Raw genomic sequence first — 72,089 nt, 5'->3', positions numbered from 1 at the left:
GACTAAGCCCATGCATTGTTTAGCGTAGGAGTAGGAGTAGTCTTTGCTTCTTGCTTTGCTTTGATTTATGGTTTGCATGTTTGTTTACTTGCTTACTTGGTTTGGTTTGCTTGCTTGCTTGCTTTCTTTGCTTACTTGTTTTTCTCTCACTTTACTTCTGCTTTCTGCTTTTTGCTTTGCTTGCTGGTACCTGTAGGCTAGCCTCTCGTGAAACCGTGTTTGGCTCTCGAGATAAGCTGGGAAAATCTAAGAGGACCTGTACATCTGGTTATGTGTTATCCTCTCTCCTTATGAAGAACTTGTTATCTTCAGTCGAAGATGCGTTGATGGAAAATATGTTTTGTTCATAGTAAGTCTTGGTGAAAACACAAAGCTTGCACTGTTAACTAGTACTACCTACTCTAATCGGTTCTTTTGGGTTAACCCTTGTCAATTCAGTCAAGTAGAGTAAGGTGAGGGGTAAAACCTTAACAAGTATGTTAGAGGTAGACATAACATAGTTCTCTGAAGGAACAACCTCTTATGCTCTCAATAAGTCAGGATCCCTCTTTCGCCTCTACAATAAATAAGTGCCTATGCACAATCCTTAAAAAAGTTAAAATGAATAAGGCGAGATAAGAGAAAGGCTTCCTGCACAGAGAGGTGATGCAAGTAACTTCGCCAGGGTAATGACCAGGCTCATTGGCAACGGAGCGATGCTTGTGTTCCTACGTGACTCCGCCAGGGTACTGTCCAGGCCTGCTGGTAGCGGAGCAACACTAGAGATGAAACTTAAACTTTGACAGTTATATTACTTGTTCACCAATATACCCCTCATCCCCAATCGAAATAAATAAGTTGACTTGGCCTAGAATGTATGCTGACCAATCAATAGAATGGTAGGGACTACATATTTCACATATGCTAGTGTAGAAGCCATCACGACCGAAGAATCGAGAAATACTTCCGGAAGAGTTAGACTTGCTTTTCATGAAACAAAGTCCATTCAAAGAGTTGAAGTTCTACCAATGTGTCGCCAAGTGTTGTAGCGGCTACAACCACTCTCCAAAATTTTGGCTCGCATGCAAATTTCGGGGCCTATCTTGTATCCTGTGATCGATCATCCTTGGTCACTTATTTGTAAGCTAATGATTTCAAGCTCCCCTCCTTGATCCTAAGAGTTTTCTATGTTCTCATCTTTATGCAACATGTGTCATTTTTGGGCATAGGGGTTGTTGTTTGTCATGCAAAGGGAATGTTTTTTTGCTTCAAGGGAAAGCATGTGCGCATGAGTGGTTGTCATCACATATAGATGTTTCAAACTCACTTCACGCACTCTTGTCATGAAGGTTGTTGCATCAAGCAAAGTATGTCTTATGCATTCTAGATGGTCTATGTTGTGTCACTAAGTGTCCGTGTGCGATCACAGTCAAGTCCTATCAATGTTTACATATGTTTCACTGATCTCAAACTTAGTCATTTTCCCAAGCAACCTAGCGTCATCCATCTTCTCGGAATGGTGTGCTTTTCTTCTGCAACCATCAAGCTTCCTCCCTTGCTTGCTGAAACCCTGTAGTGTGCAGAGACACTAACCTCCCTTGCTTGTTGAAACCCCACATCCCACAGAGACGCCAACCTCCCTTTCCTGCTGAAACCCCATAGCCCGCAGAGACCACAACCAACACTGCTCTCCAAAAATGCGCAGAGAATTCAAACAACCAACACTACTCTCCAGAAATGCGCAAAGCAGTCCAGCTGCACTACACTCAAAAATTGCGCAAAGGTGTCCTCCTAGGACCCCCATCCTGCAGCAATGTCCTGTGCCTCAAAACTGCACAATGTTGTCCAAGCTGCCCTGTTTGTCTTGCATGTAAAAACTGTGCAGACGGGCTTCCCAAGGCCTCATTCCGGCAGAAGTCACTGTCCGCTGAAATTGCACTGATCTACCTCTTAGTGACTACAAGAAAAGGTGACATGCTAAAATCTCTTCCAAGGAGTTGAGGAGAAGGACTAAGGAACCAAGTAATGGAAAAGATCAGGACCGCATGCAAACTCTGTCGGATTAATGATCATCTTGAGGGTAAGTATGGTAAGTAAAGAACACCTTTCGATGTACACCTCTTAGTTGAGTTTGCAGGACTGCTTGTCATTGTCATATCATCCTGTCCTCAGTAACATGCATGTGTGCAAACACGAAAAGTCATTTTATGTGTGTTCTTCTAGATGCCTTGCTTCCTTTCACTTGTTTAACCAACTGTTGTCTTCGGCATGTTGATTTCTATGTCATGCTTGCGACCTCGTTCTGGTGATGTTGAAGGTTGTGTTTGAGTTGTGCTCGCTATGTAAACATCTATCACACTCACACACATGTTGTAATCATTATCGCGTAAGTGTCGTTGCAGTCATTCAATGATCTATCACAAGTGTCGCGTTGGTCGCTTGCACCTGTCGGTCAATCACACTGAGTGTATGTTATCTTGATGGTTTGAGGCATCTTATTGTCAAATCAGGTTGAGTGTGTGTTCGCAAGGTCATGCATGTATGAAGTCACTCGTTGACACACTTAGTCATTTTGCTGAAAATCTGTCGACTGGACCACCCTCCAACAGCCAGACCCTCGCTGAGCTGCACTAAGTAGTCTCAGCTCTCAATGATCATGTACTGCTGCCCAGAATTGCGCAGACCTTGAGGCTGCTTCCCAGGCAGTCTGCATTGTGCAATCTTGGAGTCAACCCGACTAACTATCACCCAAACAACGCAGAGGTTTCACAACAAGCCATCTCAATCTGCGCTACTCGCAAGCAATGCCATCAAGCCTCTAGCTAATCAACTAGAGATTTTGACAGGGCAGTGACCCCTGACCTCACTCGTCCAAAAAATTGCGTAGAAGCTACCAAGAATTCCTGTCTCTGTTAACTGAAGAAATTGTCTAGATATACCAGACAGACACCCATTGCTTGTCATTGCACTTTCCTCAAAATTTACGTAGTTCTGTCAGCCAGTCACCTTGACAGCCGACCTACTCCTCCTCCTGAAAATTACGCAATTTTCATGGGTTACCTCCCAGCTACCCAACATCCCGCTCAACCCAGAAACTGCGTAGGGATGTCCTGTTGGCTTGCCTCCCAGCTCTGTGCAGTTTTGGCCAAAAGCCTCCCGCAGCCCGCTGCCAGCCTCCCTGGAGAATCTGTGCAATTTTCACTAATAGTCTCCCCTTGTTTCCTGCACTGTCTCCCTAGAAAAATTATGTAGAACAACCCTCTAGTTGAGCCAGATCTCGTAGACAGTCACTGTTGATCCAGACTGCTCACCCCAGCCTCCCAGTGACCTCTACACAATTTTCATTAATAGTGCTTGGAGCCCGCATCCTGGCCTGAAATGTGCTCTGCGCAGTTTCAGAGCCTTATCCTCTCTCCCGGTCACCTGCATCCGAAAACAAAAGATAATGTATCATGGTAGACTAGGAGATTTCTAGATTTGATGTCGTCTTTCCACGAGTGATTGCAGATACAAGTACACGGATGAGACATGGCGCGACGACGAACGAGATGAACAAGGAGCGCATGCTAGGAGACTTGTTCGCGAACAGACAAACACATGGAACATGCCAAGTACAAGCGAAGGAGAGACATGCACGTGCAACATCAAGCGAACACCAAGGCCATCGAAAACTCCACACACCTTGCCATGTGGAGGTGAAGCTATGATACACCAAGAGCACATCCATCACTCAGCAACACTGCAGCTCGACATGGATACCACCAGTAACGTGAACATACCAGCTCTGTCGCATTGAGTCATATCATGAGTCATCTCGGCCACATCACTACTATGGGCCATACTGTTGTAATCAATGTAATGTAACGTGGAAGTCCAAGAGACCCACATGTAAAGTTGAAGAGTCATGTAAGTCAAACAATCATGAGGGAAGTCAAACAATCACAAGGGTCAGTTTCACCCTTGGCTATATATACCCCTCATTTGTACATGCAAAAGACTTTTCACCTTGGCTCCTCCCACATAGCCTTGAGAGTCTGTAATCTTTTCTTTGAGGAGCGAGCAATGGCTTCAATGCCCCGCTATCGAGGTTAGTGATGTAATGGTGTATGGATGTGTCTTGGAAATTTCGCTTAATTTAGAAGCCTGTTAACTGGCCGGCACATTTTCACACATGTATTGTATTCGTTTGTAAGACAATTCTTTAGACGCTTGTAATGCATGTTGCTTTAACCTGTATTACAACAATTGAACTGTTTCAGTTGTTTTAGTACATATTGTTGTTGGGAAAAGTATCCAATACGGAATGACCCTATCCCACTCTAAGGGTGATAGTACCTCAGCAACAATCAAAGCAAAGCTATTCAAGATTACTTCTTTATGAGATGTAAGAGAGAGGAGAAAAAGATCCACTAACCGTTATCTTCCGCTAATGATTGATCCAATCTTCCCTCTTTGCTGCTTGCTCCCAGCTCCTTGCTCTTTCACTGGCCCAGCTACACAAAGATCCTGCAAAAGCACAAGAAAAGGAAGCTACAAGAAGCATACATCCATAATTGATTCAAGGATTAGAATAAATCAAATATACAAGCATCAATACGCCACAGAGATACATGCATATAGAAGAACCTCAAATGCTTTATTAATGGAAGAAGTAAAGTTCTGAGAGTGTTACAACCATAAGAGGTCCAATCCAGCAACACCTCCCAGCAGAAAGAAATCTCCTCTTCACCTCCTTCAAGCAAATCACCCAATAGTTCTATACTCAAACCAACAACACTTCCTTACATTCACCAGATTCCCGCCTCCCTAGACCTCATGAGAGAGCTCTATATATAGGAGTTTTGGAGAAAGATGAGTCAGCTTGAGGCTGGCATGAAGCTGACTAGTGTCCTCTCCCACTTCAGTTATACTTCAGTTCTTGAGTCCACTTGGAGTTTCTTGCTTCCACTTGGAGATATAGATCCTCTTACTCATCACAAGGCGAATTCCCTGATCCAAGTGTCATTTTGGAAGCTTCCTGGGCATTTGACACCTTGCAGAATGATTGTGCCACTTGGCCAATCTCGCCCAGCGCAGGTAGCCTTCATTGCTTTTGACATTCAGCGCAGGTACAGAGTGGAGCAGTTGACATTCAGCGCAGATGCTCAGTGGAGCAGCTGACATGATCCAGAAATAGCTTGTTTTTTAGTGTTTTCAGGTGGAGAACTGATTTTCAGTGCTGTGGTTTGCTGACCTTGTTCCTCTAGGGGTAGGAACAACATGTTTAGGGACTTTGGATCCCTTAGATTATCGACATTTCATGCTTCATGCTGTTAGGCACAAAAATGTCTATAACAGTTGCCCCCTAAAGTATGAGGTCGTTTATCGGGTGAAATGCTTTATCAGGAGGACCCGAAGTTCATTCAATCGCTGAGAGGTGCCCTGTAATAAAATAAAATACAATACATTATTTTTCATTCTGCTTTCATGATCTAGCTGAGGCGGGCATTCCCATGCTCAGCTTTATAAATTCATTTTGGTACATAGAACAGACGATCGTCTGATGGTAGACTGATAATTCTCTGCTGAAATTATCATCCTTTGAGTAGGATGATCATCTGCTGCAATGATGTACATATCAAATGTCTTTATATTTCCTGAATATATATTGCAGCCCGGATGGATGAAACTAGATCCGGGGTCTTCAAACTCGTTCGATCTTCACTCTAAGTACAAGTCGATCCATGTGAGAATTGCGCTGAAGTCGAACATGGAAAGACATCGCTTGATTACCGGTCAATAATGTAAACCGTTAACAAGCGCGAGAGGAATCACCGATAATGATAATGACCCTCAAGGTACTGCAGTACAATTCACGTGGTGTGAATAAAGGACTTGGCGTCGAACACCACGCAAAATCTTCTGGTCGAAGGTCATTGATGTATACCTGTCGCCGGAAGTGAGAAACTTGCCATTGAGGCATGCAAGCTTCAAAGTACTGGGGGGGTTTGTTCCTAGATCAACTTCTTGGATAATGAGCTGAAGTCGACAAGAAGCGATCCGTCAAAGGAGGGCATTAATGAATCCCACATCAATGACACGGAACGGAGCTAATGATTTTAGTGGGGGTGAAAACAATCTGTGAAATATGATTCAGGGTGGCGATCATGGGTGGATGAAGGATAATGTATGGCAGTGGATGGGACACGGTTGACTCTTTCTAAACACATCTCTTGAACACATAACGACACTGATGTGATGGATCGGTAGCATTACCCCAAATGTGGATGGTTTGGCGAGGACCATGGTGATGAGACCGTTGAATGAAACAACCCAACCCGATGTGATACGGAGGACAAAGTGTCATGTTCAAGAGTGACTTGCTACCATTAAAGCTTTGAGGTTCTCCCAATTTTTCCCCAGTCATTTCTGACCAGTACCTCTTTATTTTTGTAAGCTTGAGGAGGATAACATATGCTTGTTCTATAACCTGCCCTTCGGGCAAGCCCATCGCTATATTTTAGCGAGCCTAGCGATAGGGAAACTCGTTCTCGTCTAAAGACAAGTTTGTCGCTATTTAATCATTTTAACGAGTCTAACAACAAGGAAAACTCGGTCCTTTTCATTTTTAGAGAGTCTGAAAAGGTACAGAAAGTTAACTCCAAAATTCCTTTTTCGTCATCTAATCCCTTAAGTCCGAAAAAGTATAAAACAATACAGAAGGGATGAGTTTTCGATAATTTTAACGAGCCGAATAAAACAAGCGCTCGACCTTTTTATGCAATAATCCCTCAGGTCCAAAAAGATTAAAATCTAGAGGAGGGATAGCTCTTCCGGTCACTTTAACGAGCTGGAAGGCCAAAACTCGGCAAACTTTTCATATTTTACGAGTCAGATGAAAAGAGCTCAAAGAAGACTCGTCTTTTGAGGAACGAGTGATAAACAGGGATAGCAGCAGATTCCAGGTACAGGTTGGAATTTTCCAATCACGGCAGTGTCACAAGGATGGCTAAGTGAAATCACTCTTCGCAGCTGTTCCTCAAAATAGGTAAACAATCATATGGAGGTGAACAATTGGCCAAATGGAATGGAGGTGGCGGGTGCAAACACGACCAAGGCTTTTATCGCTAATAATTTTACGATCACAAACGGTTATTTACCGGTACTGGGTTCATTTTTTAAAGAGCTTGAATGCGCCAAAACACTGCTCAATGCTTATGTTTATTTTTTAACGAGCATGAATTCCGCGTTAAAACTGCTCGGATGATAAGTTCGCATACCCCCAGCATAATAACGCAAATCGAGGTGCATGCCCCCCAAGCTTCATTGCATTCAACTCGGTGGTTGGAATGAAGGTTTACCTTTGAGAAAGGGGATTTGTTTCATTTTTTAATGAGGTTGACACAAGATAAGAACCGTCCTCTGACTCCTTGTTTCATTTTTTAACGAGGTTGACATGAGATAAGAACCGTCCTCGGAGTCCAAATCCATCAGACATAGAAGGTTTCATATTCCACTATGGCCACTTCCGCCAGATTACTTGGAGGTGGTAGGGCAAAAGTACCCATTAAGGCAGGGTCTTTTAGGAGACCTACTCCGATATTTTGGAGCGAATGATTCCTTCCATGGATCATTGGAATGCTTCCCGTAACTTGTGAACTGTTGGGGAGAAAAGTTTGTTGGTCGACGATTGTAATTCCTCCTTGGAAGGGAAATGCAATCTTCCTGAAGTAGGTCGACACAACTGTGGCCATGGCATAGATCCATGGTCTTCCGAGTAGGATGTTGTAATCTAGGTTTCCATCAATTACTTCAACATCAATTCCTACTGTTTTGCCCCCCAGTTCAACTTGCAAGTTACTTAAAATCCCGTATGGAGTGTATGATCGTCCATCAAATGCTTTTAACGTCGTTGACGATTTCGACAAGGGTGGTGAGCCTAAATCTTTCCAGCAACTCATCGACATAAGACATGTAGATGCCCCCTCATCAATAATTGTTCGATGAACAGTTTTGTTGAGGGCTTTCACTTGAATAAGGAAAGCTAGTTGAGCTGGTAACTGAGGGTCATATCCTTTATGATCAAAGGCGACAAGATTGGAATCCATTGGGTCAATTCCACCTATTGCTGATAATAAAGCTTGTTCTTGGGAGAAGCAATTTTGCGGTACCTCAAGTGTCGACATAACGGACGGCGATTGGGCCAGGTCCTCTATCTGTGCTATTTTCACACAAGGATTAAATGTCGATTTGTGTACTGCTCCCTTTTGCGACTTTATTATTGGCTCAGGGACGATGGGTGGCACAACTTCGGTCAAAGTTGTTGTCGAACTACTAGGTTGTTCGTTAGCCTTGTTGTTCGACAGCTTTGGATTCCTGTAATCCTTATTCCTCGTCAAAGCATTATTTTACTGCTTTGAGGTAGACAACATAAGCACTTGGGATCGGGAAGCATTTTGATTAGCAACCAGATTTTGACCTGGATTAGGAAACGGATTAGTCAATACTGCTGGGGTTTTTGAACTCTTAAAGAGTTTCTTAACTTCAGCTATATGTGGACAATCTTTCGTCCAATGATCCTCATCGCATATATGACACCCTGCTGGGGGTTTCCTTTTTCTCCCTTTCTTTTTCTTCTTGCCCCCTGGTTGCTTCAGTTGTTTGCCCTTGTCGGTCGACATGGCATTTACTTCTGAGGCAAGAAGTTCTTCATTTGCATTTTGACTATAAATTTTGTGCTTGCCAATCACGCCATCGCTGGCGTGAGAGTCATTGTTTGATTTAGGAGGAGGAGGAATTGAAAATTCCGGTCTAGGAGCGTCGGGTATTTTGTCGTAGAGCGTGCCGGACTGAGTATAAACTAAGTCCAAATACTGTGCACGAGCGATAACTTGCTCCTCTGTTACGACTCCCCCCTTGGCCACATCTTCCGTTATAGCAGGAAGTAATGACTTTATAAACCATTTAGCTAACAGCTGATCGGGAACATATGTTTTCACCATCCTACGACGACGACGCCACTCATGTATATGATCAGATATGTGGGTGGCAGTCATCTGTTTGAAGTTGGTAAGGAGTTCTGTTCCCGTTTCATACCTTATCGGTAATTGAAAATGGGTTAAAAAGGTTGTGGCTAAGGTACTAAAGTTGTCGAACGAAGCTCTAGGCAATTAAATGTACCATTTTGCCGCTGGACCCGTTAACGTCCTCTGAAAGAGGCGAAGTCTTATCGAATCATCATTCAGAGTGTTCGATGAACACCATAGATGGAATGTCATCACATGATTCGACGGATCTTCACCCGGATTTCCATTAAATTTAGGAATATCTGACGGAAGTTTATGCGGAATCGCTGGCCACCAAGGGGCATAAGCAATTGGATCATTCATCAGCCGGTTTAGATCTGGTAATTCTAGAGTTGCTACAAAGGGCAACTGTTGGTTCAGGTTAGGCGAAGCATATCCAGGATAAGATGGTATCGCCTGAGCAATGGGTCTTTGCAGACCAGCATAATGCTGGCAACTTTGACAAGGTTGATGGGCATAACCATTATAGTATGGTTGCCCATTACTTACAAAGACATGTTGCTCAGGTCCTTGATATGATTGCTGGAATGGCGGTTGTTGAGATTGAACCAGCTCTGGTTGTTGGACCATTTGCTATTGACCAATACTGGATGATTGACCGGGATGAGGAGTCACAGTACGTGTTTGAGCCTGAGTCACTCCAGATAAGGAGGCACTACCCTGAGATTGTGATTGAGTCGTTGAGACAAGAGGTTGTTGTATTGCAACCTGAGAAACTTGGGGTTGACATACAACAGGTGGAGCTTGTACTTGCGACACATTCACTATAGCAGGTATGGTGGGAATATTCGACACAGGGTGTACTGGTTGCATTGAATATACAACCCCTGGTTGTTGAGGCAGTATTGGTACCCAACCGCTGGATGTAATTCCAGTTTGACCTGAACTTTGTTGTAAACTCCCATATGGTTGTTCTCTGGGAGGGAACAATGAAAGAGCATACTGCCCTCCATATGGTGGAAATCCAGTACTTAAAGGGTAAATTGGCCTTTGAAGACACATTGGATCAATTTGTTGAGTTTCAACATAAGAAATACCAGATGATAATCCGGATGAAGAAATAGGAACTAACCATGTCGTTGTCCCTGATTGGACTCCGGCTTGTTGTTGACAATTGGCCGGGACAAATGGTATACCAGCGAACATCATTGGAGTAGTAGCAGGAGGCTCTGCTGCTGCTGTGTTGGACGACACAGTCCTAGATGTCGACGGTTGTTCAGACATATCTAGTCTATCCAAAAGATTTCTTAGCGATTCTACAAGAACTTCCACTTGTGGTGGACTAACTTCGAAGATCAACGAGGGAAAGGTGATGATTATTCCGCTTAAAATAAATTTTATAACGACGCTTTAGACACAACTTGCTTTTTCAGTTTTAAAGAGTCGAGAAAAAGCTAAAGATGACTCTAGTCTCCTTCGATGTTTTAACGAGCCCGAAGTGACAAATGCTCGGATGGACTTTTTCAGTTATAGAGTTTGAAAAAGGCCAAAAGAAACTGCTTTGGAGATCTAGGCAGAGGGTGTGCCAAACCTTTCGCAAAACCACAGAATACGTTTTACGGTACGGGTGGTCGATCTTCGTGAATGTTGTGTTCACTGCATTGCGATCAGTAGGGCGGCCGACACGGCTTCCTATGGATAAAAGATATATGCCTATAGGGGTCTCCCAATATATACGCGACGGTACGTGGGAGCACAAGTCCGTATTAGTGCCACCGACTCTCAGGAGGAATCACCCACCTTCGTCGAGATCGACAGTCACTACGTTTAACGACGCCGGAACACGTCTCTAACTTAGACCTCTATGTGTTTGCGTTATGTTTCAAAGCGTTGTTAGGTTCATTCAATATATTTTAAGTTGATCTTTTTAAAGTTTGCCTTTCAAGGTTCACCACGAGATGTATGATACAAATTCCTAAATGCAGTCTAAGATGAGAAGCAAGCTTTTTCAATCTTTTCGACTTATGAAAATCTTAACTACTGAGGGAAAAGAAAGACATAATCTTTCCACACAGATCAAAGAGCATACACTAATGCACTTTTCCCTAAATCAACATACAAACTTATCAAATGCAAAATGAAAAATGCAGGTATTTCTTTTCTCTTTCTTAATGTTTGTGCGATACAAAAAGAAAGCTGTTGTATAACTTTGAATTCAATTTCAAGTGAAAGAAAACAAGCTTGTCCAAAATCAAAAGACACCTTAAGATTTACTTGTTTCGACACTAGAAATATATAAATTCAAACCATATGACGAAAGCAAAAGCTCAATCAGCTATGAACAGCAAATAAACTAACTCTTAAGATCAAAACGACACTTATCACAGGTCTAGATCTAAGAGGCCACAGCAAGATTAGTTCACTTTTCGTTATGGGAAACTGCAAATGATACAAGAAATACACAAAGAACAAACACAGTTTCTTTATACAACCGAGGCGGAATAGTGGCAAGGAAAGTTGGTTTCAGATAGGTACATTGACTGGTACCAGGCTGCAAAAACAAGGGTGGAAATAGGGCAATGAACAACAGGGAACCCCAGTAGCACTAGGCAAAACTGGTCCAGCGCAGGTAGTGCACTGTCAGTTTGACATTCAGCGCAGGTAGCCCCTTCGGGAACTGCGCTGAAATGCAGATTGCCTTCACAGCACCTGCACTGAAGATTCAAACTTTCGTTTTTCTCAGTTTCCGGGTCACAGATTGCTAAAAAATTCACAGTTTTTGGCCAAATCAGAAGCTATCAGTCAAGTACACACTAAGGGATGAAAAGGAGGATGAAAAGATATCACTAAGAGCTTATTTAGAGTCCTTGTGGATCAGCTCTTCAAATCATAAACTTGCCCAGAAACTGAGCTAGAGTAGCTGCCCTCTACTTTGCATTTGAAAGATCCAAATGCAGTTCGATTCGGTACTCCCTTTGTTTATGAAACGAATAGCAAAAACACAAACAACCAACAAGATACGATCCCCAGCGGAGTCGCCAATTTGTTGTTGGGAAAAGTATCCAATACGGAATGACCCTATCCCACTCTAAGGGTGATAGTACCTCAGCAACAATCAAAGCAAAGCTATTCAAGATTACTTCTTTATGAGATGTAAGAGAGAGGAGAAAAAGATCCACTAACCGTTATCTTCCGCTAATGATTGATCCAATCTTCCCTCTTTGCTGCTTGCTCCTAGCTCCTTGCTCTTTCACTGGCCCAGCTACACAAAGATCCTGCAAAAGCACAAGAAAAGGAAGCTACAAGAAGCATACATCCATAATTGATTCAAGGATTAGAATAAATCAAATATACAAGCATCAATACGCCACAGAGATACATGCATATAGAAGAACCTCAAATGCTTTATTAATGGAAGAAGCAAAGTTCTGAGAGTGTTACAACCATAAGAGGCCCAATCCAGCAACACCTCCCAGTAGAAAGAAATCTCCTCTTCACCTCCTTCAAGCAAATCACCCAATAGTTCTATACTCAAACCAACAGCACTTCCTTACATTCACCAGATTCCCGCCTCCCTAGACCTCATGAGAGAGCTCTATATATAGGAGTTTTGGAGAAAGGATGAGTCAGCTTGAGGCTGGCATGAAGCTGACTAGTGTCCTCTCCCACTTCAGTTATACTTCAGTTCTTGAGTCCACTTGGAGTTTCTTGCTTCCACTTGGAGATCTAGATCCTCTTACTCATCACAAGGTGAATTCCCTGATCCAAGTGTCATTTTGGAAGCTTCCTGGGCATTTGACACCTTGCAGAATGATTGTGCCACTTGGCCAATCTCGCCCAGCGCAGGTAGCCTTCATTGCTTTTGACATTCAGCGCAGGTACAGAGTGGAGCAGTTGACATTCAGTGCAGATGCTCAGTGGAGCAACTGACATGATCCAGAAATAGCTTGTTTTTGAGTGTTTTCAGGTGGAGAACGATTTTCAGTGCTGTGGTTTGCTGACCTTGTTCCTCTAGGGGTAGGAACAACATGTTTAGGGACTTTGGATCCCTTAGATTATCGACATTTCATGTTTCATGCTGTTAGGCACAAAAATGTCTATAACACATATGCTATTGGAAATGTGTTGTATTAGTTGCTAATGTTGTCTCGCTCGTGTGGGCTATCCTGCGAGACACTCGACAGATTCATTCTTGTAAACTAGTTATAACGCCCATTGCACTCGTGTGGACTATTCCGCTGGGTGTTGTACATGATATTCGTTCACCTTGTGTTTGAGACTGCCGCATCCGTGTGGACTACTATGCCAGAAGCAGCGCATGTCCTATTGTGTTGTGTGTCTCTAGCAGAGTTGGGACTATTCCCTTTCAACCTGAGACTCACTTGCACCCTCTCCCTTTGCAATGAATGAAATTTGACACAAGCGACACTAAGCACTCACCAGGCACGCGAACCTCGTTGTTCAAAGACAAAGTAAATCCCTCTCATGTGCTGACAAGCAAGAGCTAAGGCATATCTTTAAGATAATGGCAACTGGGCCATCATACCAGATGGGACTCCTATACCAAACGATGTGAGGTCTAGTTGGGACTTCATACCGAGGATCCCCTGAATATTGACGGGTCCAACACCATCAATAAGTCCTTCAGATAAGAACACGAGATTCATCATACAAAGTAGTTGAGAATAAGATAAACACATAATAGGCCCAAGTTCAATAAACTTCGCAGCAACATCTCGACATATGAGTGCTCTCTCCCTTTATGTTGTATTTTCCTTTCACTTTTATAAACTCTGTTCGCTTGAACTGCCAGTCTCTTCCTCGGAAACACCCTTTCCTTCTTGGCTGCTTTTGTGGCTCAATTACGACTACTCCAACTCTCCTTGATAGCCTTTGTGGCTTGGCTCGCTTGCATGTCCTCATCCCTGCTTGCCACTTCAGCGTCTGACGAATCCTTGCGGATTTCCTATCTTCCGCTCAACTGTTTCCTCTGCAACTGCACTTTGGTCAGACTTAGTCAAAATGCGTCAAAACTCTATCCCAAAAACGAAGGACCCAACAAATGCCAAACTCCCCAGTCTGACGAGAACAAAATACCTCTGGTGCTGTGTTGTCCTAGTGCACCACGTAAACCCAAATCACATGCGATAAAGGGAATACCATATGCAGGTTCTCTCCAAACCCTTTACATCTTGTCTAATGACTCTGATATGCAATCGTTGTTCGACTCAGATCTAATTAGTCAGTGGCTGACATATGAAGAAAAAGCGCTGATCCGTTCTCCCAAAATATCTGAAATAGAAGGCAAGGATAGGTCTTAATGTTCAAGCCAAAATAGTTGTATGGTGAGCTACGATAACACAAGTTTTGGTGCTTCAGATTATTGTGGTTCAATGGCTACTGCAACTTGCTACTAATCGAATTGTTTAATCATGATATTGAACTTTAATTCTTCCTCGTATTGCTATGCCTCTTAGGTTATGATAAGGGTAATGCAATTGAACCACAACATCAAAATCGTAAAAAACAAGTAATTGCCCTGCTCCAATAGATTGCTTTGTGCCACATAGTTGTAAGTATTTACAATTATTAGAGGAATTGTTGCGTGCATTTCGAGTGTGGTCTACATAGGAAGCATTAGTATTACATATATCATGAACGAGCTCTCTATGGGATCTGATTTCTTTCAATCACAGGTTTTATGAATATTTTTATTAAAGCGCCGAGTTTTAATTTTTCAGAGAGCCGCTTTCACTTTCTATAATTGGAGTGGTGCATGGTGCATAAATGACCTTAAATACTGACCACTACCAATTCATGGAACGATATAGCTATAGCAAACAATTGTACCAATGCTGGTTCATTCGTGAAGGAGCACATTGTGCGGAGTGCAGAGAGATGAGCTTTCTTCCTCCGCCCTTTACACCTCCATATAACTATATCAACGAACAACTAATCAATAAACTTACATCTGCAAAGCACGATCTTTCATATGGAAGATCGCCAATGAACTTCTGCACAAGGGCGAATTTCTGCACTTACATTCATGGTAACATTATGCAACTATGCTCATCGAGTTCCGATGTGTGACAAATTAAATTATTAATATTTCCATATGTTCTTTATTTAGCTCCCTGCCTACATAAAGGACCTGCAATCGTGTGAGTTCTGACATCATTGGACAGAGTAGTAACATAACAAGGTCAATGTCAGTGAAGCATAATAGGGTCAATGTCAGTGTCAGTGATCAGAGCACTCACTAAGGGAATGACCACTTAGAAAATTAGTTTTTATTTTTAAATGAATTGTTAGGGACTAATAAATACCGAAAATAAAACGCTCTCCACCAAAGGAATTATGTCCCATCAGAGTTCGCTGAGACAATTGAAAATTAAAAATAAAATTACTAGAAAATTATTTTTAAATTTATGAAAAAATAGAAATATTAAACATTTTCTCAAAAACTTTAATTAAAATTACAATAAACTTGGGAAAAATATTGAAAATCAATACACATCAAAAGTGAATGCTATAGTGCCTTACAAGGCCGGAACTAATAATATGTACCATGCATACTTGTGTTGTGTAAAAACATAAAAACTTAAAAACTCTCAAAATAGATTTGGAATACTTATATAACTGATATAAATATGCACTATTGAAATTTTCAAATTACTTCTATACTTTTTAAAACTAGAAAGAACATATAATAAGATTCTATAACATTTCACATTAGTGATCTCACAAAGATCTCATATATTATATTACATAGAATGCTTAAGAAATTAACTCTTTTCAAACTTAATGTACACCATATATAGTCGAAGCTCCTTTTATTTATGTAACTCTAATATATTTAATCGTTAAAATTTCGAGGATATAAATATTTTCGAAGACAAAACTTTTAAATTTTCAATTGAAACCCTAACTCCAAACAAAATTCAATCCAAACTTAAGTAAGAATTAGAAGGAAAAAATATAAATTTAGCGAATTTTTTTAACTTCCTATATACCCATGTACTTGATTTTATTATTATTATATTGTGTCGGGTTGTCACGTGTTGGAATAAGCCCTAGTTTCCCCATGATGAAGCCTTGACAAATTAAAACCCTTGAACATGGTGGAGGTCAAGGAGCTTTGCTTGCAGATGTCGTGGAAGGAGTTTGACCGTGGCCGCGATTTGTTAGTGTTATAACACCATCGCAACACCTGGAGCTTCTCGATCGCATTAGCGTTTTGGTGAAAAGATCGCCAAAGGCTCTGCAACCGCATCATAATTTGGTGATGCGGGTATACGGGCAATAACAGATCAGTCTCCAGACAATTGCGAAGGCAGAGCAGTACTGAAAATTTAGGCGTTTTATTGTGTATTCTTTTAGGGTTTATGTCCTGTAACTAGCGAATTTCCGCCCCAAAACCTGTAATACGGACGACTCTGGTAACTGAGGTTTTCTTCTTCTATCTTAACAATGGCGGCGATCAACCGCCTCATGAGACCTATTTATCGCATGGGTTATTCCACTTTGGCTTCCCAGAAACTATCAAACCAATGGGGCGTAGCAGGTATGGATCAAGGATCACGGAGCCAGCCGCTTAAGGGGGACCCTAAAGGAGGTAACATGCAGTGGATTTTTCTGGGTTGCCCCGGTGTTGGTAAAGGAACTTATGCTAGCCGCCTTTCGCGATTTTTGGGCATTCCTCATATCGCAACAGGGGACCTTCTCAGAGAGGAGCTTGCCCAGTCTGGGCCTTCTGCAACTGAGGTAACATGTTTAGGGTTTATTTATTTTTTCTTTCTAAATTATTTTACATCCTCTCTGGATGCTGCCCTAGAAACACAAAAATTCTTTTTCTAGACAAGATATGAGCATTCCAATAGACGTGATGGGTTTTATTATAACAAATCTGCTGAATCGACAACATAAGAAATCCACGGCAAACTTACATCGAAAATGTCCAACGAACATCATCTAACCTGTAGTAAACAACCTACTCCCAAAGAGAACTGCGATTATGAATATGTTTAACCCGTAGAAGTCAATTACATCAGAACGGACTGTATTTTATCATGTAGCAAGCTTGCAACATCTTAATGCTGAGTGTTCTCATGGTTATGATTATTTAGAGAATCAAGTCCATATGAAAGTCATATTTGATGCCTAAAACTACACCAGCCGGAACCCAAAAACTTGGTAACCCAACGCATAGTGTTACATGTCTCATAAAATATATACTTATACTTTCCAGCAAAGACATCTTCGAAGTCCATTCCATTTGGCTTATCAAAATGGTAGACTGTAGGGCTTGTGATTTTGCTATTAGTTGTAAATATATTTGATGGCCTTCATTACTATCACTATACACATCGTGTATGCAACACTAATTCTTTATTTTAGTTTTCCAACAAAGCCAGAAAATCAAATATTTGTTTGAAAACAGCTATCTTACCAGCCAGCTGTTAGAGAAATTGCAATGGTTATCAGGGAGCTGAGGCTGGCATACCTGTGTCCGAACAGACTAAACATGTTATGGGGAAGCCACTGTGCGATCAAGCTGATAGAATCTTGATGGAAGTAATTAATGGAATACAACAAAGTCATATGGAGATGGATATGCTGTCAAGGTTATATATATTAATGTTAATTTAAGGTTATATATATTAATGTTAATTTTAGGTAACAATGGTATGTTCTATGCTTTAGAACAATTTTACTTCAATTTTTTTATCAGCCCAGTATCAATATTCAGATTAGCAATCACAACAACATGATAGTAAAATGCAAATAGAATATAAACATAAATAGTAGAAGACAAGCCAAGACAAGAGGACACAAGATGTGACACCAGCCAGGGACAAACCCCAATGTGGGGAAATCTTTGATCAAATCTTCTTATAGTCCTCATTAGTAGATTTTAGTCTTTAATAGTTCAGCAGAGAGATAGTACAATTTACAAATCTGATAATTTATAACAGCAGCAAAAGAGCCCTAATCGGAAAAGTCAACCCTGGTCAACAGGGCAGATTTGACCTTCAGCAAATCGGTCAATTTCAGTCAACTTCGGCGTCCAAACAGCAAGATAAAACAACCTTCAAAACGGTCAAACTCAGCTTAGTCAAAGTCTGGTCAAACAGCCCACCTGTGGTCAGCCCTAGCTGCAGTCAACGCTGATTTTAGCCCCAGAAATGCTGCCTGCCCAAACAGAGATAGTCCTCACAAAAACACAGTCAAAGGAGGTCAATGCATACTGGTCGACACTTGGTCAAACTGTCATGAAATTTCACTCTCCTGAAATTTCGGATGTGTGGAGAGAGTGGCCCAGAAATCTGTACCAATGTTTTAAAACTCCAACCCCGGTTCGGAAACGTCAGCTCCGACTTTGACTCGGTATCGACTCGGCTGGTTTGATTTCAACGACTCGGTCGTTGTAAAAAATACATTAAATATTTATTTTTTATGAAAAACATAATGTATTGAGGCTTCTGTGATCCATAATATTTATAAGAAGAGTTTCGACATAAATCACGTGTAGAAAACCTTTGTCGACGCGTTTCGAACCAACTAGTTTGGTTTATTGTCAGGACAAGTTGAGGAGTCAGATCATGGCTGCAAATTAAATAGGGAAAGTAGATCTTCCAAACGGCTAGGTTGACTAGGTTGACCATCAACGGTTATATAAAAACGGCTAGATTATGTAATAATATTAAAATGTTAATAAGTCAAAGGTAATAACTTATAGTAATAGAATAATATTATAATTATAGTAAATAATAATTTTATATATTATAATATATTATATATTAGAATGTTATTCTATTTTATTTTATTAATATATTATTCTTTGGTTATTAAATTAATCTATTTAATTCTTTTTTAATTTATTTAATCATTTAAAACACTAGGGACAAGTAAAGGGGGTTTATATATTAGAATGTTATTCTATTATATTTTATTTATATATTATCCTTTGGTTATTAAATTACTTTATATAACTCCTTTTTAATTTATTTAATCATTTAAATTACTAGGGATACGTAAAGGGGGGTTTATATATTAGAATGTTATTCTATTATATTTTATTTATATATTATCCTTTGGTTATTAAATTACTTTATATAACTCCTTTTTCATTTATTTAATCATTTAAATTACTAGGGATACGTAAAGGGGGGTTTATATATTAGAATGTTATTCTATTTTATTTTATTTATATATTTTTCTTTGGTTATTAAATTAATTAATTTAATTCCTTTTTAATTTATTTAATCATTTAAATCACTAGGGATAAGTAAAGGGGTTTTTTAATAATAATGATTTAATGGAACTAATAAATTATTATTGAATATTGGTTAAATTAATTTTTATTTTTATTTTGTTTTTAAGGTAAAGGTAAAAGCTTAATAACAAATAGGATTAATAATATTAAGAAAATTTTGATAAGGAAATAGTAATAAAAATTAGAACGAGCGACAAATTTTAAATACAAGAAGGTCAAGAATAGGACAATTAGTAAAAAACTTAACCAAAGGAGAAACCCTCGGAGGATGGAAAAGACAGCTCTAAGGAGAAGGATCTCGGAATACTGTCCAATACAAAGTTTATACTTAGCCACCAATGCCAGGATTCTTTTCTGCCTCAGCCTAAGGACAATCACTAGACTACAACAACAATAATACCAATTCCCCTCCCCAAATGAAGTCTCAAAACCCTTGATTTAATTATGGTCAAGCTCCAGAACAATCAAAGGTAAATATGTATTTATTATTCCATTGCCAGAATGTTTGCCTTTTTAAAAAAATTGTATGGCTCAATGCATTGTTTGAGTTTTCTAATTCATGCCACTAGGATAACCATACTTTGGCCTTGTAATTTTCAAAACTTTCTCACAGTGATAGATTACTTTAGGGCTATAAATATGCAATAAACAACAAGCCAACCATTGATATGTAGGAGGCAGAACAACTTTTGACAAATGTGCTTCAGGATTTTTGTCAAAGAGCTAAGCAGGTCGAGTCATTACCGAGTCAGCCAAGTTGTTACTGAGTCGATCGAGTCAATGACTGGCTCGGTAACAACTCGACCAGCCGTGTTGTTTCGGCCACCGAGTCGACCTGGCCAAGCATTGGCTCGGTCTGACTCTGCCGAGTTGGAGTCGACTCGGTCGTTTTTTAAAACAATGATCTGTACACAATTAATGAGTGTGAAGATGAGTGTGTCCAAATGAGGCTAAGTCACCTTCTATTTATATGCAATGTTGAGGATGAATAGGCGTGACGGTTGGGCTTTTAAGCCTACATAAGTTTGCTGGTCGGCCTTGACAATTTGACCATAATCAAAATAAATTCATAACTTCAGTTGTACATGTCAGAATCAGATGTTATACATGTCAGAATTGGATGATCTTTAGATCAATCCTACACCTCTCGGAGAGAGGAATCCAAGAAAAGCATCAGCTGTCATAAATAATATGACCCATGTGGAGTTTGGCCCTAGTTGCCAATTTTAACAATTAATCATTGTAAGGAACGATGATGATGGCAAGTTGCCTAATTAAGAACCAATTAAGATGGTCTCTAATATCTTTTCATTAAATAAATAATCATTAAGAAGGCATAAGAAACCGGACGTTGAGTATTGTTAAGAATATTCTACGTTACCGGATGTGTTGAGGGCAAGAGGTGGAACCACGGATCCTTGAATCTGAAACTAGTACGGATACGGATACGCTAGGATCCGCATACGGTCAGTTAGTGACTTAGTTAACACAGTCGTGGGCGTTTTTCCGGTTGATTGTAGTTCTGGTGGGTTTTAGAGGCGGATAACGCCTCGTAGATCTTCAGTTAACTGGTTAGATTATGTTAAATTATGGTATGTTCTATGCTTAGAGAAGTTTACTTATTTTTCTTCTTATTACCCACAAATTAGCAATCACATATACATTAAGTAAAGTGCAGATAGAACATTAAATGATCAACAAAAAACAAGCCAAGACAAGAGACACAAGATGTGGCGACTAGCCAGGGACAAACCCCAATGCAGGGAAACCCTTTGATCAAATCTTCTTTTATCTTCAATAGTTCAGCAGAGAGAAATAGTACAAAATTTGAATTCTGAAATTTTATATCAGCAGCAGCAAACCCTAGATCAACAAAGTCAAACTTGGTCAAACTAGTTGAAATTGACCTCTAATATGCTTGGTCAATTTCCGATCAACTTTCCCTTGAACAGCCTGAAGAAACAACCCTTGAACAGCCCCAAAAGTATAGTCAAATTCTAGATTTCTGAAGTCAACTTGCAGCCCTAAATTAGGGCAGTCAACACCGGTCAAATCAGAGGTCAGATTAGGTTTTCGTGCCAAAATTTGCGGCTTGCCTAGGAGAGGTAGCCACCCCCAATCCGCACCCCTAGATGGTCAACGCTTGGTCAACATTGGTCAAGGAGATGACTTGCTGCCCTAGCATCCTTCTTTCTATGTCTTCATTGCCCTAGAACGTCTTCCTTTCAGTCACACGTGTGAGAGAGAGAGGCTCCTTTTATGCGTAGGGGAGAGAGAGAGAAGATGAGTGAATGAATGAGTTCCAAATGACTCAACCTCTCTTCTATTTATATGAAACGTTGGGCATGTGTGCCACACACTTAGCTGCTGCCTTGACAATTTGTTAAGTAACTATAAATAAATTCATATCTCCATAAATACTTGTCGGAATCGGATGATCTTTAGATCAATCCTACACCTCTCGATGAGAGGAATCTAGGAAAAAATATCAGCAACCATAAATAAGGTGATCCACATGGAGTTTGACCCTAGTTGCCAATTTTAACAGATTAATTACTGGTTAGCCGGTTAGATTAACTGTTGGTTAGCGGTAATAGAACTATTGGTTAGCTGGTTAGCTTCAGTTTAACAATCTTTCTATTCTATAAAATGTCGAAGATTGAAGAAATAGATGCAGAATCGCGGGAGCATTGTGCAGATAATTGTTGGAGCAGTGGGCGTCGGGTAGAGTGCAGAGTTGTCGAGTAGTGGGCGTTGGGCAGAGTCGTGGGCGTTTGCAGGTGCAGGTAATGTTTCAATTTACAGTGTTTAAGTTTTTTCAGCGCAGTGAAGCTAGCCATGTAGTTCAGAATCTTTCTTCAATCTTGAAATCTCAGAATTTAAATGAGTAATCTCTCTTTCAGCAGTTTCAGCTTGCTTCTGCATTTTTTCTTCAAGCGTTGTGATTTTCTCATTAGCAGCATTTGCAATGGACTCCGCTGTGATTTTCTCATTAGCAACATTTGCAATGGACTTAGCTTCTGCACGTAGCTTCATTTCATGCTGAAACTGATTACTATTTGCTTCTTGCAATGACTTGACCCTAGATTGAAGCTCAGTAACTTCCTTCTCTCTTACGGCCAATGTTTCAAGAACATCTGATTTTACCATCTGTCGGCATATATATATAAAGATTTAAATAAAATTAAGCTTAGTTTTTTAATACCATCTGGCATACACACACACACACACGCACGTATATATATAAAGATTTTATTAAGATTATGCGTGAAGTTTTTTAATACCATCTTCCCGCATATATATATAAAGATTTAAATAAAATTATGCGTCAAAGTTTTTTTAATAACCTTTCAAAATAAAGATTTTTGATTTAATTAAAATGTTTATTTTGATGTTAATATATATATATATATATATATATATATAATAAAGTTATTATAATTTATTTATTTTAAATCAATATGTTTTTAAATAAGCTTTCAATATAAAGATCTTTGATTTAATTAAAAAGTTTATATATATATATATATATATAATAAAGTTATTTTAATTTATTTATTTTAAATCAATATATTTGTGTTTAATAAACCGTATGTTTTGTATTTCATTGTAAATTTTTTATTTTTATAAGTATAACTTTATGTTTGGTTGTTAAAAATTAAAATATTTTTTAATTTTTATAAATAATTTTTTTTTTACGTTATAACTTTATTTTAACAATTATATCAATATGTTGGTATTAATATTTATATGTTTATTTGTTTGTTAGTTTTTAAATTAAGTATATATATAATAATTTATTTATTTATTTTTTAAATTATTTATTATAAAATAATAATTTAGAATTTTATATTTTTTTGTAATTTTATTTTGCTTTATATATATATATATATATATATATCAAGAATAACAATTTAGAATTTTGTTTATATATCAAGAATAACAATTTCGAATTTTGTTTTGAGAATGATAGTTTTATTAATTTATATTTTATTATAAATACAAAGGTCATAAACATGGAACCATCACACCATGAACCTAGTGAAGGAATAAATGTCAATAAAGATTCAAGATCTCTTTTATGGCAGTATGTGGAAATTCTTGGCAAAAACTCTGGTGGTGGTTCGTACAAATGGAGATGTAGTGAATGCAATAACATTCGAAATGTCTCATACACTAGGGTGAAGGCCCATCTCATTGGGCAAACTAAAACAGGTGTGTTAGTATCAGTGTTTTTAAAACCAGAACCGGTGACCAGACTGGTGCACCTAATGAACCGGTTTATCGATCGGAACCAGTTTAACTGAGACTGGTTTGGTCTAAATGAACCGGTTTTAAAAAATACATTAAATAATTAATTTTTAATGAAACAAAACTATTTTTAAGATTTAAAACCATGATTCCAAGTGAATAGAGACAAAATATGCAAAGTTTTCTCATTTATATACCATGTAAAGGTGAATATATCAAAATGGCACCGGGTGCAATACATATTATCAACAAAATAGCAAAATACATAAGCAATGAGGCTCTAAATGGCCTATAAAGTCCAAAAACAATGCTGCAAGCTATGAGGCCATTGGCCTACTACAGGTCTACAGTGTACACATGATCAATCATCAAGTTCATCACCACTACTAGCCACAGGATCATCATCAGGAGCTACATAGACATCATTTGGTTTAAAGTCTGAGGATGCCTCAGCTTGATCTGCAACCTCAGTATCAATGCCACCAATAACAACAGAAGTGGACCTAATGGAAGCAGGAGTTTGTCGACCTGCACGACTAGTGCCTTCCATTGGTTCTTTGCCTTTCCCTGATGCTGCTACTGATCCTGGTTCTGATGCCGCCACATAATCTGCTTCATCCCCCGCTAAAGCCATGTCGATATCAAAATCAGCCTCAAACACAGGATCTTCAGTCTCCTCCACCCATTCTGTTGTTGGATCAATATCATCCAACACAATGGGATCTAGATCAGGTGTTTTGCTCATCATTTGGTTCCTTTTGGTCGAAGGTTGTATTGCACGAAAACAAGATCATTTAACCGTTTTTGTTCCAAACGGTTTCTCTTCTTCGTGTGTATGCGATCAAAAACAGACCAATTACACTCACAACCTGAAGCACTGCAAGTTTGACTGAGGACTCTAATTGCAAACCTTTGCAATTGAGGACATTGGCCACCAAATGACTCCCACCAATGTGCTGCAAAGAAAAAGACATTAATTAGTAACTTATTTTATAATTTGAATTGTAAAGAACGTAAACAATATTAGCTTGAAAAGAAAAACAAATTGAAAATTGGAATTGCTTACCTGGTTGGTCCACGTCTCTTGCCATCTTTGCCAAGCTTTTGCCAAAAGTACCACCTGCCATAGTGAAAACAGTAAGTTGTCTATGTATTTCCAACTGGTCTGCATGTCTAGGGACCATGCGCTCCAAGCAATCAATCAATCCAGCTCTGACCTCCCCATCATGCAGATCTCCTAATCGATTTTTATAGTGATACTTTGGGTTCAAAAAATACCCAGCTGCATGTCTAGTACGATGGAGTTGATTGTTCCATCTGTTATCAATGATCTCCCATATACGACCATATTTAGCTAACCTGTCCTTCTAAGCTGCCCATATCTGCTCCTTTGCCTGATCCATATCCACATAAATGTAGCCCATGGCCAATTTTTCCCCATCCACCATCCTCAACACCTTAACAAGGGGCTCGGTAATTTTCACAAGATGTACAAACCTTTCCCAAAAATAACTGTCTAACACTTTCTTTTTGGTGTCTTTTCCATCTGGTCTTACGAGTCCGTAGAGATTTAGACCATTCTTCAAAGGAAAACATTTTCTGCAAGTTTTTATGTTGACCATTGAGACATTGCAACGTGAAGAAGTGAGTTGCAAATCTCGTAATTGCAGGCCTAACAAGCTCTTTGCCCCCAATGTTTTTCCTCATTAGGCTCAATACCCATGAGTGGTTGTAAATGTATTTTGTAATGCACTTGGCATGCTCTACAATGTTTTTTACCCACTCCACTTTGCCTATATCCTCAAGCATGAGGTCTATGCAATGTGCAGCACATGGAGTCCAAAATATGGTCTTATATTTGGTCTCAAGCATCTTTCCAACAAGAACATAGTTTGAGGCATTATCGGTGATGACCTGCACAACATGCTGCTCCCCAACTTCCTGAATAATGTTATCCAAAAGCTCAAATAGAAGGGCTGCATCCTTCACCTTATCAGATGCATCAACTGATTTCAAAAACATGGTTCCTTGAGGGCAAGAAACAAGGAAATTAATGATAGTGCGGTTCTTTCCATCGGTCCATCTATTTGACATGATGGAACAATCCGTTTTGACCCATGAATCTTTAAACTCAACCAAATACTCATCAATGGAAGATATCTCTTTTTGCAAGAAAGCTCCCCTCAAGTCATGCAGAGTAGGGCCTTTGAAGCCTTTTCCTGCAGCGATAACAGAGTCTCACATAGCTTGGTAATAAGGTGAGCGAGCAACATTAAATGGGATATTTGAATCATACCACCATCTAGCAATGTATTGATGAGAAGTTTCTTTGCATTGTTTTTTTCAATGTTGATCCAAAGTGGGTTGAGAACTTCGCTGGAGGAAGTGGGATTAGAAGAGGCAGAGTTGGCAGAAGATGAGAAAAAACTTTGGATGTTAGTTCTCTTTGTTCCTTTTGATGGTTGGCCAAAAGAAGGATGAACATAGTGAAAGGGGTCAGTAGTGGAAGGGATAGAAGAGGAGTCTTGAATCTCATAATCATCATAACATGGCTTCTAATAATTCTCTCTTCTTTGCAATGTCATCTTGGATGGCCTTCTCCCTAGCCTTATCCTCATAAAACTTTTCAAGGTTGGAAATGTATTCTGCCCTAATAGGACCTAACAGTGCATTTGGTGCATCACATGGCTTTACTTGGCCTCTTATCCCAGCCAAGTGTTGTTTCAATCTAAGAATACCCCCACCTCCAATAGATTTATGGCATTTGGTGCATCACATGGCTTTACTTGGCCTCTTATCCCAGCCAAGTGTTGTTTCAATCTAAGAAAACCCCCACCTCCAATAGATTTATGGCATAATTTGCATATCATTTTTCCATCACTTACACCACAATGAGCCCATGCACTGTCGTTTCTTTTTGGAGCCATGTTTGTTTGAAATAATAACAATTTGCAAAGAATTCTGCCATTTAAAAAAAAAATTGCAGCTAAGCAACATGGAAAACCAAAGCTAAATGTATAGGAAAACAAATGCACATGCAAGCTAAAAAATTTGTAGCATAGAGCTAGAGAGTTGATAGCGTAGATGATAGAAGTGAGGAGTTTATAAATTTATAACACATAAAAAATTTAATTCATGGACAACAGTCAAATGAGGAATTTTCAAGTGAAAATCCTTACCTGGAAATGCAAACTGGCTTCCTTAGCCTCCTCTTGAAGATGGCAACTTCACTGAGAGTTACAAACTATCTCCAAAATAGCTCCAACTCCAACTCCAAGATGACTACTCCAACAAAAACTCAACACTCTCCAAGCTCACAAACAAACTCACAAACACTCATAAACTGTTAAATTTGGACAACTAGGTCCAAACTCCATGTTCTGATGCTCAGATTAAGAGGCTAATATTTTTGTTGGATTCCTCTTTCTGAGAGGTGTAAAATCCATATAAAAATAGTCTTAATCCGATGAGCAGAACTTATATTTTGAATTTATTATTCTTAATAAATTATATGTGCAAAGGTCAGCCAGTTTTGTAATGTAGGCTCACATGCCCAACAGATGTGTCACACACCCTCATTGATGGATATATATATACAGGAAAAGTTGGAGAGAATTTGATCACAAAAACAACTCACATCTTCCTCTCTCATCCTAAAAAGTACGAGCTACCTGGAGGACGAATTTCAGCGACACGTGGGAAGGACGAAGAGGATTTTTCTGCTGCTAGGGTTTCGCAGAAGTTTGACCAGCGTTGACTTTGGTCAACGCTTGGTCCAAACAAGCTGAAAACTTGTGGGAGGTTCGATTTTTGAAGGCCATACTACCTGGCACAAAAATCGAGGTCAAAGGGTTGACCGTTTTGCTGCTGCGTTGACTTTTAGCTTGCTGCCCCTGCGTTGACTTTTCAGGACAGCGTTGACTTTTGTAGAACTGACTTGGGTTGACTCATCTACTGGTTGGAGGGTTGTTGTGACACATGCTGGGCTGGCTGACCAAAGGAGACTTTGCTGGTTGAAGCATCCTGTTGACCGCCGAAACAAACACATACATTTTTCTTGTTTCTGATTTGTCTTCTGTAAGATCTGCTTATATGTTCTATCTGCACTTTGCTTATCTACTTGTATGATTGCTGTGAGAAAAGTGAAATTGCTCTTAGCATAGAACATCTACAAAAGTTTACATGGTATCAGAGCTGAGGTGAAGACAAACTCTATCTATAGCAATCATCATCGAAGGAAATGGATTCCTCTAAGCTTGAATTCAGGGAGAATGACAAGCTGACTGGAAGTGATGACTTCCATGCCTGGAAGATGTTATTAGATCTCAAATTAGAAGATCATGATCTCCTAGATCATGTGACAGGGAAGATTCAAGAACCTCCATCAAATGCCTCTGCTGCTGTTAAACACAAGTATAAGAAGGGAGAAATCAGAGCAAAACTGCTGATCAGGGAATCCATAAATAAGAGTCTGGTTGCCTACATATCTGAACTAGGCACATCCAAGGAGATGTATGACAAACTGATACTTATGTTCCGAGTAAACAATGTGAACCAAGTGCTATTCCTCAAGAACAAGTTGAAGAATATGAAGAAGGGCCGAGACGAGTCTATTCAAACTTTCTTTATGAAGTTGACCGAAACCAGGAACAATCTGCTAGCTATTGGGGAGACAATAGCTGATCGTGAGATGGTTCTCACCGCACTTGGAGGACTTCCATATGAATGGCAAGTATTCACAACTACCATTCTCAACAATAATACCATCCCTAACTTTGATGAGCTTCTGTCTAGATGTATGCAAGAAGAAACAAGGATGAAGGAATTTGATAATGAAAGAAATGCTGCCTATGTTGCTCATTCCCGAAAGAAGAACTCTGGTGGTTCCAAGGACAAAGGAAGGACTAAGACTCAAAAGAAGAAGGGTAAATGTTTCACCTGCCATAGGACTGGACACTATGCTAGAGAATGCCCCTTCCAGAAGAATTCTCCCGATAGTGACGACAACAACAACAACCGAAGGAATGGGAATCAAAGAAATGATAAATCCAAAGGAAAGAGGAAGGCTCACTTTGAAGGAAACCATCCACCTTCTAAAAGGACCAGAAATACCAGGTATGAGGAGTCTAATGTTGTTGATAAAAGAAATGAGTATATTCTAATATCTGCTCTCTCAGCTGCATCTCCGCCCGACACTATGGATGTCTGGCTAATCGATAGTGGTGCCTCAAGACACATCACCGGATTCAAGGAAGCACTTTCTGACATGGTTGAAAGGGATACTAATCTAGAAATTACCCTCGGGGATAATGCCACTTATCCTGTGAAAGGGACCGGGACTGTGACCCTCCACTTGTCTCAAGGACAAGTCCTCCATCTACAAGATGTACTCTATGTACCCAAATTGAAGAAGAACCTTGTGTCTGTATCTGCCATGGAAGACAAAGGATTCAATGTAACTTTCTCTGATGGAAAGGTACTCATGTGGAAGAAGAGCTTCAAGGAAGCTATCTCAATTGGTTTGAGTTGGTACACTCTACCAGGTTGGAGGGAGTTCGTTGGGAGCTATGACTTGTGATACTATCCGTCAAACTGAACTATGGCACCGAAGATTTGGACACCTTCATTACAAGGCTCTTCCCGAAGCAAGGAAGGTGGTGACAGGGATGCCTGATTTTGGAAATAATCATAAAGGTGTATGTAAGGGCTGTGCTGAAGGAAAACATACAAGGGGACCTTTCCCCTCAAGTGTCACAAAGACATCTGAGATATTGCAACTGGTCCATTCTGATCTTTCCGGTATGTTGCCTGTAACATCCCTGGGGGGATGTTCTTACTATATGACATTTACTGATGACTTCTCTCGCAAAACCTGGATATACTTCTTGAAGAAGAAGGATGAGGCTTTCATGTGGTTCCGTACCTTCAAAGCCTTGGTGGAAAATATGACCGGAAAGAAGATCAAGATTTTGAGGACTGACAATGGCACTGAATATGAGTCAAATGAGTTCAAAGACTTTTGCAGAGAAGCTGGCATTAAGAGGGAGACTACCACTGCATATACTCCTGAGCAGAATGGTGTTGCTGAACGCAAGAATAGGACTATTGTGGAAGCTGCCCGTGCCATGCTATGTGACCAGGGTCTTCCAAAGTTTCTGTGGGGAGAAGCTGCAAATACTGCTGTGTACATTTAAAACCGATGCCCTCATTCCGCTTTGGACTCCAAAACTCCCGAAGAGGTTTTCTCTGGTAAGAAACCTGATGTCTCACATTTTAGAATTTTTGGATGTCCTGTCTATTTTCATGTGCCGAAAGAAAAGAGAAGTAAGCTGGACGCTACTGGGAAGAAAGGAATGTTTGTGGGCTACAGTGAGACTTCTAAGGCATATAGAGTCTATGTACCTGGTCAAAGGGAAGTAGAGATAAGCCATGATGTCACTTTTGACGAAGATGCTTCCCTGAAGAAAGTAGTAGATCTTCCTAGATCTGAAGAAAACCATGAAGAAAGACCTGGAAATCTGAAAGAACCCAGGATGAGACTATGCCTGATGTTGAAGAGCCAACGGACCCTATTGATCCTTCCCCTTCTCTAGGAAAGAGGCCATCATGGCTCAGGGACACCCTCGAAGATGCTGAGGGTCATGCTGCCCCAAGGGGAACATTCCGAGAAAGCAAGAAGCCGTGTAGATACCAAGGGTATCTAGCTGCCATGAGTACTATTATACAATCTGAACCTGGATCTTTTGAAGAAGCCATCAAGCATCAAGTCTGGAAGGATGCTATGCATGAAGAATATGAGGCTATTATGAAGAATGATGTCTGGGATGTGGTCCCGAGACCGAAGGACAAATCTGTTGTCACCGCTAAATGGCTCTACAAGATTAAACATGGATCTGATGGGAGTGCTGAAAAGTTTAAGGCAAGATTTGTTGCCCGTGGCTTCTCTCAAAAGGAAGGAATTGACTATGACGATATATTTGCACCTGTGGCTCGATATACCACCATCCGATCCATCATAGCCCTTGCTGCTACGCAAGGATGGAGTCTTCATCAGATGGATGTCAAGACTGCTTTTCTGCATGGTGCAATAAAGGAAGAGGTGTATGTAGAACAACCTCTGGGATTTGAAGTTCAAGATCGAGACACTTATGTCTGCAGGTTGAAGAAAGCCCTCTATGGGTTAAAGCAAGCACCCAGAGCTTGGTATGAGAGGATGGATAGTTACTTGATGAAGCTGGGCTTCACTCGAAGCAATGCTGATCCAAACCTTTACTTTAAGGTTGAGGAAGGAAAGCCTCTCATTCTAGTGCTGTATGTGGACGACCTCTTCCTGACAGGTGATGACCCTCTCATTCATCAATGTAAGAGGGAGCTTGCTGCTGAGTTCGAGATGAAAGACCTAGGACTGATGCACTATTTCCTAGGCCTGGAGGTCTGGCAGAGACCTGGAGAGATTTTCCTTTCTCAAGGAAAGTATATTGTGAAGCTTCTGGAAAGATTTGGGATGGTGGACTGTAAGTCCGTGTCGACACCAATGGAACTCAACTTTAAGAAGTTGAGTGGCAGCGCTGCAGGGCCTATCTTGGCCAATCCTACTGAGTATCGTCAACTCATAGGAGCTTTGATGTTCTTAGTGAACACCCGTCCGGACATATGTTTCGCAGTGAATACTTTGAGTCAACAGATGGTTGAGCCTCATCATTTTCACTGGGTTGGTGCCAAGAATCTTTTGAGATATCTTTGGGGCACGATAAACCATGGGCTGAGATACACTGCCGGGAGTGTGATACTCCGGGGATATACTGATGCCGATTGGGTTGGCAGTGTGGTGGATCGTAAGAGCACATCTGGATGCTGTTTCAATCTTGGCTCTGCTTCGATCTCATGGATGAGCAGGAAGCAGAAGTCGGTGGCTTTGAGCACCGCGGAGGCCGAATACATTGCTGCTAGTATGGCCTGTTGTGAAGCAGTTTGGTTGAGGAAGCTCTTTAGTGAGCTGTTCCAACGTGTGCTAGATACCACTGTAATACTCTGTGATAATCAGAGTGGGATTCGTATGACTGAGAATCCTGTGTTCCACGACTGATCCAAGCATATTGATATCAGGTACCACTTTATCCGGGATATGGTACAGCGAGGCGCCGTAAGGCTCGATCATATAGGAACTGATGAGCAGGTCGCGGATATTCTCACTAAGCCCCTGGGGAAGGTCAAGTTCCTAACCTTCCGTGAGAGTCTTGGTGTCGTGGAAAGACCCTATGATGTGGGTCCTGTTGGACGATGAGCTCTGGGAGCTCTGGGGGGCTTTGGGGATAGCTTCTCGGAGCTATAAGCACTCATAATGCTTCTGCCCCACCCTTGTGATTATTGAGCTGGTTCGCCACTCATTTAATCTGTGCCCCGTATGCATCCTACCCATTGAGTTCAGGGCTCATGGGAAGTACCTCTCATTTGGCCAATGAGGTGTGGAAAAGCTAGAGACTATTAGCAAAGACTGATGGACGCATCAGAGATTGCCGTACTCTCTATCTAGGATGGCATGGTCCAACCACTTGATCTGGGATCAAGATTTGTGAGGTCTGGGACCTCTGGACTGATTATGTCAGTCGGGGAATGATGTCTTTGTGACTGACCCACTTCTGTTCTGAAATAAAGAAGCCAGCAAAGCAAGTTTCGGCGGGATGACTCACGATGTTAATTGCACTAATAGATGGAGTTCTCCCTAGTTGAGAGGGAGTGTTAAATTTGGACAACTAGGTCCAAACTCCATGTTCTGATGCTCAGATTAAGAGGCTAATATTTTTGTTGGATTCCTCTTTCTGAGAGGTGTAAAATCCATATAAAAATAGTCTTAATCCGATGAGCAGAACTTATATTTTGAATTTATTATTCTTAATAAATTATATGTGCAAAGGTCAGCCAGTTTTGTAATGTAGGCTCACATGCCCAACAGATGTGTCATACACCCTCATTGATGGATATATATATACAGGAAAAGTTGGAGAGAATTTGATCACAAAAACAACTCACATCTTCCTCTCTCATCCTAAAAAGTACGAGCTACCTGGAGGACGAATTTCAGCGACACGTGGGAAGGACGAAGAGGATTTTTCTGCTGCTAGGGTTTCGCAGAAGTTTGACCAGCGTTGACTTTGGTCAACGCTTGGTCCAAACAAGCTGAAAACTTGTGGGAGGTTCGATTTTTGAAGGCCATACTACCTGGCACAAAAATCAAGGTCAAAGGGTTGACCGTTTTTCTGCTGCGTTGACTTTTAGCTTGCTGCCCCTGCGTTGACTTTTCAGGACAGTGTTGACTTTTGTAGAACTGACTTGGGTTGACTCATCTACTGGTTGGAGGGTTGTTGTGACACATGCTGGGCTGGCTGACCAAAGGAGACTTTGCTGGTTGAAGCATCCTGTTGACCGCCGAAACAAACACATACATTTTTCTTGTTTCTGATTTGTCTTCTGTAAGATCTGCTTATATGTTCTATCTGCACTTTGCTTATCTACTTGTATGATTGCTGTGAGAAAAGTGAAATTGCTCTTAGCATAGAACATCTACAAAACTTTACATAAACACTCCAAATCAGATGTGTGAGACAAATGAGAGGGAGAGGGGCCTCTTAAAGGCTTGGAGAGGGTGTTTTTGGAGGGAAAGCACCCTTAGTTTCCCTCCAAAACCCCTAAAACACATTCAAAAAGTCATTGACTGGGCTCACGGCGGGCTTGCCTCCTAACAGGCTGGTTTGATGAGGCGAGGAGGTAAGTACGCTTATAAGCCGTTTTCTTCGGCTGATGCATGCTTTTCTCGAAATTCTTTTGCGAAGATATAACTAAAGTGGCAGTAAAAAATATTTTAATTTCTTTCAGGTTTTCCACAAAGAAACCTGAGGATGATATTTATTTCTACATGTATGCTTATTTGGCAGAGATTGGTTCATTTACCAGAATTTTTGAATCAGGGATTTGGCCTTGCAGTATTCAATATTTAAGCGACAAACTGGCCGGTTCTGTCCTAAACCGGCCGGTTAGGACCGGTTAGCTGCATTTTTAGGCGAAAGAGGGTGTCTGATCGGGTTTTTTGACCGGTTCCAACCGGTGGGCCTGCTAATCGGCTGGTTAGACCGGTAACCGGTTAGCTGGGTCCGTTCTGAATACTATGGTTAGTATGCAATGGTCCAAATGGTCCAAATGGCCAACCTAGGACAGGTTTGAGTCCTGCAAAAGTTAAGTTTTATGCATCTTTGCAAGATGCTGCTGATAGGAAATTCAGTAAGGGGAAACTCCCTGCGCAAGCCTCTTCAACCAAGTTTTCATTGCCATCTACATTAGCTCTGACAATTAATAAAAGACCTTCTCTAGGACCTCTTGAAGCAGCATTCAATAACCAGGGTAGAGAAGTTGCAGATGAGCATGTTGCTCGTTGCATCTAGGCAAATGGGCTAGCATTCAATTTGGTGCGCTCTCCTTATTGGCAACAAATGATTATAGCAGTTAATGCAGCACCAAAAGGATACAAGAGCTCCGGGTATGAAAAGGTACACACCACTTTGTTAACATCAGAAAGACAATTTGTGGATAGACAATTACAGTCAATCCGTGATACATGGGCAGAAACAGAGGTGTCCATCGTTTATGATGGATGGAGAGACCAAAGAAATCGCCCTTTAATTAATGTTATCGCAATTTGTCCCCAAGGAGCAATGTTTTTGAAGGCCATTGATTGCAGTGGAGTGGAAAAAGATGCAACATTCATCTCCATAATTCTTATTGATGCAATAGAAAGTGTGGGGTCACAAAATGTTGTCCAAGTTATCACAGACAATGCAAAGGTTTATAGAGCAACAAATCTGATTGCGGAGGGTCAATACAATCACATCTTCTGGACTCCATGTGCAGTGCATTCATTGAACTTTATGCTAGCCAAGATTGGTGAGATTGAGTGGATCAATGAAATATATGTAGCATCAAAGGAGATCCAAATGTTTATCACCAATCACTCAATGTCCCAAGCCATATATCAGAGTTTTGCAAAGTTGGAGCTACTAAAGGTACTCCATTTTTAATCGATGTTATGCATTATGAGTTCTCAATTTTAATGTTCAATTTATTTTATGTCTGAATTAAGATTTGACTTTTCAATATGTTTATGTAGTCGGAAATTCGTTTTGCTTCCCACACTTTAGTCATAGAGGCTTTTGGAGGTTAGACAAGCATTACAAGCAATGGTCATTGACCCTATTTGGGAATCATGGAGAACTTCAACTTCTGATAGAGGACAAAGAATAGAGTTTATCATTCTTGATGATGCATGGTGGGACAAGGTCCAATACCTTTTGCAGTTCACAGAACCAATTCTAACCATGATCAGGGCATTTGACACAGATATGCCTTGCTTGGGGGAAGTCTATGAAAACATAGATAGTATGTTGGAGAAAATACGGGAAATTATCAAGGCAAGTGACCATGACCCCTTTGAAGTATTTTACAATGAAGTGAAAGACATAGTTACAAAAAGGTGGAACAAAATGACCACGCCATTACACCTTTTGGCATATGCACTACACCCCAAATATTACCATTCCAAAATATTGTCTTTACTTGGAAGAGCAGCGCCAAACAGAGATTTTGAAGTGGTACAGGGATATAAGACAACTTTGAGGAAAATCTATAGGGAAGCTGGAACTGCAAAGTACGCGAGGAATTTGGAGCATTTGTACAATCCACTGGGATCTTTTCAGATCCACTAGCCATGGATGATCGAGGGCATATTGATCCTATTATTTGGTGGCGCTTCCATGGTGGAGATAACACTTATCTCTCAACTCTAGCCACGAGGTTGTTATTGCACGTTGCCAGTTCCTCATCAGCTGAGAGGAACTGGAGTACATATGGCTTCATCCATTAGATAAAGAGAAACAGACTGGGAGCAACGAAGGCTGAGGATTTTGTATATGTCCATTCCAACCTTCGCCTTCTATCACATTCTACTTCAAAGTATAAAAAAGGTCCAAGTAGGATGTGGGATGTGGAACTTGAGATATCTGACTTGAACATGACATTGAATGCCATGACTCACCTTAATCTACTTGAGGATGCTACAAAACCACTTCCTACTTCTGCAACAACTTTTAACGTTCCTGGTGCACAATCGTTTATTCATGATGTAGAGTTGCAATATGCAGAGGATGATGATGTAGACCCATTTCATGATTTGTAGACAGACCTACTCTATATTATCATATTAATAAAGTGATCATTGATGAAACACTTATTTTGTATTTACTACTATCATCTTTGTACGAGGCAAGATGCATCATTTCAGTGTTCAAATTCATAAATTATCTAATAATTTTAGTTCTAATGTTGTGGTTCATGAATGGTTTTGATTTTAAACATCAAATGTATTTTCTAAAATTTTAAAAAATATTATTATATATTTTTGTCCTTGCTGTATCCTCGCCGTATCCGGATCCTGGCTTTTCAAAAATCCAACAGATTTGTATCCGTATCTGGATCCGAATCCAGATTCTTATCCGTATCCTGCTAAGTAACCGATTCATTATAAAGGGGTCACGTGTCTGAATGCTGTGAATCGGACACGATTCGTTGGGGATTCAAATCCCAGAAGGGGACACGGTTAGGACACACATGAATCCCGTATGTGTCCCGTTAAGACACAACGTGTTCGATTATGGGATTTGAATCCCCAAAATTGAAACCCGCGGGCATAAAAAAAGGCGTTGTTTATGTTTTTTACCATATTTCTCTTTCAGTGTTGCATACTTTGAGCTGTGGGCAAGGAGCTAAGTGTTTGGAGCAAGGAGCTAAGGGTGTGGAGCGTTCGGCAAGGAGATTCAAGCACCAGGTAAGTGCATTTCATCTCTATTTATTTGCATTTCTATTACAACAGTTTGTATATGATTTTTTTTTTTACAAATTTGTGCATGTTTTGTTTATTTTTTTTACAGTATTCATGGCTCAATCAAAGGCAGCAGTTAGGGGGCAAAGGAAGGGGAAGAATGTCTCCATTGGAGATGCCCCTCCTCCCCCAATATCATCAAAGTCTACTGCAAGTAATGTTGAGGGAAGAGGAGGACCTAAAGACAACATTGAGAAATATCCCTTGTGGAAATATGTCACAAGAGAGGATGGGACAAGCACCAAGGGGAAGGGAGGAGGTAATGTGTAATGGAGATGCAACTTTTGCCACATTTCTTTCAAAAGCACATATTACCGTGTGAAAGGCCATTTGTTGGCTTTACCAGGTTATGGAATTGGAGCTTGTAAAGCTGTTCCTTTACAAAAGAAGAAAGAAATGGAAAAGGAGTTCACTGTTGGTATGGAAAATGTGGCTGCAAAATCAAGAAAAACCAAGAATGAAGACCCCCTTCCATTTTTGAGTAAAGGCACCACCAAATTTCCATTTGAGAGTTTTATTGGGGGACAAGCAACAAAAAGAAAAGAGCAATTACATTTGGTCCAATGGACAAGATTTTTCAAAAAGAGAAATGGGAAGAGCTTGATCTCACCATTGCCTTCTTTTTCTATGAAAACTTCATATCATTTAATGTTGCACGCTCACCTCTATTTATTGAGATGTGTCGAGCTCTAACTCACGGGTCTCCATCATCTTATGTGCCTCCTGGTACAGAGAAGCTTAGAACCACATTATTGACGAAGGCAAAAAAAAAGGTGCAAAAAATGCTTGAGCCTATTGTAGCATCATGGCCAACATCTGGGGTTAGCATTGTTTCTGATGGATGGACAGATCCAGCATGACACCCAATCATCAACTTCATGGTGTCTTCCTTGAACGGTCCAGTTTTCTTGAAAACAGTGGATACACTTGGAGAATACAAGGATGCACAATTTATTGGTGAGTTATTTATTAAAGTTATTGAAGATGTAGGTGTTGATTCTTGTGTGTAAATCATTACAGATAATGCACCTATTTGCAAGGCTGCTGGCAAGATTGTGGAAACTAAATATCCACTAGTGTTTTGGACACCTTGCATTGTCCATTCATTGAACTTAGCACTGAATCCATTGCTTATAATGTGCTTTGGATTGGTAACATTATTGAGGATGCACAACATATTCGTAACTTCGTTCAAAATCATACAAATGCCCTCACTATCTACAAGGAGTACAACAATCTATCATTGTTGAAGATTGCTGATACACGGTTTGCCTCTTCATTCATGATGTTGAAGAGGTTGAGGGAGGTTCAGGCCGCTCTTGGGGCCATGGTTATTTATGAGTTTTGGTCTTTTTGGAGAAAGACAGATCAAGTAGCCTCTAAAAGAGTGAAGGACGCAGTGCTAGATGATGCTTGGTGGGAGAGGGTAGATCTAATTATTCAGATCATGGACCCTATCATTTCTTTGCTTCGATTTGCAGATACAGACAAACCCATCCTAGGAGAGGTTTATGAGGGATGGGATTCCATGATTGAGTCTGTGAAGAGCATTATTCTACAGAGTGAGTGCCTCGAGTATGAGACATTACCAGAGGCCTTCTGTGGTACTATACAGGATATTCTTGTCAGCAGATGGGACAAGAATTGTACACCTTTACATTGTTTGGCTCACTCATTGAACCCAAAATACTACAACCATGAGTGGCTGAATGGTGGACCTTCTCGCAGATTCCCTCTTCACATGGATGGTGAAGTCTCACAAGGGAGGAAAGATGCATTCAGGCGGGTTTTTCAAGATAGAGCATTGCTTGATGGGGTGGAGGATGCCTTTGTAGAGTTTTCTACTGGCACTGGTCGATTTGCAGGATATGATGTGATTAGAGACAGGGGGCTAAGAAGCCCTATTCTTGGTGGGCAAATCATGGGGCAACAAGCCCTCCTCTTTAGCAGTTAGCCATGAGGCTTCTCTCTCAGGTGACTTCATCCTCTTGTTGTGAGAGGAATTGGAGCACATATGAGAATTAGTATAGTGTGAAGAAGAGTAGGGTTGAGCAGTCCAGGGCAGAGACAATGGTGTATGTGCACACCAACCTTCGTCTTATTTACAGACAGACGGAAGAGTGGTTGAGGGGAATGACAAAGATGTGGGATGTCTTTCCTGATGATATGGGTTTGGATAGCAGTGTTGAGTTGGCATTGGCCAACATGGATCTCAATGATCCAGTGCTAGAGCCTGTTAGATTTGATGACAGTGATATTTTAGAGGGGTCATCCTCCACACTAGCAGATGCAGAGGCGACTATGGATATAGGGGAGGAGGAGGAGGATGCAGAGGAGAGCAATGTTGACCATCATGATGAGGACATTGATGTTGATTCTGATGATGACTATGAGGATTGATGACTCATGAGTCATGGGCTACCTATTGCCTTGAGGCTTGTATACCTGTAGTTGTTTTATATTTTCTATTTCTATTTGCCATTGGCATTGCACCAGTACTACCTATGTAACACATTTTGATTTGATGACTTAATGAGAAAACTACAACTGTCAGTGTCTTATCTTACTATCTTGTAGTTGTAACTTGTGACTTGTAAGTTGTCTTTCATTTATGAATCATGATTTATGTGACCACTGACATGTATTTGAATTTTGTATGTACTATGCATGCTATAATGTTACTAACTTACTTTGTAAACAGTAAAACTAACATCTAGATGAAGATCTATGTTTGAAATCAATGAATTTGTATCATTAATTAGAATTTGTGTAAGAAATATCTAATTTTTAATATATATATATATATATATATATATATATATTTAAATATATATATATATATATATATATATATATATATATTTTTTTTTTTTTAATAAAATAATATATAACGAATCCTACGTGTTCTGTTCTGGGGGGTCAACGTGTCCGAATCAGACACTCGAATCCCCGTATCCTACGAATCCCGAATCCCCTTGTCAGGTGACTTAGGTATCCTGGTAACTTAGAGAAAATTACTTCATTTTGCTTAAGAGACCATGCTTGTGACAAGTTCGCTTCTAAAGACTTATTACATAGTGTTTTGCTTTAGTTTTTACAATATTTCAGATTATCTCTGAAGTCTGAACGTTTTGCCCTACTTAAGCATAGATGTTTTTATTGTTTTCTTTTTCTGGTGTTCTTAACCTTCTATCATTTATCCAATCCAACGCTGCTACTATTCATACTATTTTTGAAAATGGTGTGTCTATGTTTGAATATCTGTGATGTCCCTTTCTAGTTAAAACTTAATAGCCCTAAGAGGGACAAAATAGTCTATCCAACCCTATAGGCTATAGTCTTTGATAAAGGGGGAAACCCATTATCCAATGTTTTGAGGCAACATTAGGTAAATTTGATGACTATGATGGATATATATATTTAAATATATATATATATATATATATATATATATATTTTTTTTTTTTTTAATAAAATAATATATAACGAATCCTACGTGTTCTGTTCCGGGGGGTCAACGTGTCCGAATCAGACACTCGAATCCCCGTATCCTACGAATCCCGAATCCCCTTGTCAGGTGACTTAGGTATCCTGGTAACTTAGAGAAAATTACTTCATTTTGCTTAAGAGACCATGCTTGTGACAAGTTCGCTTCTAAAGACTTATTACATAGTGTTTTGCTTTAGTTTTTACAATATTTCAGATTATCTCTGAAGTCTGAACGTTTTGCCCTACTTAAGCATAGATGTTTTTATTGTTTTCTTTTTCTGGTGTTCTTAACCTTCTATCATTTATCCAATCCAACGCTGCTACTATTCATACTATTTTTGAAAATGGTGTGTCTATGTTTGAATATCTGTGATGTCCCTTTCTAGTTAATAGCCCTAAGAGGGACAAAATAGTCTATCCAACCCTATAGGCTATAGTCTTTGATAAAGGGGGAAACCCATTATCCAATGTTTTGAGGCAACATTAGGTAAATTTGGGGTAGCTGGCGCTAAAAGTCCAAACTGGGGGATACACTTGTAACCCCTCACATTAGATTAAGGAAGAGAACTCGCCATGAAGAATCTATAAAGAAAGGAGAGATGGAATCATTTTATGATCATGATTTGGATTGAATTATCTCTTTTTTCTTGTGCTGAAGCTCTAGTTTCAATGGGGGTGATCCTACCCTAGCTAGACTCTACTGATTTCGGTGGTGAAATATTCCACCCTAGTTAACCTTTTCTCTTCATTATTTGTTTGGCATCATTCTTCTAAGACAATTGATTTGGCACATTAAGCAAGGAGATTTCCCATGGCCAGTTTCAGGAAGGCTCCCCCCTTCACATCCGAGATCTGAGGCTATCTCTAGGACAGCGAAGGAGCAGCATAAGGCAGCGAAGGCACATCTGAAGCTTGAGCTCACTTTCTAGGAACAGTGAAGTGAATTAGGGCACGTCTGAGGCAGCGGCCTAGTAAACAGACCTCTTCTAGAGCTGCAGACAGCTGTGGATCTTCCAGCAACAGGCAATTGAATTGGAATCAGCTGTGATCCCAAGGCAGTGGATCCTACTAGGGCTATCCGACTCCATTCAGGAGATTCTGTGATAACACCAGTGTGGATCAGGCAGTAAACCAGCACGGCAAGGTGTTGAAGTACTCCTCCAACAGCGAGGGCAAGTTCTTGAAGAATTGGTCATAAAAGTCCTTGATGGCACAGTGAAGCCTAGATTGATATCAGCAGCAGCCCTAAACGTCAGGGACCCTGAACAGTGAATCATTGGTCAAAGTAGCAGTAAAAGAATTGAAATTAGTTAAGTGGTTGTTAATAATATTTAGTAAGAAACTGTTACTAGGTTGTTAGGTCTGTGCAGCAATTCCTGCCGGTGCCCTAGGATAAATATTGCAACTTGTTATACACTACTGGATATTGTTTACTATTGTATCTCTACTACTATCTTTGCTGAATTGAAGTTATTGTGATTTTGGAGCAAATATTTTCTTATGTTCTTAAACCCTACGGGCAAAATTTCCTAGGGACATTACAGCTTCATCTTACTCAGCTGACATCCAAATGCTGCAGCTGAGGTGTTGGTATTGACATGAAATAGTTTACTCTTTTTTAAACAATATTGTAAACAGTTTATATTTTAAATATTCGAAACAGTACTTTATTGTGCCAAAAGTCACTACTAGACCCCAGTATCGTAGAAATGTTGTCAGGTGGGTGACACTTACGTCATCATATGGTAGCTTAAAAGAAAATACTTATTACAAACAATAATAGCAATACTATATGTTAGCCAAATCTAGATATAAAGAGAAATAAAAATATCTCTGTATGCATATGAAGGAGAGAGGTTTGATATGTATAAATAAAAAATTGCCATATAGAAATATAGAAAGAAGATGCTAGATTTACACAAATAAAAATATTATAGATATGATAGTTAAATAGGAATATTGTTATAATGCAAATGTAAAATTCTAAATATCTTAATAATAATCAAAATTATATTTTACATATCCATATCTCCATATGTTGTACTTTTACAAAGTTGAGTCGGGCTACAACTAGCATAGATTGATCTTAAATGATCAAAACATTTACACTTCAAGGAATTTGACCCCTCTTGCTGTTTGATAGTTCTGGGGTTAGTATGCATCCAAGCTGGTATTAATAAGTTATATTGAATTTCTTTATATATATATATATTTAATACCAAGAATTATTAATTATTTGATATTTCATGTTGTAGCTGGCAAGTATTGTAAATCAAGGGAAACTGGTACCAGATGAGATCATTGTTAATCTATTATCAAGGCGACTTGAAAAAAGTGCTCTGAAGGGTGAATCAGGATTTATTCTTGATGGGTTTCCAAGAACAACAAGACAAGCTGTAAGAATTTCTAAACTTCTATTTTAGGGTGATGATTATGATTGTTGTTTCTGTTTTTTGAGTTGTGAACTACATTTCCAATTGTTGTATATATGGAATAGTGCATACACAATTACAACATTGTATGTTGCATCAAATCCAATTTAGAGTGCAAGCATATGCTGAGATAGAGAATATGTTCAATGGGACTTCTTGCAGTATCATGTCCATTGTAGATCCTGTGCTTGAAATTTGAAAATTCTTGTGAGTAAAAAGCTTGTGAACGGTAACTGTTTGATGTGTTTATTAGGATACATTACTTCAGCAAATATGTTCATGAAATGTGGCTTAGTTACTCGATTAATTTAAAATGCTCTCAGCCTAAATCGACTTTCAACTTAGTTTCAAGTAGGATAAATTTACATGACAATTAACAAATCTTAGAGACAACTCACATACGGCCTTGAATAGGGGTAAGGAAGAAACACAATTTAGTGACAGGGAATGCATCAGTAAGAACCTAAGTCACATAACACGAGGACACGAGACACGGAGGACACGTAAATACGAGGTATTCAATACGAAACGCAGCGACCTGGAAACAGGACACGGGGGACACGTTTTATATATATTTAATAAAATATATATATATATATATATATATATATATATATATATATATATATTATAAGCCTCTACCATTACCCATATTTGCAGCACAAAATTTTTTACACATTTTACCCTTTCTTAAGACATTATGAAGGGGCACAAATATCTATTACCCTCTTCTATCTTGTTTTCGGTGGTATTACTAAGGTTTCAGGATCCCTTTAATCAATTTTCAATATGAAAAATATTCCCCTAATCGTACATGTTCACCTAATATATGGCTCAACTAATTTCAAAAGTATGCAAAGAATTGCTAAGTCTTAATTTAGAAGATTGGTTTTTCACCTTACCTAAATTGCAAGAATAGAACATAGGAAGGGGTCCCATTAGGAAAGACTTCAATTTTGGATGAAAACGACTATAATTTATATATATATATATAGTATATTTGCACCAAAGTTTAAATACATTTTTTTTTTTTCTCGATAAAGACTAATTCTATTAAGAAAAGAAATATGGTACAATCAGAGCTTTTAGAGAAGCAAAGCTAAAGAGCAAGGGAGCCGGAAATGATATGATATCAACCTCGGTCCCAAAGAGCAACCACGACATAAACAAAAGGAACGGGCTGGGCTAGGGAGTCTACCCAGCATGGGCAGAATCTTCCAATCTACATTTTTTACCTTTCTTTTTGCTGACTTTGACCCAACCATTTTGATCTGGCTGGACCGAAACTACTTGTAGATTGTTCTGTGCTAAAGGAGGAGACTCCTTGTCTGAATCAGATGGCGAAGACTCATGTGAACGTTTCTGCGAGAACAGAGGCGCAGAATGATCCTCGGCGCGGGCTGAGGGCGCATCCTTCGGTTGCTCCAGATTCTCCTCTTCCACTTCAATGTCCTCCTCATCAGAGCTAGAGGACTCTATGTCATCCATAGGGGGTATATCACAACGTTTCCAACTCTTGGATTTGGGTTTGCGATTGGTATTCTTCTTTTTGTCAACGAACGATGCACATGAGTTCTGGAGATGCCCCGTCTGATGGCAATGGCGACACCTGAAGGCTGTGTTCTCATAGTCCAAAGTTTGCGTCCAATGGAAGTCCCCGATTTTGAGGATGATCTGATCTGGCAACCCTTTACTAATGTCTATTTCTGCACAAATTCTGCCAAAGGTGTATAATCCTTTCTCCGCTCTTGAGGTATCTGTAGCCAGGAAGCGGCCTAGAGTGTCCCCGATTCCTTGAAAGACAGCAAAATGCCATAGATGCGCAGGGAGATTTGGGAGCCTGACCCAGATAGGAAGTTTGGTGATGATCGCAGTGGAGGGGTCAAAGTCTGGGAACCAGGGGGAGAGGAAGAGTCCGGCTGATCCCCAGAACCAGGGGCCTCCCGATAAAGCTTTCTGGTAATCTTCGTTGAAGGCGAAGATTACAATAAAGAAGCCTTTCGAGCAGAGGAAGACTTTGCAGTTATTGGTCCAATTGGAATGGATCCATTGGTACAGATCTGCCGTGCGGGGCCATAGGCCATTAAATCTGCAGATGAGGGCTGTTTCTGCAAATGTCTGGTGTAGATCATCCAGAGATGGATTAGAGATTTCAATGGCAGGGGTTTCCTCCATTTTGTCCACCAAGAAAGGCTTGGGAGCCTCGGCAGATTGCGTAGACTTCTTGGCAGGCTGTGCATGAACTGCATCTTTGTAGGAAAAGCCTTTGGAGGCAGAGGATTGCCCAGCTGCACCTCCTCTTAGTCGAAGTGATAGGATCACTGTGGCATTTCTTTCAATATTATAAAAGGAAAGAGGCAGATTGTTATCAAGCTGCTTACCTGCAAAGAGGAGCCGCAGAAGGGAGAAAGGGATCCCCAGCCTCTGTTCAAGTATCTTTAAGAGATGGCGCACTGTGAAAGACGGCTGGACCTCAAGGAGCAGGGTTCTGCCTGTCAAAAGAATTATTTGAATCTGAAAATTCACTTGCTGGAGATGAATAGGATCTCGGCTGCCTGAATGAGGAGTCGAGGTTGAAACAGTGAGATTGCGGGACTGTAGAGCCAGCTCCAGATCCTGGCAATACTGCTGCTGCATGTGGAAGAGTGCTGTAGTTGCCAGGGGTATTTCGTCAAACACTTGTCGCGCGTAGGGAGGGGATATTTCCTCCGCAAGCAAAATTTTCTTGACATCTCGTTTAAACCTTTCGTCAAACAGTTCGCTTGCGATCTGAACAGGTGAAATTTCGTGCAGAAATGCCAGGCCCTGAGCTGCGCCGAACGCAATCTTCAGTTTGGAAGGCCAATCCAGCGGCGGCTTATCGGAACTCCTACCGAATATCAGCTGGTCCAGGCTGCCGTTCTGCACCCCAGCGTTAACCCCCAGCGCCCGGGCGTGTTCGATTTTGAGAAAGCTGTCTCCCCTGGCCGCGCCCTGCAGACCCTCCTTGGCCGCTTTGGCATGCTCAATGTGCTTGAAATACACAAACGCTTTGATCCGCAGCGGGTACAGCGATCTACTGTTGATCTCTCCAAACTTAACAAACCTTTCCATGAGCATAAGCTCTGCGATCTCGCTGGTCACATTACCTACCCATAGATTCTGCGATGGTGGAACTTCCTCCTCCTCGTTTCCCATCGCCTGGAAGGCATTCCCCTGCAGCGGCTCCCCTTGAGGGCCGCGGATGAAAAGAGCTCCGCCGACGGGAGTAAGCACATTCGACTGCCACCGACCGGGCCTCAGAGAAGCGCCTCTTGGATTGGGCACTGGTTCCCCCCCTAGGGTTTTCGATGTTGCCATCATTGTGTTCGATTTGCAGACTTCCCTCCAAGAGATCCAATTTACATCTACCAAAGTTTAAATACATTGATGAAGCCTTATTTTATTATATTTTTCATGAAGATATGATCATATATATAACTTGCTGTAATATACCATGTTACATAATCTTATAAAAATACATGAATACAGATATTATTAGCATATTTATTCTCAATACAGAATTGAGGAAATAATCAGGATTTAATGCTATATGGTATTGATGGCAACGTTGTTAATATTACATGGAAGAAAGGGAAGTAAGCCCAAGTTTCGAGATCGTTTTACAATTGATTATTTTCTCATTCCACTTTCAATTTCCTATGGACTATATAGCTTTGTTGATAGTATGGCGGATTTATTTAAAATTGGCCCAGAAAAAGAAAAAGCACACAATGATTTTGATACGCTTCTTTACATTTACTTTTCTTCTCATTTGGTTTGCATTCTGCTCTTTTTCTTATTTGGTTTGCACTCTTTAATATTTCTGATTTTTTTAATGCTCATCAGTGATCACTAATGTAGATTATATTTATGTGCTTCATATTGCTTAAAGTGGTCCAAGTCATATTTTAAGATCTTTTATATTTTTTAAACACTTAATTTCGTTTGTAGGACTCTCTTTACATGTAATAATTCCAAAGATTTCTTTGGTCCAAGTTTCTGCAGGAACTTGAAGGGGAGATATTGTCTGAAACTGAGAATTGGATAGTTAATAACAAATCACTGCTATCTTTTACATTATTGTACAAGCAAATTGATTTCTTTATTTTCATCAGGACTTCATTTTCATCGGGACTTTTTTACTGCAAAGTTTTTTAAATTTTTCTTTAATTTTCAGCATTTTGTATATATCTAGTTTATTTTGATTCTTTTATAACATTGGTTTTGTTTCATTCTTTTGTAAATTCTTTATTGATATTATATTTATTCTATACCATTTCAATTGTGAAGAAAATTTGAAAAAAACTAAAACATTAAAATATTTAAATAACAACTTTCAAGTTAGTACTTCTTGAACTTTAAATCTTTATCATCCTTTAAACGAGGACTTGATGAACTTAAGTCTTTATCATTTCTTTAATCCTTCAAGCATATGGTGACATTCCTCGCGACTACCTCGCTTATCCTTAGAAAGTTTCAGTGTCATGGATGAAACATTACAATTTTGCTCTCAATAATACAAACATTTGGTTTGCCAATTTAATAACCTTTTTAATTTTTGGATTTGAAAACTTGTGACTGTTTCAACATCACCTCACCGCTGCTCGCTCCACACGACAGAACACTCCCGCAGCTCGCTCCACACGACAGAACACTCCCGACAACCGAAAATAGGCCGGAATAGACCGACGCTTACGTTATAAACCACGCTTTTTTTTCAATACGTATTCAAAAATCGAAATACGTTAGGGCAACGTATTTTATGTACCAAATACGCGTATTCCAAATGTATGACACGACTCGAAAACGTCGAATACGTATTCGATTTTTATGACACGTTAAAAATCGTATTGGACACGTATTAGGGCCGTTTTCGTGTCCAATACGTAAAATACGGGACACGGGACCCTAGGGGACGTGTCCTGTGACTTAGGTAAGAACAAAGACATTGAACATAATACAATTCTAGGATATAAATAATATAAGGTGTTCAAAATAACGTGAAGAAAATATTTTAATCATTCCTCAAAAGTTATTACAGAAGCGAATAGGGTATGTGGATAGGCAGAAAATTGAAATATGATGTTATTCCTCTAGCCTATTTTGAAAATGTAGCTTTACAGTGAAGTTTGAAACTTTGAGGTATTTGAACCAGTTGTCAGTTGCCTTCCAGTAGAAAAAGAACAGGGACTCTTGACACAACACACAAATGTTTGGTTGGGTAAACCCTTTTGATCATAGAGGCTAATAATTCATTATATTATCAGCTTTATATCCAGAAGACCTTTGGTAGAAGTTTGGCTATGCAGCTATGACTAAGATCTATCTATTTCAGCAAGTCATCAGGCTTTGCAACTGGCCTCATCTACAAAGATTGCATTAGCATGGGATCACCATTAAATTCTCCACATTAGAAAGATATCTATCAGCCTTGTTGTGGAGAGTCAGCTTTAGTAGTTCCCTTTGAGTCAGTTATTTGCAGGATCAAAAATTCTCATACATATTGATTAGCTGCACTCAGAGACATGCTGACTCAAGAGTCAAGACACTAAAATTCTGTAAATTTAACGTCATTTATTGATTTTAACTTTTAAGTCATAGTTAACATTAAATTGATATTTTCTCCCATCGCATAAATCCAAGTCACCCTGGTTGACCCCTCTTAGTTGCTCTTGTCTTTAGTCTGGTTGCCTTTGGTTCTGCTTCTCAGTCATTATGCTCTCCTATGCCCATAGTGCAGGGAGGGCGCCCAAATTCCTCATTCATTGTTGCACTTGAGCTGCAACATACTTTAAGTGCTTCATGGCCGAAGCATCTGTAGGGAATCATACCTGAATAAAGCCATGCAATTTGCAGAACACACTCTGATCTGAAAGTTTAAAGGCAGATGGACGAGTCCAAATGCCATATCTGTCTCAAACGTAACTGTATCAAATATCAAATATCAAATATCAAACATCATCAAGATGGTTGTGACACTTACAAGGTCTATCATCACACAAGTCCATCAAAATAGAATCCCTGAGGCCTTCATTCCTAGCCCAAATGTTAGGAAACTGGCCTATTCTCTCTATCCTAGAGATCTTAAGAGTATTTTTCTGCTTAAAGCAGTTTGGTTTATTCCTCCAGAATCATTTGCTGGAGAATTTGGTTCTTCAAGAGAAGAAAGTTTGTGCTGAACATATTTATTGTTCAAGTATTAATCTGATCATGAAGTTGTTGAATGTAAATGTCTCAAAATTTAAACGGGGCAGACCTTGACCAGCTCCAAATTTCCTCAAAATAGTAATTCAGTACAAGATAACCCCTCCAAATGATGACATAACAGAATGGATCTTGAGACAAAAATATGATCTTTCCACCATGACGGTAATAGTGGCTTCTATGGATTACTAAAGGTGTGTTGGCCTTTTTCTTCAGTGGCCAATATAGCAATCCTGTTATCTGTATTTATTATATGCAGGGGTTTGGCACCATTATCCTATGAACTTAGTTGAATTTCAGACTGACATTTTCATCTCTCCTTAGCAGTTTTCCTTTCTTTTGACTTCAGGAGATTCTAGAACAAGTAACAGAGATTGATTTGGTTGTCAACCTCAAGCTCAGAGAAGATGTCTTAGTTCAAAAATGTTTGGGAAGGCGAATCTGCAGCCAATGTGGGAACACTTATAATGTGGCTCCAGTAAATATTGAAGCAAAAGATGGACACCCAGCCATCTGCATGCCTGCTCTTCTAGCACCACCGAGCTGTGAGTCAAAGCTGATAACTAGGACGGATGATAGGGAGGAAGTTGTGAAAGAGAGGCTTCGTGTATATCATGATAAGGTATATTTCTTGGTTTTAATCTTTTGAGTATCTGTTTATTTTGGTCCTTGAATTTTGCTGGCTCTAGTTGATTCAAGTTGCTACGTAGACATGCACGTTTTTGTGTTAGCTTATTTTTTGCTACATGCCCTTGTTTTTGTTTGTTCCTGAACTCAATATGCTTATTTTCTTCTCTTAGAGCCGACCTGTTGAGGAGTTCTATCGCAGCAGAGGAAAGCTACTTGAATTTGAATTGCCAGGGGGCATTCCTGAGTCATGGCCAAAACTATTGGCTGCCTTGAATATTGAAGAAGGTGACAGTAAACATGAATTAGCTGCTTGAGCTTCCTTAGTAGATTCTGCCATGAATAATAATGGTTCTAACTTCTGGCAGGTACAACATCCTTAAGTGATACATGATTGATTTTATCAATTAAAATTGTCATTTTCATTTTTTCTTTAGATGGTTGTTTACCACACATTGACTACAGGCAAACATTGGGCATTTTTTTAATAAAGCTTTAATGGAGGCTTAAATTTTGGGAGGTGGTGTTTAGCCTTTAGGATAGATTCCATAGGTATTTCATAGAGATCGAGAACCAGCGCTGAAGTATTTGTATTTGAGTATCTATCATATGAAATATGATTATTGACAATCATAAATATCTTAAATGAAATATTATTTACAAATTAGAACCATAGATCTACCTAAACATTAGGATATTATTTCAATTTTATGAACTCACGAGGAAAATAAATTTGCTTGGCTCCAGACATTCTTTAATAAAATGTTTGCATTGAACACTTAAGTGGCTGCAATGATATCATAGTGAAGACTTGGCATCAGTTGAAACAACTTCGAGTTTTAAACATTAGAGGATATCCTTGTACTCCAGTTATCTATATAATGAAATATGATTGTTGACAATCATTGATCTCCTTAATGAAATATGATTATGTAGAAATTAGAATCATGGATATGCTTAAACATAGATCTTCTTTCAATTTTATAAACTCGTGAGAAAAATAGTTTTGCTTGGCTCCAGACATCTTTTACTAAACTGATTGTGTTGTAGACTTAGGTAATCTGGTCCCTAGTGGCTACAACTTTTATGATATTGAAGGCTTAGCATGAACCAAAAGCACTTTGATTTTTAAATGTAGAGGAGATAATGGGAAGAGATTGTTTCCATTTATTTCAGTGGGCTGTAAAATTTACCATCTCAATATTTAGACAGGAACTAGAAAACCATAGCAGTCCTAGGTAAACAGTATAGAAAAATCTATCTATTGATTTTTTCATTGTAAGATTTGTTTGCTTTCACAGTCCTCACTGAAAAGTGAGAAACTACACAATGTAAAACAGATTCTACCCATAGAAATATTGCATTGGTTGAGATCTGTTAACTTTGTTATTATGTTGTAAACATACCATGATATTGGGATCATCTAATAATGGGAGCTGCAACCTTAGTTGCCATATACCATATCGTGTTTATTCATGAGCTGTACTGGTTATAAGTTTATAACCTATACGTTGTCTCTGGACAACCTTTTGAACAACTTAGGGATCCTCTTGAGGGTCACAAGCAGTAATTGAAAGATTGAGCTTCCCTCTCCCTTTGATTGATCGATGTTGTATTTAGAGTAGCATTCGTGTATCCCAATGGATGGTGTACTGGTTATAAGTTTATAACCTATACATTGTCTCTGGACAACCTTTTGAACAACTTAGGGATCCTCTTGAGGGTCACAAGGACTAATTGAAAGATTGAGCTTCCCTCTCCCTTTGATTGATTGATGTTGTCATTTAGGGTAGCATTCGTGTATCCCAATGGATGGTGTGTTGCCTTGAGGGTTCAACTCCTTCGTAGGTCTTGTTTTGACAATGCGAACTCACTGTTTTGACAATGTGAACTCACTGCATAGCATACTAGCAGAGTACGAGGGACTTTTGGGTTTATGTAATATCATCTAGTTGTCCAACCTTTTTTAAGTGTCCGGAATGGAAAATTGTTGAATATTCAGATCGATTGCAGTGGGAGGATCATCAGGTAGGTTGGTACTTACCCTAGGAGTTGGCATGTGCAGGGTTTTTGTGTTGTAGAGCCTTGATTTCAGGGTTGTCAATTGAGTAGAAAGGGCATATTCTTTTGGGGTGATCTGTGGATTTTGCGTCTCGTTTTTGGAAGGAGTGGTGTGCTTTTGGGTAGAAGTATGGACTCCTTGCCTTAGCTGACTCTTTATTATGGAGTTGAGAGGATTTAAAGTTGTTGAAAATGAATATTGGGAAGCTTGCGTTGTTTTTGGAGTGATTGGTTTATAACTTTATTCTTATAAGCTGAGAGATTTTTCTTCGTTGGTTATATATGCCTTTAATCCATGACAAGGTACACCATTAGCGCTTGGCCAAAGATGTGTCATTTACAAAAAATACCTGATCTTTGGATCCTCCAGCGTATTATGATTTTATTTCAACATTATGACGTTTGCTGTATATACCGTTCATTTGCCAAGTGGGAATGGCAGTGCTTTGAAGATTGGCTTTCAGTTTTCCTCTGTGGTCATTAGTTGGACATAAATATAATTACCTTATCTTATCTGTGACTATTCTTTGCAATTGGCAATAAGAAGTAAGAAGTATATTTTGGGGTTTCCTTGAAGCACTCGTTTATTGCTGATTGTGAGGTGCATCAAAATATCAATGTTCCACCAAGTTTCCGGGACGAGGAGGCGAGGGAGCGAGGATATGCAGGAGCAGCCTATGCAAATGCTCCCCACCAATTTTTAGGACCCCACCAATTTTTAGGAAATGTGGGGGGACGTCAGGGTCTTAAAATCTTATAAATATAAAATATAAACTGATGAATCATATAACTGAAACAAATTTAAAACAAAAAGCATGATCATTATCATATAAATTATAATCATGCATCATACATGTAAGTTGGTAACTTACAGTGTAACTGTAAGTTGGTAACTGTACAGTGTAACTACTAGTCTGCTAACTTACTGACAATGCACAATGAAAATAAATTAAAGAATTATAAATGTTTAAAGTTTTAAACTTTAAAATTTAAATCATATTGATGTTCCACTTCCAACTATGAGCATTGAATGCTGAATAATATAAAAGTAAAGTCTGATACATCAGTGACAGCAGTCCCTTCAACGAAGGAGCAGACAGAAGACAGAAGGCTGCTTGGCGATGGCAGCAGTGTTCAGTTCACTGAAGGAGCAAACATAAAATGAAATGTGAAATGCACATAACATAAATCCTTCTTGGTCTGTCAACAAATATTAAAAATTACAATTTTTTTGTTTCATTATTATTATTATTTTTTTTTTTGCCGGTTTGTTTTTTTTTTTTTCCTGAATTTTTTCTAGGGAAATGACCTCTCAAGACCCCTTTCGCCTAGGAAATGACCCCAATTGGAAGAAACGACCCCTTTAAAGTTTCTTCGCGCACCCTGTTTTTTGTGAGTGTGAAGAAATGTCCCCTCTCGTCCCCAAGTCCCGGAGCGCGAGGGAGCTAGGAAACTCGACCCCAGGTGGGGGGATGCGACCTTGTGGAACACTGCAAAATATCGTACCAAATATCTTGTTCTCTCTGTTATGGTCGTTCTAGTAGTTATGATGTTTGAAACCAGAGTTGGCGTTCTTCTTGCATTTATAGGGATATCGGATTGCCATAAGATCTCAGATTTATTCTGTGAAAACTTCAGATGCAACGGGTTTTTAAATAATGAGGTTGGAGCTGCTTCTACTTTTTTGTTTTGTGTGGAAGCTGAGGTAGCGCTTGGCGAATGGTTTGTCGGTTATAAAAAATACCTGATCTTTGGATCCTGGAGCGTATTATGATTTTATTTCAACATTAGTTGCTTCAAGGAATATATTATGATGTAATATAATATTTTTCCAAAAAAGAAAAAGTTCATTGCAGGCAACTCTGCTCTGCAACGAATATGTATCTTGTACGTTTGGTTTATGAGTTGCATAAGTGATTTGCAATGAATGATCTGTGCTACAACCCGTTGGGTGGTGCTGTACCAGGCCAATATACTCCAGACTACGGATATAGATCCTTGTGAAGAAAACCTATCAAAGGTAGAAGCACGCAGTTCTCCATAATATAAGGAAAATTAACTGAAAATATCATCGTTTTGTATAATTGTTATTCATTAACGGCCATAGTCTACATTAGGAGATTTATAGGTAAGTGTTATGGCATTAGAGAAAATCCACAGGAAACTAAAAACTCCAATATTCCAAAATTATTATTGTAGAGTAGTTACAATATCTTTAAACAATTAGAAAGATGATGGTCCTCGCACAATTGAATTGCAACAATTAGAAAGATGATGGTCCTTGCACAATTGAATTGCAACAGATTAATTAGAACAAGAGATCCTATCACAAAAGAATTGGAGGCATAACTTGTTAATATATAAACAATTGAATTGGAGGCATAACTTGTTAATACATAAACAATTTTAATTTTATTAATTGGAGGCATAACTTTTTAATATATAAACAATTGTAATTTTATTTGTTTGTTTTGTTTTGTTTGTTTATTTTCTTTCACATTAAGCTTCACATTGAATATCTATCTTCAGTCAATACACATGGATGGGGATTTTAGATATTAATGTTAAGTATTTATATAGTGTTTGGGGATTTTAGATATTAATGTTAAGTATTTATATAGTGTTTATCTGATGCTTGTTAGTTCCCTTTTTTATAAGAAAAATAATTTAGATAAAAATGATCTAAATTAATCAAAGTTGTTAGATTAATCAATGATTCCAACCCTAATTCTTAGTGGGATTGGTTTTAGATAGTTAGATACAAAATAAACTTTGAGAATTTGTTTGGTACCAAGTTGATCAAACTTGCACTTTTCAAGATTAAGTAATTTGCAACGGTTTAATGAAGTGGTCAAAATTCAATGGGATGACTTGTATTCATGGGTTTAGTAGCAATGTTATTGATTGTATGATATTTGATGCACCTATGTATAACCCAAACTATTGATATCTTAAATAGCATGAGCGTGGCTTTGGCTTTGGTCATAGACCTTTGATCCTAACTCTAAACTTTGAACTTTGTTATGCACAAAAACCCCATAAAAGAGAATTTTGATTACCAAATGTGTACTTTCATTTTTGACAAAAATAAAGTTAATAGTTTCAAAAGCTTTAAATAGTGAACTAAATCTTTTATCAAACAAGGACACATTGAAGACTACTATCATGACTTTATGACAACTCTTTCTACTTCCATTGACTAAGTTTTTTAATGAAGGTGAAGGTGTAATGTCAAAAGGAAAATAGAAAGCCATTACAAAGGCTTTTAATAAGTTCTTAAAATCTAATAAGATAAACATACAAGGACAAGCTAGAATTAGGGCTATTATTCAACTAACTTTGTTACAATTAGGATCACTGTGAAACATTATTAGAATAATAAAACCAATCTCGTGTTGTTTTGTTGACTTGATTTTTTTTTGGACCGTGTCAATAACTTATATTTGGAATATATAAGAAGAGTTAAGTTACTAACAATTGACACACTGTAAGAAACACACATGTTCTAAATTGGCTATTGCACATAGTGGTTGCAATATATTTAGGAAGATATATAAGGAACTTTTGCCTATAATCAACAAAACCCCAATGTTGACAAGAGGTTGATCCCTCTATGAAAAATGTAGTGTACTCCTAAATATGAGAAGGTGGAGATAATAAAGTGAAAAATGCCAAGAGTTGGGTGTGAAGACTCCAACATGGAGAGTTCAAATTTGAGTGCATATTGAGGCAATGTAAGTAAACACACCATATTTACCTTGCATCACAAGTTGAAAATGTCCATTGATGTATATTGAAGTTGTAATTTGAAAAATCCAAGTTTCGTGGAATTCAAAAAGCCTAGCTTTTGTGAAATATTGTCCTAGGAGGTCAATTTAAGATTTCTTTTTGTATACATAGTCAACATGCCATAAGATACCTATCATAAGTGACATAGTTAAGCATCAATGCATTGAAGCAACACACTAAAGACATAATACACCATTTTAGGTGTCACACATAATTCATGCACCTTAACTAACAAGACGTAAGTGATGCACATATACAATGAATCATGACCATCAACACATATCCATTGATGCATCATAAGTGACACATAATGTTAATTTCTGGTATGTTTTATGCTTAAGAGCAATTTACTTCAATTTTTCTTATTAGCCCAGTGTCAATTTTCAGATTAGCAATCACATCAGCGCGATAGTAAAATGTAGATAGAACATAAACATAAACAATAGAAGACAAACCAGGACAAGAGGACACAAGATGTGGCACCAGCCAGGGGCAAACCCTAATGTGGGTAAACCCTTGATCAATTCTTCTTATATTCTTTAATAGTTCTGCAGAGAGAGATAGTACAAATATACAAAATTGATATTTAATGACAACAACAGATAAGGCCTTGACCAGAGAAGTCAATGCTGGTCAAACATGATAGAAATCTTCTTCTAAGTGGCTTGGTCAAACCCAACCACTCAATACATCCTTCTAGTTGTTTGGAAGATCCTCCACATGGCAACAACAGGCTACTGCAAGTCATGATTCAATCTGGCCTCCACATGGCAACAATAGGTTGCTGCAATCATGATTCAATTTGGTCAACACATTGACCCAACACCCGTCCACAAAACACTGTTGTCCTCCACTGTTTGTTTGCTGCTCTTGCAAATCTAGTTAGGGCACAATATGCAGCCCTTAACCCTCTACGTTGTCAGCAAACTAAGCCCTTCCAGGGCTGTGGTCCACCTAGGAGAGTCTCCCCTTTTGCCATGCTGTCTCTTGCAAGCATTGTACACCTCAACACTGCCTTGGAACAAACTTAGCTGCTTGCCATGGCTTGCAGCCTAGCAAAGCAGCTAGTTGTAGTTGTGATCTCCTCCAACAGTGCCAAACAAGTCCTTAACCCATGCTTAGAACAACTTCCTATGTCACGTTGTCACCTACAACAAGCACGCTGTCTTTCCAGGCTTCTCGCTGTGGCCTAGGGCTCCTTCTGTGCTATGGATAAGAGCTCCTTTTTACAGCAGATAAGAGCTCCTTTTTACAGCAGATAAGAGCTCCTTCTTATAGAGGATTAGGGCTCCCTTTTGACAGCGGATTGGAGCTCCTCTTAGCTGCGGATCAAGCCTCCCTTTGCTGTGGATTAGGCCTCTCTTTAACTGCGAATTAGGGCCTTCCTTAATTGCAGGTTAGAGCTCCTCTTGACAATGGATTAGAGCCTACCTTAACTGCGGATTAGAGCCTTCCTCTTGACAGCGGATTAGAGCTTCCTTTCACTGCATACTGGAGCCTTCCCTTTGACTGCGGCTAGGGCTTGCTTTGACTGCGGCTAGGGTCTCTCCTTCATGACTCTTTCCACTACGTCCTCCTTGAGAGAATACAAACCCAAAACATGTGGAGAGAGAGATCATGAGAGATTATTAAGATGGTTTTCAGCGATAATCACATCGAAATTAATTTGTTGACGCGTTTCGAACCAACGAGTGTTTAAAGTATTAAAGAGGATATAAAAATATTTAAGTCTGAGGTTCGATGTTTAGGTTCTTTAAAACATTTAGTTACAAATTTGTTGGTTAAAAATAAAAATAATTATGAATTATTTTAACAAACGAAATAAAATAATTTAATTATTAAATTAAATAATTTTGACTTCTTTCCCTTGGTCCAGTGAAATGTAGCTGTTGCCCTGTCCTTTGTCGCTGTTTCCTTGGTCAAAATTAGCCGTTGTATGATGGATCTCTCTATTTAACTTGGGGCCATGATCTAATTCTTCATCTCGCCCTGACGATGAACCACACTTGTTGGTTCGAAATGCATCGACAAATGAATTTCGATGTGATTATCGTCGAAAACCATCTTAATAATTTTGATATGGATCACAGAAGCCTAAACTCAACAATCATGAGAGATGTGTGTCACAAATTGTTAAGTTTTGTAGATGTTCTATGCTTTTAGAGCAATTTCACTTTTCTCACAGCAATCATACAAGTAGATAAGCAAAATGCAGATAGAACATATAAGCAGATCTTACAGAAGACAAATCAGAAACAAGAAAAATGAATGTGTTCGTTTCGGCAGTCAACAGGATGCTTCAACCAGCAAAGTCTCCTTTGGTCAGCCAGCCCAGCATGTGTCACAACAACCCTCCAACCAGTAGATGAGTCAACCCAAGACGTGGAGAGGAGTTGTGTTCAAATTCTCTCCAACTTTTCCTGTATATATATCCATCAATGAGGGTGTGTGACACATCTGTTGGGCATGTGAGCCTACATTACAAAACTGGCTGACCTTGCACATATAATTTATTAAGAATAATAAATTCAAAATATAAGTTCTGCTCATCGGATTAAGACTATTTTTATATGGATTTTACACCTCTCAGAAAGAGGAATCCAACAAAAATATTACCCTCTTAATCTGAGCATCAGAACATGGAGTTTGGACCTAGTTGTCCAATTTTAACACTCCCTCTCAACTAGGGAGAACTCCATCTATTAGTGCAATTAACATCGTGAGTCATCCCGCCGAAACTTGCTTTGCTGGCTTCTTTATTTCAGAACAGAAGTGGGTTAGTCACAAAGACATCATTCCCCGACTGACTTAATCAGTCCAGAGGTCCCAGACCTCACAAATCTTGATCCCAGATCAAGTGGTTGGACCATGCCATCCTAGATAGAGAGTACGGCAATCTCTGATGCGTCCATCAGTCTTTGCTAATAGTCTCTAGCTTTTCCACACCTCATTGGCCAAATGAGAGGTACTTCCCATGAGCCCTGAACTCAATGGGTAGGATGCATACGGGGCACAGATTAAATGAGTGGCGAACCAGCTCAATAATCACAAGGGTGGGGCAGAAGCATTATGAGTGCTTATAGCTCCGAGAAGCTATCCCCAAAGCCCCCCAGAGCTCCCAGAGCTCATCGTCCAACAGGACCCACATCATAGGGTCTTTCCACGACACCAAGACTCTCACGGAAGGTTAGGAACTTGACCTTCCCCAGGGGCTTAGTGAGAATATCCGCGACCTGCTCATCAGTTCCTATATGATCGAGCCTTACGACGCCTCGCTGTACCATATCCCGGATAAAGTGGTACCTGATATCAATATGCTTGGATCAGTCGTGGAACACAGGATTCTCAGTCATACGAATCCCACTCTGATTATCACAGAGTATTACAGTGGTATCTAGCACATGTTGGAACAGCTCACTAAAGAGCTTCCTCAACCAAACTGCTTCACAACAGGCCATACTAGCAGCAATGTATTCAGCCTCCGCGGTGCTCAAAGCCACCGACTTCTGCTTCCTGCTCATCCATGAGATCGAAGCAGAACCAAGATTGAAACAGCATCCAGATGTGCTCTTACGATCCACCACACTGCCAGCCCAATCGGCATCAGTATATCCCCGGAGTATCACACTCCCGGCAGTGTATCTCAGCCCATGGTTTATCGTGCCCCGAAGATATCTCAAAAGATTCTTGGCACCAACCCAGTGAAAATGATGAGGCTCAACCATCTGTTGACTCAAAGTATTCACTGCAAAACATATGTCCGGACGGGTGTTCACTAAGAACATCAAAGCTCCTATGAGTTGACGATACTCAGTAGGATTGGCCAAGATAGGCCCTGCAGCGCTGCCACTCAACTTCTTAAAGTTGAGTTCCATTGGTGTCGACACGGACTTACAGTCCACCATCCCAAATCTTTCCAGAAGCTTCACAATATACTTTCCTTGAGAAAGGAAAATCTCTCCAGGTCTCTGCCAGACCTCCAGGCCTAGGAAATAGTGCATCAGTCCTAGGTCTTTCATCTCGAACTCAGCAGCAAGCTCCCTCTTGCATTGATGAATGAGAGGGTCATCACCTGTCAGGAAGAGGTCGTCCACATACAGCACTAGAATGAGAGGCTTTCCTTCCTCAACCTTAAAGTAAAGGTTTGGATCAGCATTGCTTCGAGTGAAGCCCAGCTTCATCAAGTAACTATCCATCCTCTCATACCAAGCTCTGGGTGCTTGCTTTAACCCATAGAGGGCTTTCTTCAACCTGCAGACATAAGTGTCTCGATCTTGAACTTCAAATCCCAGAGGTTGTTCTACATACACCTCTTCCTTTATTGCACCATGCAGAAAAGCGGTCTTGACATCCATCTGATGAAGACTCCATCCTTGCGTAGCAGCAAGGGCTATGATGGATCGGATGGTGGTATATCGACCCACAGGTGCAAATATATCGTCATAGTCAATTCCTTCCTTTTTGAGAGAAGCCACGGGCAACAAATCTTGCCTTAAACTTTTCAGCACTCCCATCAGATCCATGTTTAATCTTGTAGAGCCATTTAGCGGTGACAACAGATTTGTCCTTCGGTCTCGGGACCACATCCCAGACATCATTCTTCATAATATCCTCATATTCTTCATGCATAGCATCCTTCCAGACTTGATGCTTGATGGCTTCCTCAAAAGATCCAGGTTCATAATGTATAATAGTACTCATGGCAGCTAGATACCCTTGGTATCTACACGGCTTCTTACTTTCTCGGAATGTTCCCCTTGGGGCAGCATGACCCTCAGCATCTTCGGGGGTGTCCCTGAGCCATGATGGCCTCTTTCCTAGAGAAGGGGAAGGATCAATAGGGTCCATTGGCCCTTCAACATCAGGCATAGTCTCATCCTGGGGTTCTTCCAGATTTCCAGGTCTTTCTTCATGGTTTTCTTCAGATCTAGGAAGATCTACTACTTTCTTCAGGGAAGCATCTTCGTCAAAAGTGACATCATGGCTTATCTCTACTTCCCTTTGACCAGGTACATAGACTCTATATGCCTTAGAAGTCTCACTGTAGCCCACAAACATTCCTTTCTTCCCAGTAGCATCCAGCTTACTTCTCTTTTCTTTCGGCACATGAAAATAGACAGGTCATCCAAAAATTCTAAAATGTGAGACATCAGGTTTCTTACCAGAGAAAACCTCTTCGGGAGTTTTGGAGTCCAAAGCGGAATGAGGGCATCGGTTTTGAATGTACACAGCAGTATTTGTAGCTTCTCCCCCCAGAAACTTTGGAAGACCCTGGTCACATAGCATGGCACGGGCAGCTTCCACAATAGTCCTATTCTTGCGTTCAGCAACACCATTCTGCTCAGGAGTATATGCAGTGGTAGTCTCCCTCTTAATGCCAGCTTCTCTGCAAAAGTCTTTGAACTCATTTGACTCATATTCAGTGCCATTGTCAGTCCTCAAAATCTTGATCTTCTTTCCGGTCATATTTTCCACCAAGGCTTTGAAGGTACGGAACCACATGAAAGCCTCATCCTTCTTCTTCAAGAAGTATATCCAGGTTTTGCGAGAGAAGTCATCAGTAAATGTCATCAGTAATTACAACAGAAGTCAACACTTTGACTTGTCTGGATCTGTGCATAGATCATTTCTTATAATGATGAGATCAGTTGAAGACATTCTTCTTCTCTAAGGTGACGACTTCACCTATCCATTTCGTTCATCTGTTACACCTTACCATGTAGCACCATCATGCTGCATCATGCATCTTCATGCTGCTCATGATCACTGTGCTGCCCATACATCAAGCTGTCTCATTCATCATCGTGCTGCCCTTTACTGACATGCCCATGATGCTGCTTCTATCATTATGATCTGAGATTGTTCATCCTTATTATTTCCATTATGTTGAGTCCTTTTACAGGCATACGAAGGATCTCTTGACCATCATAGTTCTATCATTGTTGCTGTTCATCATTATGACTATTATGCCAAGACAGTCATATATATATATAGATATGTAACACTGAGATAATCATTTAGTTGAGACAGTGTTAGAGCATGCTTACCCATATACATTTATATCCATGTGATTAGGTTGTTTATAAGGTAGGTCCGAAGTGGTCTTAAACCGAGACATATTGAACCTGTACTCACCAAATCTTGACTGTAGTTCTGCATGTATATAAATTGACTACATGTATATATATATATGTTGCCATCGTGTATATACATATCTCTGCATTGTTTGCCTGCATATATAAATATATTGCAGCGTTGTATCATAGCTTGCGTACATCATATCTATTTACTGTATATGATGACTGCCCAGCGTATATTCATGACTGCAGCGTATTCATTTCCAACGGCTTCGTCATTTTCACTTGACTACAGCTACTTCATTTACTGCGGCTTCGTTATTCCTCAACTGCGGCTACCCCTTTCCTTGACTGCAGCTATCGCGGTTATAATTTCCATATACAGCGTATATATGTATCACGTAGAAAGGCCACACATGTTCCAGGCTTCACGTAGAATAGCCATACCTGTATACCGTATATATATAGCGTATATATGTATAGAATGGCAGAGAGGAATGCGTGAACAGGTCTTGTTGACTCACTGTGTCTTATTGACCCATTGACTGTGTTTATATTTCTTCATAAGCCTGGTGCTTACTGCGGCTAGGGCATTACTGCGTCTAGGGTATCTGGACAGCGTATGAACTGTGTGGATGTCGTTTCATAACTGTATAAACCCTTTATTAACAGCGCGTTAATAAGTCTTTATCAAAACTGCGGCTCACCTTAGTTACGTGGCACCCTTGCACTTAACTGCGGCCTTGCCTTTCCATCATTGCGGCTTTCTGCGGCTTGATTGTGGCTCTCTCCATATCACAACAGCTGTGGTTACCCTTTATGACAACGGCTTCTTATATCACTATGGCTACCATGTGGACAGCGGCTAAGTGCTCCAGTTGTGCGTGTATAGACTACGTTCCACATATGACTGCGGCTCTTCGTAGCTGCGTTGCTTTTGACATGCGTTCTTCTGCGTATACATGACATCGTTGAGTTTCCACGACCGTTATACTGCGTATACATAACAGCGTTGACCATGGCTGCGTTATTCTGCGTATACATGATATCGTATGAATGTTTCCGTCATTTCACATAGGGTCTTACTACGGCTTCATAAACTGTGTATAAAAGTTTCCATGGACAGCGTATAAGGTTTGTTTTCATCCTCATAAGCCTGCGGCTGGCTAGGGCATTACAACAATTAGGGCACCATAGGCCAGCGTAATCCATAGTGTATCTCCTTCTCCAAAAACCCAAGACGTGGAGAGGAGATCACTTGAAGTGAGTTTGTCTTCACCTCAGCTCTGATTCCATGTTAAGTTTTGTAGATGTTCTATGCTTAGAGCAATTTCACTTTTCTCACAGCAATCATACAAGTAGATAAGCAAAATGCAGATAGAACATATAAGCAGATCTTACAGAAGACAAATCAGAAACAAGAAAAATGAATGTGTTCGTTTCGGCGGTCAACAGGATGCTTCAACCAGCGAAGTCTCCTTTGGTCAGCGAGCCCAGCATGTGTCACAACAACCCTCCAACCAGTAGATGAGTCAACCCAAGACGTGGAGAGGAGTTGGTGTTCAAATTCTCTCCAACTTTTCCTGTATATATATCCATCAATGAGGGTGTGTGACACATCTGTTGGGCATGTGACCCTACATTACAAAACTGGCTGACCTTGCACATATAATTTATTAAGAATAATAAATTCAAAATATAAGTTCTGCTCATCGGATTAAGACTATTTTTATATGGATTTTACACCTCTCAGAAAGAGGAATCCAACAAAAATATTAGCCTCTTAATCTGAGCATCAGAACATGGAGTTTGGACCTAGTTGTGGAGGATATAAAAATATTTAAGTCTGAGGTTCGATGTTTAGGTTCTTTAAAACATTTAGTTATCTATAAACAAATTTGTTGGTTAAAAATAAAAATAATTATGAATTATTTTAACAAACGAAATAAAATAATTTAATTATTAAATTAAATAATTTTGACTTCTTTCCCTTGGTCCAGTGAAATGTAGCTGTTGCCCTGTCCTTTGTCGCTGTTTCCTTGGTCAAAATTAGCCGTTGTATGATGGATCTCTCTATTTAACTTGGGGCCATGATCTAATTCTTCATCTCGCCCTGACGATGAACCACACTTGTTGGTTCGAAACGCATCGACAAATGAATTTCGATGTGATTATCGTCGAAAACCATCTTAATAATTTTGATATGGATCACAGAAGCCTAAACTCAACAATCATGAGAGATGTGTGTCACAAATGACTTGAGGTCTCCTCTATTTAAATGCAACGTTGAGGTTGAGTTGGGGGTAATTTGCTCGTTGGCCAACCTTGACAGATTGTTAATAATACAGATAAAATCATATTTCCATAAATACATGTCGGAATCGGATGATCTTTAGATCAATCCTACACCTCTTGAAGAGATGAATCCAAAAAAAATATCACCTGCCATAAATAAGGTGACCCACATGGAGTTTGGTGTTAGTTTCCAATTTTGAAACTCCCTCTGAACTAGGGAGAACTCCATCTGCGAATCCATTTGTCAGTGGGTACTATCTCTGCCATCAATGCATTGCTCTGCTATGCTAAACTATGAAGAAGAGATTGAGAATGTATCATACCATTCTCTACTGACTCGAAGTCAGTCCCAAATAAAGTGTGTGTCTCATACCACTTTTACTGATCTGAAATCAATTCCAAATAAAGAGACCGTCTCATACCACTCTTACTGATTCGAAATCAGTTCCAAATAAAGAGAGTGTCTCATACCACACTTACTGATCCGAAATTAGTGCCAAATAAAGAGAGTGTCTCATACCACACTTACTGCCCCAAAGTCCGTTCCAATTGATCCCAGATCAATATCGGTCATCCTAGCATAGGGAGTACGGTATTGCACGATGCATCCATTGATAGTACTATGGTCCCTATCCTCATTTCCCTACTCATTGGCTAGATAAGAGGTACATTCCATGAGTCCCGAACTGCATGGGTAGGATGTCTCAGCTGGAGAAGGATGAACCACTCATCCTGCCTACATGTCGCCATGGGGTATCACAGGGGAAGGTTGAACCACTCACCCTGTACACAACAAATCACTAGGGGAACGTTGAACCACTCACCCCATGATTGTGTCTCAACAGGAGAAAGATGAACCACTCATCTTGCGTACATAGCAAATCACTAGGGGAAGGTTGAACCACTCACCCTATGGTTGCGCATTGCTCCAAGAAGTACCCCAAGCGCCTCGGATCTCCCAGAGCTCAATATCCATATCATATAGGACCCTCAGGAGAGAGTCTCTCCATGACTCTTAGTCATTCTCGGAAAGTTAAGAATTTGACCTTTCCTAGGGGCTTCATCAGAATATAGGTGACCTTCTCATCAATCCTAATATTCCCTACGCCTTTTATGGAATAGGTGGCATCATCTCCAAGAATAATCTCCAAGTTTGTCTCATTTTCTATCAAATTAGAGAGAGCTTCCTTATATCCAGTGAAGTGCCTAGAGGGATCACTATCAATAAGCCAATTTCCCAAAGTGTCTGGAGGAAAGGTAGTGGAGAGGGCTGATATAAGATAATACTATTTTTGCTTATTGTTAACAACATTTGATTCTTCATACTTGGAGTTCCTTTATTTCTTGGAGGGTCGACCATTTCCTTGATGTCCTGTATTCCTTTTAACTTTGCCATTGTACCTGTCATTCCTTTGATCGTTGTTGTTGAAGTTTCCCGTGGAATGATTATGATCATCATCATGTGATGTGTCCCTTATATTTGGACACTCCCTCGCATAGTGGCCAAACTTATTGCAAACAAAGAACCTGCCTTTCCTTCCACCCTTAGATCCGGGCTTTCCATTGAAGTGTCCTTTAGACCCTATATTATTTCTCCTTTTGGCATGAGCGGAGAAAGCAGTGGGGTTGCCTCTATTAGAAGGAATTTCTTGCTCCACCATTCTTGTTTCTTTTTGAATGCATATTGACATCAATTCTTCATATCCTGAAATTCGATTATTATTGAGAATAGTGGTTCTAAATATATACCACTCAGGTGGGAGTCCTCCAAGGGTAGTGACAATAAGTTCCTGTCAGGAATGACTTCTCCAACAATAGAAGATCATTCTTGATCTCAGTGATCCTTAAGAAGTAGGATTGAATATCCTCGTCCTTTCCCTTCTTAATATCCTTCAACTTATTTTTGAGAAATAAAGTTTGATGCACCTTCTTAATATCCTTCAACTTATTTTTGAGAAATAAAATTTGATTTGCATCACTAACCTTGAACATGCTTACCAAACTGTCATAGATTTCCTTGGAGGTGTTTAGATCGGAGATGTAGGCCACTAGACACTTGTCAATATAATCTTTGATAATTTTCTTCGCTTTGACTTCAACTTTGCTGTACTTGTTCTTTGTAGCAGTGGGTGCATTTGATGGAGGCTCAGGGGTTTTACCCTTCACATAGTCCAACACTTCTTGTTCTTCCAATGTCAGATCAAGGGACATCTTCCATCCGTGATAGTCAGAGTTTTGACGAAGCTTGTCTTCAGCGAGGAAGTGGGATGAGGAACACATTGAGCCTTTTTTTTTCCTTTCCAAATGTCTTCGGTTATTTCTCTTTCACTCTTGATTGTTAATTTTAGGCAACAATGGTATGTTCTATGCTTTAGAGCAATTTTACTTCAATTTCTTTATTAGTCCTGTATCAATATTCAGATTAGCAATCACATCAACATGATAGTAAAATGCAGATAGAACATAAACATAAACATTAGAAGACAAGCCAAGACAAGAGAATGCAAGATGTGGCACCAGCCAGGGACAAACCCCAATGTGGGGAAACCCTTGATCAATTCTTCTTTTAGTCTTCAATAGCTCAGCAGAGAGAGATAGTACAATTTACAAATATGATAATTTATAATAGCAACAAAAGAGGCATAATTAGAAAAGTCAACGCTGGTTAACAGGGCAGATTTGAACTTTAACACATCGGTCAACTTCATTCAACTTCGGCCTCCAAACAACGAGATAAAAAACCCTCAAAATAGTCAAATTCAGCCTAGTCAAAGTTTGGTCAAATAACCCACCTGCGGTCAGCCCTCGCTACAATCAACGTTGGTCAACATTCAACATTTAGCCTTGATTCTGTGTCCAGAAATGTGGCCTACCCAAACAGAGATAACCCTCACATAAATGCAGTGAAAGGAGGTCAACGCATGTTGGTCAACACTTGGACAAATTGTCCATAAATTTGGTCTCCTGAAATTTCGAACGTGTGGAGAGAGAGAGGCCCAGAAATCCATACCCAATCAGTGAGGGGAGAGAGAGAGAGAAGTGTGAAGATGAGTGTGTCCAAATGAGGATAAGGAATCATGTATTCATAACAAATGTTGAGGATGAATAGACGTGACTGTTGGGATTTTGACCCTACATAATTTTGTTGGCCGACCTTGACAATTTGTCCATAATTAAAATAAATTCATAACTTCATTTGTACATGTCGGAATCAGATGATCTTTAGATCAATTCTACACCTCTTAGAGAGAGGAATTCAAGAAAAATATAAGCGTTCATAAATAAGATGACCCATGTGGAGTTTGGCCATAGTTGCCAATTTTAACATTAGTGTTCTCATGTGACACACAAATTGACACACCATAAGAAAGTCATAATCTAATTTGATCATTGTATAAGTGGTTGCAGTATACATGAAAAGATATGCAAGATATTGGATGCAATATACATGAAAGGATCTATAAAGAACTTCTACCTTCTATTAACCAATTCCCAATATTGACAAGAGGTTGATACCTCTTTCTAAAAAATGTAGTGTAAGCATAACTATAATAAGGTGGGGAGAATATTGAAGTGGAATTTGAAAACAATTTGTGCAATTTGAAAACCCTAGTTATGTGGAATTTGAAAAGCTTAGTTGGGGACTAAGGTTTCTACAATTATATGTTGATCAATGGAGAGCTATATACAATCCTAACTATCAACCTAGTCTGTTGATTGACAATTGTCCCATTCACTACTACCACATGCGACTTAGAAGAAAGAGAGTTTTTTCGTCCATATTTCAAGTACATTCCTTGATGTTCGAATTGAATGAAATCCATGAGTTCTATGGATTGTTTTACATTTATATAAATATGTTTGATGTACATCAACCATCTCCCAAACAAATCTATATACATGTGATTTCTTGGTTGGTTGGTATGCTCACATTCTTGCTCCCTCCCCCATAATTGAAGAACACCAGTGAATATTGGATTTTGCATCTTGAATAAAAGTGGTAGTGATCTTCATTTCTTCTCTATGTAATGCATTTTAATGAATGCCCCTACTACATCATATTTCCCTTTTCTATTCCCAGTCTCAAAATAGTTCCAAATATGTGGTACCTTGTGTTTTTTGTGCAACATTCACAACCATTAAAATATATGTGGGTTTTGAATTGGCTGGCATAACCATCCGACCAAATCCTATGTTGATTCATCTATATATTATTCCCCTTGAGGTGATTGTAAAACAACTGAAAGCAACATTGTACATAAGCCAAGTCATGATACCTATCATCACTTATGTAGAAGTGATACTCCTTCAATATAGCCTTGTTGTCTTCACTACTATATTGCCCATGCCTAAATGTGATATGGACCATTACGTTGACTTGCTTTGAGTGATAATTTTTCTTTGAATCTCATTTTGTGGCTGAATGGTGTGATATGAACCATTATGCTGACTTGCTTTGAGTGATAGTTTTTTCTTTGAATCTCATTTTGTGGCTAAATGGTGTAGTTATCTGCAAAATCCACCACTAATAATATAGTATAAATGGGAAACATATCTCTATATAATCGAAATGCATGTCCTGCCATTGAGCCACATGGACATGGTGCACATATTGTTGGGTCTTTTCATATAATTCCTTAATGAAGTCGAATAATAATACTTGGTATAACAATAATAAATACATATATAAATACAATTGCTACAATGTTTAAATCCTAGCATCAAATTGCAATTTTAATGAAAATATACACTATTTATGTACCCATCACTAAATTGGGAAGTGATCAATTGTATCTTTTTTCATTCATTCCCACCCTCAACATTGTATGCAAAATTGCAATTTTAATGAAAATATACACTATTTATGTACCCATCACTAAATTGGGAAGTGATCAATTGTATCTTTTTTCATTCATTCCCACCCTCAACATTGTATGCAACATATTAACATTGTATGCAACATATTTTAAGCTTTGTAAGTTAATCTCATTCCTTCCCAATTCATACTCATCACTCATGTGGATGCATTTTCTCAATAATGCTATTCCACGACAATTGAGGCATGTCCCCTCTAAGCAAGCTTTTTCTATAAAACAGATCCCCCCATTAGGCCTTGTATACATGATACCATGAATAAAGTCTCTAGGTGATGTCAACAATATAGTTAAGCAACCTTGCACAAGGGTGTTATGCAATACAAAAAAAATATAAATGTGTCATAATAGTAAGAGTATTCAATATGGTATCGGCAACAACTTGTTACATGTTTTATTTATTCTAACATACCAAATATTGTATTTCTCAAATGATCTTTGGCCCAAGTTAAGTGCAAAATTTTCATTCTTGAATCTCTCATAAAGTTTATGTCTGTGTCATGTTAGGGAAGTGTTTAATGTGGGGTTCACGGTTCCTAGAACCCCTTCTTATTTTTATTATATCTTTTTGGTTGAAAGAAAGTCTAGCGTTCTCATGTCATAAAATTTGTACTAGTCCCTTAATTGCTCCAATTAACTTCATAATAGAATGAGGTAGCCTACTAGTGAATGCCTAAAAATTTGTTTGGAAAACCATATTGAGGATCTTTCATCTAATAAAAAAATTTAGAAGGGTTTTTACATTGCATTTAATGAGATGGGATGTGTGCTTTAGCGAATTGCATTTTCTTATGAACTTGTTAACAATGGATTGTGACTAGACATGAAAAGGTGCGATATGGTCTTGGGATCAAGTTGTCTTACTAAATTTTTAAAAGCATCCATAATTTTTCTAATAATATGATTTCTTGTTTATGTATTTTCACTGTTTTAATGCTTCGAATTCTTCTAAAAACAATTAAACTCCTAGATTTTAACAAGGACAAAAATAACCAGCATTTGATTGTGTCAAAATTTGATTGAAACTATCTTCTATAATTTTATAAGATTGGTAACAAATAGTTTGTTAAGGTATCTTACCTTCAAGTGATGATAAACTAATTTCATCCACTTGAATGCATTTTGGAGTTCATCACACAATGTCCAATCTAGGTAAGGATGATGGACTGGTATTCTGGAACTCTTGACTTCTTTTTTGTAGAATTACATTCCATGAAGGGGATTATCTGCACTCAGGGGTAGCTTCTAAAATGTTGCATTGCTGAATAAGAGGTTTCACCACAAGAACTTCTTCATCAAAAAGTTGTGCACCATTCACCTCTCTAATTTCGTCCACTATATAGTCATCTCCAAGTAAATCCATCATTATCTAATCATCCACAACCATTTTTTAGATGAAATATTAATTGGAGGTTCATTTGTTGTGCTAGAAGTTGTTTTCACTTTTTCTACAAGTTTATGTTTTTCCATACCTACCTTGGTCCTTTGATTTTTCCTTGATGACTTTCTTTTCCAGCTAAAATGGTTGCCCATGTTTAAAATGGATTATAATTACCAGGAGAAAACAATTGTATTCCAATAAATTGTCTTCCAATAAATTGTCTTCCAATTACAAAAATGATCTTCTACTTATACAAGAAACCAAAGATTGTCTCCCAATATTGCAAAAAAAGGCAAAAGTTGTCTTCCAATTTCACAAGATACAAAATTGCCTTCTAATTACAACAAAAGACAAAAGTTATTTCCAATTCTTCAACTAGACAATTATTGTCTTCAAATTACTCAAATTTCCTTAATTACATAAAATTTTTCTTCTGGTTACACAATAAGACAAAAACTTGATTGGCAATAACACAAGCAAACAAAAATCTTCTTTCCAATTACACAAATTCATAGCAACTGTTAACATAGTCATTGCTCTTTGGTGCTTGTTCGCTCAATTTGTCTTTGGATGTGAGGCGAGTGGAAAGCATGTGGAGTTGAGGCTAGTAGGAAAATTACATGACATTCTTAGGAACATGCACACATTATCAACAATGCACATGTGTTCCTAAGACTAACTTCCAGTGCATTAACTGTCCTACCTACCTTCCTTTCTCCCCTTCTCAAATTTGCTTGGAAATGGCAGGACTGCGTACACATTTTAGAATACGTGTGCGCTTTTGTCTCTATCTCCCTCCCTTTAGAATGCAGTTCAAATTGGAACTTTGTATAAGCTATTGGGAAGTACTATTAGTGACGGGTGCAACAATTTTATTGTTCTTAAGAGTGAAGCAACTGGAAGAAAGAAAAAATTCTAAAGCCTCTAGAGAAAAGGCTATGTTGTGGCATCAAATATTGGGACATATCGGAGAGAAGGGCCTTCAAGAAATATACGGTAATGGTATGGTAAAAGGTATGCATAATTTCTCTCTATATTTTGATTTGTATGAACATTGTTTATATGAGAATTAGAATTGGGTAAGATTCTCCTCTAGTGCTACGAGGTTAGAGGGAATATTGAAATTGATACACAATGATGTGTTTGGACCTATGCTAGTCACATAAGTGGGAAAATATATGTACTATGTTTCATTTGTAGATGACTTCTTAAGGAATACATAGATCTACTTCCTCAAGATGAAACCTAAATTATTTGACAAATTCAAAGAGTTTAAAGCACTTATGGAAAATCAGATAGAGAAGAGAATTAAGGTGTTGAGGATAGATAATGGTGGAGAATACTATGAGAATGAATTCAAAGAATTTTGTAAGAAGTGAAATATAGAAATGTAGAATACTACTCCATACACATCTCAATATAATGGAGTTGCAAAAAGGATGAATAGGAAGTTGATGGAAAAAGAAAGGAGCATGCTTAATGGTGTCAGGTTAGGAGAAGAATTCTGAGAAGAGGCAATGGATCTTGTAGTATACTTGGTAAATAGATCACCGTCATTCGCGTTAGATGAAAAGACTCCACATGAGGTATGGATTTCCAAGAACCCTCTCTTAAACATCTTATAGTATTTAACTATGATGCTTATGTACACATTCCAAATGAGAATAAGACTAAGCTAGATAAGAAAGATGAAAAGTGTATCTTTATTGGATATGAAGTTGGCATAAAATATTATGAGCTTTGGAACCCAAAAACTAAGAAGGTAGTGTATAATCAATATGTAATATTTATAGAAGTCAAATAAGTTGTCAAACAAGAAGTCCTACCAAGGGAGAAAGAACTAGCAAAGATAGAGTTTCAAATGAAGGATGATGAATTAGACTATATAGAAGAACACAAATTAGAAGAAGAACTACATACTTCAATATTGACGAGATTGGTTCAAGAAAGAAGAAAACCATAAAGGTATACTTCACTTGATTTTTGTTCAAAATTTTCTTTGTTTATTACTAATGATGGTCCTAGAATTGTTAGGGAGGTAGTGGATTGAGCGGATGAAAAAAGATGGAAAAAGGCCATGGTTGAAGAAATGACAGTCTTGGACAAGAATGAGGCTTAGGATCTAGTGGAGTTTCCGATTGGAAGAAATCCCATTGGTAGAAAATGGGTGTTTAAGAAAAAGTTGAATGTAGAAGGAAAAGTGGAGAAATACAAAGCTCAATTAGTAGCAAAGGGTTATTTCTAGGTAGAAGGAATTGAATTTGGTGATATATTTTTTCCTGTTTCCACGGTTAATTTCTATTAAATATTTTTTATATATTGTTGCTGCTTTTTATTTTGAAGTAGAATAGATGGACATGAAGAAAACATTTTTATATGGGGATATAGAAGAACCAATTTACA

The 72,089-nt window shown here is 39.1% G+C and overlaps 1 protein-coding gene across 1 annotated transcript; it reads left to right on the top strand.

Moving 5' to 3' along the window:
- The first annotated feature begins 16,081 nt into the window (after window positions 1-16,081).
- On the top strand, window positions 16,082-49,884 carry LOC149221501 (putative adenylate kinase 6, chloroplastic). Its single transcript, XM_089385127.1, has 4 exons — window positions 16,082-16,748; window positions 42,181-42,321; window positions 48,932-49,204; window positions 49,383-49,884. Exons 1-4 carry the CDS (start codon window positions 16,455-16,457, stop codon window positions 49,524-49,526), a joined length of 852 nt encoding a protein of 283 aa, XP_089241253.1. The 5' UTR covers window positions 16,082-16,454; the 3' UTR covers window positions 49,527-49,884.
- Window positions 49,885-72,089: the final 22,205 nt, after the last annotated feature.

Source organism: Pinus tabuliformis, chromosome Q (assembly GCF_031772625.1).
Source record: "Pinus tabuliformis cultivar Carrire ecotype Pingquan chromosome Q, CPIR1, whole genome shotgun sequence".
Taxonomy (NCBI): domain Eukaryota; kingdom Viridiplantae; phylum Streptophyta; class Pinopsida; order Pinales; family Pinaceae; genus Pinus; species Pinus tabuliformis.
The sequence above is the reverse complement of the archived record's forward strand: the minus strand, read 5'-3'. Positions and strand labels throughout refer to the sequence as shown.

What these genes read in the sequence shown, in the direction of transcription:
- LOC149221501 (XM_089385127.1), top strand. Translation starts at nt 16,455, where the DNA reads ATGGCGGCGATCAACCGCCTCATGAGACCTATTTATCGCATGGGTTAT. An exon ending in CTGGGCCTTCTGCAACTGAG is followed by an intron (nt 16,749 to 42,180) that starts GTAACATGTTTA and finishes TTCATGTTGTAG; the next exon opens with CTGGCAAGTATTGTAAATCA. An exon ending in CAAGAACAACAAGACAAGCT is followed by an intron (nt 42,322 to 48,931) that starts GTAAGAATTTCT and finishes TTTTGACTTCAG; the next exon opens with GAGATTCTAGAACAAGTAAC.